We start from the raw sequence: 72,089 nt of genomic DNA on the forward strand, positions 1-72,089 counted from the left end.
AATATATTCAAACATAAACTACACAGAAGCATTCTGTGAAACTTCTTTCTGATCTGAGCATTCAGCTAACAGAGTTAAACCATACTTTTGATTGAGCAGTTTTGAAACACTCTGTCTGTAGAAAATGCAACTGGACATTCGTAGCGCTAAGTGGGTAATAGTTTAAAAAAGAATATATTCAAATATAAACTACACAGAAGCATTGTATGAAACTACTTTCTGTTCTGTGCATTCAACTAACAGAGTTGAACCTTACTTTTGATTGAGCCGTTCTGAAACACTCTTTCTGTAGAAACTGCAATTGGACATGCTAAGCGCTAAGAGGCCTACATTGGGAAAAAGAATATCTTCAAATAAAAACTACACAGATGCATTCTGTGAAACTTATTTCTGATCTGTAAATTCAGTTAACAGAGATAAAACATATTTTTGATTGAGCAGTTATGAAACACTCTTTTTGTAGAAAATGCAAGTGGAGATTCGGAGCGCTAAGAGGGTAATAGTGGAAAAAGGAATGTCTTCAAATATAAACTACACAGAATCATTCGGTGAAACTTCTTTTGATCTGTGCATTCAGCTAACAGAGTTAAACCATACTTTTGATTGAGCAGATCTGAACACTCTTTCTGTAGAAAATGCAACTGGACATTTGGAGCGCTAAGAGCGTAGTAGTGGAAAAAGGAATATATACAAATATAAACTACACAGAAGCATTCTGTGAAACTTCTTTCTGATCTGAGCATTCAGCTAACAGAGTTAAACCATACTTTTGATTGAGCAGTTTTGAAACACTGTGTGGGTAGAAAATGCAACTGGACATTCGTAGCGCTAAGTGGGTAATAGTGGAAAAAAGAATATGTTCAAATATAAACTACACAGAAGCATTGTATGAAACTTCTTTCTGTTCTGTGCATTCAACTAACAGAGTTGAACCTTACTTTTGATTGAGCCGTTCTGAAACACTCTTTCTGTAGAAACTGCAATTGGACATTCTGAGCGCTAAGAGGCCTATATTGGGAAAAAGAATGTCTACAAATAAAAACTACACAGAAGAATTGTGTGAAACTTCTTTCTGTTCTGTTTGTTCAACTAAAAGAGTTGAACCTTAGTTTTGATTGAGCCGTTCTGAAACACTCTTTCTGTAGAAAATGCAAGTGGAGATTCGGAGCGCTAAGAGGGTAATAGTGGAAAAAGGAATGTCTCCAAATATAAACTACACAGAATCATTCTGTGAAACTTCTTTCTGATCTGTGCATTCAGCTAACAGAGTTAAACCATACTTTTGATTCAGCAGATCTGAACACTCTTTCTGTAGAAAATGCAACTGGACATTTGGAGCGCTAAGAGAGTAGTAGTGGAAAAAGGAATATATTCAAATATGAACTACACAGAAGCATTCTGTGAAACTTCTTTCTGATCTGAGCATTCAGCTAACAGAGTTAAACCATGCTTTTGATTGAGCAGTTTTGAAACTCTCTGTTTGTAGAAAATGAAACTGGACATTCGTAGCGCTAAGTGGGTAATAGTGGAAAAAAGAATATGTTCAAATATGAACTACACAGAAGCACTGTATGAAACTTCTTTCTGTTCTGTGCATTCAACTAACAGAGTTGAACTTTAATTTTGATTGAGCCGTTCTGAAACACTCTTTCTGTAGAAACTGCAATTGGACATTCTGAGCGCTAAGAGGACTATATTGGGAAAAAGAATGTCTACAAATAAAAACTACACAGAAGAATTGTGTGAAACTTCTTTCTGTTCTGTTTGTTCAACTAAAAGAGTTGAACCTTAGTTTTGATTGAGCCGTTCTGAAACACTCTTTCTGTAGAAAATGCAAGTGGAGATTCGGAGCGCTAAGAGCGTAATAGTGGAAAAAGGAATGTCTACAAATATAAACTACACAGAATCATTCTGTGAAACTTCTTTCCGATCTGTGCATTCAGCTAACAGAGTTAAACCATAATTTTGATTGAGCAGATCTGAACACTCTTTCTGTAGAAAATGCAACTGGACATTTGGAGCGCTAAGAGAGTAGTAGTGGAAAAAGGAATATATTCAAATATAAACTACACAGAAGCATTCTGTGAAACTTCTTTCTGATCTGAGCATTCAGCTAACAGAGTTAAACCATACTTTTGATTGAGCAGTTTTGAAACACTCTGTCTGTAGAAAATGCAACTGGACATTCGTAGCGCTAAGTGGGTAATAGAGGAAAAAAGAATATGTTCAAATATAAACTACACAGAAGCATTGTATGAAACTTCTTTCTGTTCTGTGCATTCAACTAACAGAGTTGAACCTTACTTTTGATTGAGCCGTTGTGAAACACTCTTTCTGTAGAAACTGCAATTGGACATGCTAAGCGCTAAGAGGCCTACATTGGGAAAAAGAATATCTTCAAATAAAAACTACACAGATGCATTCTGTGAAACTTATTTCTGATCTGTAAATTCAGTTAACAGAGATAAAACATATTTTTGATTGAGCAGTTATGAAACACTCTTTTTGTAGAAAATGCAAGTGGAGATTCGGAGCGCTAAGAGGGTAATAGTGGAAAAAGGAATGTCTTCAAATATAAACTACACAGAATCATTCGGTGAAACTTCTTTCTGATCTGTGCATTCAGCTAACAGAGTTAAACCATACTTTTGATTGAGCAGATCTGAACACTCTTTCTGTAGAAAATGCAACTGGACATTTGGAGCGCTAAGTGGGTAATAGTGGAAAAAAGAATATGTTCAAATATGAACTACACAGAAGCATTGTATGAAACTTCTTACTGTTCTGTGCATTCAACTAACAGAGTTGAACCTTACTTTTGATTGAGCCGTTCTGAAACACACTTTCTGTTAAAACTGCAATTGGACATTCTGAGCGCTAAGAGGCCTATATTGGGAAAAAGAATGTCTACAAATAAAAACTACACAGAAGAATTGTGTGAAACTACTTTCTGTTCTGTTTGTTCAACTAAAAGAGTTGAACCTTAGTTTTGATTGAGCCGTTCTGAAACACTCTTTCTGTAGAAAATGCAAGTGGATATTCGGAGCGCTAAGAGGGTAATAGTGGAAAAAGGAATGTCTCCAAATATAAACTACACAGAATCATTCTGTGAAACTTCTTTCTGATCTGTGCATTCAGCTAACAGAGTTAAACCATAATTTTGATTGAGCAGATCTGAACACTCTTTCTGTAGAAAATGCAACTGGACATTTGGAGCGCTAAGAGAGTAGTAGTGGAAAAAGGAATATATTCATATATAAACTACACAGAAGCATTCTGTGAAACTTCTTTCTGATCTGAGCATTCAGCTAACAGAGTTAAACCATAATTTTGATTGAGCAGTTTTGAAACACTCTGTCTGTAGAAAATGCAACTGGACATTCGTAGCGCTAAGTGGGTAATAGTTAAAAAAAAGAATATGTTCAAATATAAACTACACAGAAGCATTGTATGAAACTTCTTTCTGTTCTGTGCATTCAACTAACAGAGTTGAACCTTACTTTTGATTGAGCCGTTCTGAAACACTCTTTCTGTAGAAACTGCAATTGGACATTCTGAGCGCTAAGAGGCCTATATTGGGAAAAAGAATGTCTACAAATAAAAACTACACAGAAGAATTGTGTGAAACTTCTTTCTGTTCTGTTTGTTCAACTAAAAGAGTTGAACCTTAGTTTTGATTGAGCCGTTCTGAAACACTCTTTCTGTAGAAAATGCAAGTGGAGATTCGGAGCGCTAAGAGGGTAATAGTGGAAAAAGGAATGTCTCCAAATATAAACTACACAGAATCATTCTGTGAAACTTCTTTCTGATCTGTGCATTCAGCTAACAGAGTTAAACCATACCTTTGATTGAGCAGATCTGAACACTCTTTCTGTAGAAAATGCAACTGGACATTTGGAGCGCTAAGAGAGTAGTAGTGGAAAAAGGAATATATTCAAATATAAACTACACAGAAGCATTCTGTGAAACTTCTTTCTGATCTGAGCATTCAGCTAACAGAGTTAAACCATACTTTTGATTGAGCAGTTTGAAACACTCTGTCTGTAGAAAATGCAACTGGACATCCGTAGCGCTAAGTGGGTAATAGTGGAAAAAAGAATATGTTCAAATATAAGCTACACAGAAGCATTGTATGAAACTTCTTTCTGTTCTGTGCATTCAACTAACAGAGTTGAAACTTACTTTTGATTGAGCCTTTCTGAAACACTCTTTCTGTAGAAACTGCAATTGGACATTCTGAGCGCTAAGAGGCCTCTGTTGGGAAAAATAATATCTTCAAATAAAAACTACACAGAAGCATTGTGTGAAACTTATTTCTGATATTTTCATTAAGCTAACAGAGTTAAACCATACTTTTGATTGCGCAGTTCTGAACACTCTTTCTGTAGAAAATGCAAGTGGACATTCGGAGCGCTAAGAGGGTAATAGTGGAAAAAGTAATATATTCAAATATAAACTACACAGTAACATTCTGTGAAAATTCTTTCTGTTCTGTGCATTCAACTAACAGAGTTGATCCCTACTTTTGATTGAGCCGTTCTGAAACACTCTTTCTGTAGAAACTGCAATTGGACATGCTAAGCGCTAAGAGGCCTACATTGGGAAAAAGAATATCTTCAAATAAAAACTACACAGATGCATTCTGTGAAACTTATTTCTGATCTGTAAATTCAGTTAACAGAGATAAAACATATTTTTGATTGAGCAGTTATGAAACACTCTTTTTGTAGAAAATGCAAGTGGAGATTCGGAGCGCTAAGAGGGTAATAGTGGAAAAAGGAATGTCTTCAAATATAAACTACACAGAATCATTCGGTGAAACTTCTTTCTGATCTGTGCATTCAGCTAACAGAGTTAAACCATACTTTTGATTGAGCAGATCTGAACACTCTTTCTGTAGAAAATGCAACTGGACATTTGGAGCGCTAAGAGCGTAGTAGTGGAAAAAGGAATATATTCAAACATAAACTACACAGAAGCATTCTGTGAAACTTCTTTCTGATCTGAGCATTCAGCTAACAGAGTTAAACCATACTTTTGATTGAGCAGTTTTGAAACACTCTGTCTGTAGAAAATGCAACTGGACATTCGTAGCGCTAAGTGGGTAATAGTGGAAAAAAGAATATGTTCAAATATAAACTACACAGAAGCATTGTATGAAACTACTTTCTGTTCTGTGCATTCAACTAACAGAGTTGAACCTTACTTTTGATTGAGCCGTTCTGAAACACTCTTTCTGTAGAAACTGCAATTGGACATGCTAAGCGCTAAGAGGCCTACATTGGGAAAAAGAATATCTTCAAATAAAAACTACACAGATGCATTCTGTGAAACTTATTTCTGATCTGTAAATTCAGTTAACAGAGATAAAACATATTTTTGATTGAGCAGTTATGAAACACTCTTTTTGTAGAAAATGCAAGTGGAGATTCGGAGCGCTAAGAGGGTAATAGTGGAAAAAGGAATGTCTTCAAATATAAACTACACAGAATCATTCGGTGAAACTTCTTTTGATCTGTGCATTCAGCTAACAGAGTTAAACCATACTTTTGATTGAGCAGATCTGAACACTCTTTCTGTAGAAAATGCAACTGGACATTTGGAGCGCTAAGAGCGTAGTAGTGGAAAAAGGAATATATACAAATATAAACTACACAGAAGCATTCTGTGAAACTTCTTTCTGATCTGAGCATTCAGCTAACAGAGTTAAACCATACTTTTGATTGAGCAGTTTTGAAACACTGTGTGGGTAGAAAATGCAACTGGACATTCGTAGCGCTAAGTGGGTAATAGTGGAAAAAAGAATATGTTCAAATATAAACTACACAGAAGCATTGTATGAAACTACTTTCTGTTCTGTGCATTCAACTAACAGAGTTGAACCTTACTTTTGATTGAGCCTTTCTGAAACACTCTTTCTGTAGAAACTGCAATTGGACATTCTGAGCGCTAAGAGGCCTATATTGGGAAAAATAATATCTTCAAATAAAAACTACACAGAAGCATTGTGTGAAACTTATTTCTGATATGTTCATTAAGCTAACAGAGTTAAACCATACTTTTGATTGCGCAGTTCTGAACACACTTTCTGTAGAAAATGCAAGTGGACATTAGGAGCGCTAAGAGGGTAATAGTGGAAAAAGGAATATATTCAAATATAAACTACACAGTAGCATTCTGTGAAAATTCTTTCTGTTCTGTGCATTCAACTAACAGAGTTGAACCTTACTTTTGATTGAGCCTTTCTGAAACACTCTTTCTGTAGAAACTGCAATTGGACATTCTGAGCGCTAAGAGGCCTCTATTGGGAAAAATAATATCTTCAAATAAAAACTACACAGAAGCATTGTGTGAAACTTATTTCTGATATTTTCATTAAGCTAACAGAGTTAAACCATACTTTTGATTGCGCAGTTCTGAACACTCTTTCTGTAGAAAATGCAAGTGGACATTCGGAGCGCTAAGAGGGTAATAGTGGAAAAAGTAATATATTCAAATATAAACTACACAGTAACATTCTGTGAAAATTCTTTCTGTTCTGTGCATTCAACTAACAGAGTTGATCCCTACTTTTGATTGAGCCGTTCTGAAACACTCTTTCTGTAGAAACTGCAATTGGACATGCTAAGCGCTAAGAGGCCTACATTGGGAAAAAGAATATCTTCAAATAAAAACTACACAGATGCATTCTGTGAAACTTATTTCTGATCTGTAAATTCAGTTAACAGAGATAAAACATATTTTTGATTGAGCAGTTATGAAACACTCTTTTTGTAGAAAATGCAAGTGGAGATTCGGAGCGCTAAGAGGGTAATAGTGGAAAAAGGAATGTCTTCAAATATAAACTACACAGAATCATTCGGTGAAACTTCTTTCTGATCTGTGCATTCAGCTAACAGAGTTAAACCATACTTTTGATTGAGCAGATCTGAACACTCTTTCTGTAGAAAATGCAACTGGACATTTGGAGCGCTAAGAGCGTAGTAGTGGAAAAAGGAATATATTCAAATATAAACTACACAGAAGCATTCTGTGAAACTTCTTTCTGATCTGAGCATTCAGCTAACAGAGTTAAACCATACTTTTGATTGAGCAGTTTTGAAACACTCTGTCTGTAGAAAATGCAACTGGACATTCGTAGCGCTAAGTGGGTAATAGTGGAAAAAAGAATATGTTCAAATATAAACTACACAGAAGCATTGTATGAAACTTCTTTCTGTTCTGTGCATTCAACTAACAGAGTTGAACCTTACTTTTGATTGAGTCGTTGTGAAACACTCTTTCTGTAGAAACTGCAATTGGACATGCTAAGCGCTAAGAGGCCTACATTGGGAAAAAGAATATCTTCAAATAAAAACTACACAGATGCATTCTGTGAAACTTATTTCTGATCTGTAAATTCAGTTACCAGAGATAAAACATATTTTTGATTGAGCAGTTATGAAACACTCTTTTTGTAGAAAATGCAAGTGGAGATTCGGAGCGCTAAGAGGGTAATAGTGGAAAAAGGAATGTCTTCAAATATAAACTACACAGAATCATTCGGTGAAACTTCTTTCTGATCTGTGCATTCAGCTAACAGAGTTAAACCATACTTTTGATTGAGCAGATCTGAACACTCTTTCTGTAGAAAATGCAACTGGACATTTGGAGCGCTAAGAGCGTAGTAGTGGAAAAAGGAATATATTCAAATATAAACTACACAGAAGCATTCTGTGAAACTTCTTTCTGATCTGAGCATTCAGCTAACAGAGTTAAACCATACTTTTGATTGAGCAGTTTTGAAACACTCTGTCTGTAGAAAATGCAACTGGACATTCGTAGCGCTAAGTGGGTAATAGTGGAAAAAAGAATATGTTCAAATATGAACTACACAGAAGCATTGTATGAAACTTCTTTCTGTTCTGTGCATTCAACTAACAGAGTTGAACCTTACTTTTGATTGAGCCGTTCTGAAACACACTTTCTGTTAAAACTGCAATTGGACATTCTGAGCGCTAAGAGGCCTATATTGGGAAAAAGAATGTCTACAAATAAAAACTACACAGAAGAATTGTGTGAAACTACTTTCTGTTCTGTTTGTTCAACTAAAAGAGTTGAACCTTAGTTTTGATTGAGCCGTTCTGAAACACTCTTTCTGTAGAAAATGCAAGTGGAGATTCGGAGCGCTAAGGGGGTAATAGTGGAAAAAGGAATGTCTCCAAATATGAACTACACAGAAGCATTCTGTGAAACTTCTTTCTGATCTGAGGATTCAGCTAACAGAGTTAAACCATACTTTTGATTGAGCAGTTTGAAACACTCTGTCTGTAGAAAATGCAACTGGACATCCGTAGCGCTAAGTGGGTAATAGTGGAAAAAAGAATATGTTCAAATATAAGCTACACAGAAGCATTGTATGAAACTTCTTTCTGTTCTGTGCATTCAACTAACAGAGTTGAACCTTACTTTTGATTGAGCCTTTCTGAAACACTCTTTCTGTAGAAACTGCAATTGGACATTCTGAGCGCTAAGAGGCCTCTATTGGGAAAAATAATATCTTCAAATAAAAACTACACAGAAGCATTGTGTGAAACTTATTTCTGATATTTTCATTAAGCTAACAGAGTTAAACCATACTTTTGATTGCGCAGTTCTGAACACTCTTTCTGTAGAAAATGCAAGTGGACATTCGGAGCGCTAAGAGGGTAATAGTGGAAAAAGTAATATATTCAAATATAAACTACACAGTAACATTCTGTGAAAATTCTTTCTGTTCTGTGCATTCAACTAACAGAGTTGATCCCTACTTTTGATTGAGCCGTTCTGAAACACTCTTTCTGTAGAAACTGCAATTGGACATGCTAAGCGCTAAGAGGCCTACATTGGGAAAAAGAATATCTTCAAATAAAAACTACACAGATGCATTCTGTGAAACTTATTTCTGATCTGTAAATTCAGTTAACAGAGATAAAACATATTTTTGATTGAGTAGTTATGAAACACTCTTTTTGTAGAAAATGCAAGTGGAGATTCGGAGCGCTAAGAGGGTAATAGTGGAAAAAGGAATGTCTTCAAATATAAACTACACAGAATCATTCGGTGAAACTTCTTTCTGATCTGTGCATTCAGCTAACAGAGTTAAACCATACTTTTGATTGAGCAGATCTGAACACTCTTTCTGTAGAAAATGCAACTGGACATTTGGAGCGCTAAGAGCGTAGTAGTGGAAAAAGGAATATATTCAAATATAAACTACACAGAAGCATTCTGTGAAACTTCTTTCTGATCTGAGCATTCAGCTAACAGAGTTAAACCATACTTTTGATTGAGCAGTTTTGAAACACTCTGTCTGTAGAAAATGCAACTGGACATTCGTAGCGCTAAGTGGGTAATAGAGGAAAAAAGTATATGTTCAAATATAAACTACACAGAAGCATTGTATGAAACTTCTTTCTGTTCTGTGCATTCAACTAAGAGAGTTGAACCTTACTTTTGATTGAGCCGTTGTGAAACACTCTTTCTGTAGAAACTGCAATTGGACATGCTAAGCGCTAAGAGGCCTACATTGGGAAAAAGAATATCTTCAAATAAAAACTACACAGATGCATTCTGTGAAACTTATTTCTGATCTGTAAATTCAGTTAACAGAGATAAAACATATTTTTGATTGAGCAGTTATGAAACACTCTTTTTGTAGAAAATGCAAGTGGAGATTCGGAGCGCTAAGAGGGTAATAGTGGAAAAAGGAATGTCTCCAAATATAAACTACACAGAATCATTCTGTGAAACTTCTTTCTGATCTGTGCATTCAGCTAACAGAGTTAAACCATACTTTTGATTGAGCAGATCTGAACACTCTTTCTGTAGAAAATGCAACTGGACATTTGGAGCGCTAAGAGCGTAGTAGTGGAAAAAGGAATATATTCAAATATAAACGACACAGAAGCATTCTGTGAAACTTCTTTCTGATCTGAGCATTCAGCTAACAGAGTTAAACCATACTTTTGATTGAGCAGTTTTGAAACACTCTGTCTGTAGAAAATGCAACTAGACATTCGTAGCGCTAAGTGGGTAATAGTTTAAAAAAGAATATGTTCAAATATAAACTACACAGAAGCATTGTATGAAACTACTTTCTGTTCTGTGCATTCAACTAACAGAGTTGAACCTTACTATTGATTGAGCCGTTCTGAAACACTCTTTCTGTAGAAACTGCAATTGGACATGCTAAGCGCTAAGAGGCCTACATTGGGAAAAAGAATATCTTCAAATAAAAACTACACAGATGCATTCTGTGAAACTTATTTCTGATCTGTAAATTCAGTTAACAGAGATAAAACATATTTTTGATTGAGCAGTTATGAAACACTCTTTTTGTAGAAAATGCAAGTGGAGATTCGGAGCGCTAAGAGGGTAATAGTGGAAAAAGGAATGTCTTCAAATATAAACTACACAGAATCATTCGGTGAAACTTCTTTTGATCTGTGCATTCAGCTAACAGAGTTAAACCATACTTTTGATTGAGCAGATCTGAACACTCTTTCTGTAGAAAATGCAACTGGATATTTGGAGCGCTAAGAGCGTAGTAGTGGAAAAAGGAATATATACAAATATAAACTACACAGAAGCATTCTGTGAAACTTCTTTCTGATCTGAGCATTCAGCTAACAGAGTTAAACCATACTTTTGATTGAGCAGTTTTGAAACACTGTGTGGGTAGAAAATGCAACTGGACATTCGTAGCGCTAAGTGGGTAATAGTGGAAAAAAGAATATGTTCAAATATAAACTACACAGAAGCATTGTATGAAACTTCTTTCTGTTCTGTGCATTCAACTAACAGAGTTGAACCTTACTTTTGATTGAGCCGTTCTGAAACACTCTTTCTGTAGAAACTGCAATTGGACATTCTGAGCGCTAAGAGGCCTATATTGGGAAAAAGAATGTCTACAAATAAAAACTACACAGAAGAATTGTGTGAAACTTCTTTCTGTTCTGTTTGTTCAACTAAAAGAGTTGAACCTTAGTTTTGATTGAGCCGTTCTGAAACACTCTTTCTGTAGAAAATGCAAGTGGAGATTCGGAGCGCTAAGAGGGTAATAGTGGAAAAAGGAATGTCTCCAAATATAAACTACACAGAATCATTCTGTGAAACTTCTTTCTGATCTGTGCATTCAGCTAACAGAGTTAAACCATACTTTTGATTCAGCAGATCTGAACACTCTTTCTGTAGAAAATGCAACTGGACATTTGGAGCGCTAAGAGAGTAGTAGTGGAAAAAGGAATATATTCAAATATAAACTACACAGAAGCATTCTGTGAAACTTCTTTCTGATCTGAGCATTCAGCTAACAGAGTTAAACCATGCTTTTGATTGAGCAGTTTTGAAACACTCTGTTTGTAGAAAATGAAACTGGACATTCGTAGCGCTAAGTGGGTAATAGTGGAAAAAAGAATATGTTCAAATATGAACTACACAGAAGCACTGTATGAAACTTCTTTCTGTTCTGTGCATTCAACTAACAGAGTTGAACCTTAATTTTGATTGAGCCGTTCTGAAACACTCTTTCTGTAGAAACTGCAATTGGACATTCTGAGCGCTAAGAGGACTATATTGGGAAAAAGAATGTCTACAAATAAAAACTACACAGAAGAATTGTGTGAAACTTCTTTCTGTTCTGTTTGTTCAACTAAAAGAGTTGAACCTTAGTTTTGATTGAGCCGTTCTGAAACACTCTTTCTGTAGAAAATGCAAGTGGAGATTCGGAGCGCTAAGAGCGTAATAGTGGAAAAAGGAATGTCTACAAATATAAACTACACAGAATCATTCTGTGAAACTTCTTTCCGATCTGTGCATTCAGCTAACAGAGTTAAACCATAATTTTGATTGAGCAGATCTGAACACTCTTTCTGTAGAAAATGCAACTGGACATTTGGAGCGCTAAGAGAGTAGTAGTGGAAAAAGGAATATATTCAAATATAAACTACACAGAAGCATTCTGTGAAACTTCTTTCTGATCTGAGCATTCAGCTAACAGAGTTAAACCATACTTTTGATTGAGCAGTTTTGAAACACTCTGTCTGTAGAAAATGCAACTGGACATTCGTAGCGCTAAGTGGGTAATAGAGGAAAAAAGAATATGTTCAAATATAAACTACACAGAAGCATTGTATGAAACTTCTTTCTGTTCTGTGCATTCAACTAACAGAGTTGAACCTTACTTTTGATTGAGCCGTTGTGAAACACTCTTTCTGTAGAAACTGCAATTGGACATGCTAAGCGCTAAGAGGCCTACATTGGGAAAAAGAATATCTTCAAATAAAAACTACACAGATGCATTCTGTGAAACTTATTTCTGATCTGTAAATTCAGTTAACAGAGATAAAACATATTTTTGATTGAGCAGTTATGAAACACTCTTTTTGTAGAAAATGCAAGTGGAGATTCGGAGCGCTAAGAGGGTAATAGTGGAAAAAGGAATGTCTTCAAATATAAACTACACAGAATCATTCGGTGAAACTTCTTTCTGATCTGTGCATTCAGCTAACAGAGTTAAACCATACTTTTGATTGAGCAGATCTGAACACTCTTTCTGTAGAAAATGCAACTGGACATTTGGAGCGCTAAGAGCGTAGTAGTGGAAAAAGGAATATATTCAAATATAAACTACACAGAAGCATTCTGTGAAACTTCTTTCTGATCTGAGCATTCAGCTAACAGAGTTAAACCATACTTTTGATTGAGCAGTTTTGAAACACTCTGTCTGTAGAAAATGCAACTGGACATTCGTAGCGCTAAGTGGGTAATAGTGGAAAAAAGAATATGTTCAAATATGAACTACACAGAAGCATTGTATGAAACTTCTTTCTGTTCTGTGCATTCAACTAACAGAGTTGAACCTTACTTTTGATTGAGCCGTTCTGAAACACACTTTCTGTTAAAACTGCAATTGGACATTCTGAGCGCTAAGAGGCCTATATTGGGAAAAAGAATGTCTACAAATAAAAACTACACAGAAGAATTGTGTGAAACTACTTTCTGTTCTGTTTGTTCAACTAAAAGAGTTGAACCTTAGTTTTGATTGAGCCGTTCTGAAACACTCTTTCTGTAGAAAATGCAAGTGGATATTCGGAGCGCTAAGAGGGTAATAGTGGAAAAAGGAATGTCTCCAAATATAAACTACACAGAATCATTCTGTGAAACTTCTTTCTGATCTGTGCATTCAGCTAACAGAGTTAAACCATAATTTTGATTGAGCAGATCTGAACACTCTTTCTGTAGAAAATGCAACTGGACATTTGGAGCGCTAAGAGAGTAGTAGTGGAAAAAGGAATATATTCAAATATAAACTACACAGAAGCATTCTGTGAAACTTCTTTCTGATCTGAGCATTCAGCTAACAGAGTTAAACCATAATTTTGATTGAGCAGTTTTGAAACACTCTGTCTGTAGAAAATGCAACTGGACATTCGTAGGGCTAAGTGGGTAATAGTGGAAAAAAGAATATGTTCAAATATAAACTACACAGAAGCATTGTATGAAACTTCTTTCTGTTCTGTGCATTCAACTAACAGAGTTGAACCTTACTTTTGATTGAGCCGTTCTGAAACACTCTTTCTGTAGAAACTGCAATTGGACATTCTGAGCGCTAAGAGGCCTATATTGGGAAAAAGAATGTCTACAAATAAAAACTACACAGAAGAATTGTGTGAAACTTCTTTCTGTTCTGTTTGTTCAACTAAAAGAGTTGAACCTTAGTTTTGATTGAGCCGTTCTGAAACACTCTTTCTGTAGAAAATGCAAGTGGAGATTCGGAGCGCTAAGAGGGTAATAGTGGAAAAAGGAATGTCTCCAAATATAAACTACACAGAAGCATTCTGTGAAACTTCTTTCTGATCTGAGGATTCAGCTAACAGAGTTAAACCATACTTTTGATTGAGAAGTTTGAAACACTCTGTCTGTAGAAAATGCAACTGGACATCCGTAGCGCTAAGTGGGTAATAGTGGAAAAAAGAATATGTTCAAATATAAGCTACACAGAAGCATTGTATGAAACTTCTTTCTGTTCTGTGCATTCAACTAACAGAGTTGAACCTTACTTTTGATTGAGCCTTTCTGAAACACTCTTTCTGTAGAAACTGCAATTGGACATTCTGAGCGCTAAGAGGCCTCTATTGGGAAAAATAATATCTTCAAATATAAACTACACAGAAGCATTGTGTGAAACTTATTTCTGATATTTTCATTAAGCTAACAGAGTTAAACCATACTTTTGATTGCGCAGTTCTGAACACTCTTTCTGTAGAAAATGCAAGTGGACATTCGGAGCGCTAAGAGGGTAATAGTGGAAAAAGTAATATATTCAAATATAAACTACACAGTAACATTCTGTGAAAATTCTTTCTGTTCTGTGCATTCAACTAACAGAGTTGATCCCTACTTTTGATTGAGCCGTTCTGAAACACTCTTTCTGTAGAAACTGCAATTGGACATGCTAAGCGCTAAGAGGCCTACATTGGGAAAAAGAATATCTTCAAATAAAAACTACACAGATGCATTCTGTGAAACTTATTTCTGATCTGTAAATTCAGTTAACAGAGATAAAACATATTTTTGATTGAGTAGTTATGAAACACTCTTTTTGTAGAAAATGCAAGTGGAGATTCGGAGCGCTAAGAGGGTAATAGTGGAAAAAGGAATGTCTTCAAATATAAACTACACAGAATCATTCGGTGAAACTTCTTTCTGATCTGTGCATTCAGCTAACAGAGTTAAACCATACTTTTGATTGAGCAGATCTGAACACTCTTTCTGTAGAAAATGCAACTGGACATTTGGAGCGCTAAGAGCGTAGTAGTGGAAAAAGGAATATATTCAAATATAAACTACACAGAAGCATTCTGTGAAACTTCTTTCTGATCTGAGCATTCAGCTAACAGAGTTAAACCATACTTTTGATTGAGCAGTTTTGAAACACTCTGTCTGTAGAAAATGCAACTGGACATTCGTAGCGCTAAGTGGGTAATAGAGGAAAAAAGAATATGTTCAAATATAAACTACACAGAAGCATTGTATGAAACTTCTTTCTGTTCTGTGCATTCAACTAAGAGAGTTGAACCTTACTTTTGATTGAGCCGTTGTGAAACACTCTTTCTGTAGAAACTGCAATTGGACATGCTAAGCGCTAAGAGGCCTACATTGGGAAAAAGAATATCTTCAAATAAAAACTACACAGATGCATTCTGTGAAACTTATTTCTGATCTGTAAATTCAGTTAACAGAGATAAAACATATTTTTGATTGAGCAGTTATGAAACACTCTTTTTGTAGAAAATGCAAGTGGAGATTCGGAGCGCTAAGAGGGTAATAGTGGAAAAAGGAATGTCTCCAAATATAAACTACACAGAATCATTCTGTGAAACTTCTTTCTGATCTGTGCATTCAGCTAACAGAGTTAAACCATACTTTTGATTGAGCAGATCTGAACACTCTTTCTGTAGAAAATGCAACTGGACATTTGGAGCGCTAAGAGCGTAGTAGTGGAAAAAGGAATATATTCAAATATAAACGACACAGAAGCATTCTGTGAAACTTCTTTCTGATCTGAGCATTCAGCTAACAGAGTTAAACCATACTTTTGATTGAGCAGTTTTGAAACACTCTGTCTGTAGAAAATGCAACTGGACATTCGTAGCGCTAAGTGGGTAATAGTTTAAAAAAGAATATGTTCAAATATAAACTACACAGAAGCATTGTATGAAACTACTTTCTGTTCTGTGCATTCAACTAACAGAGTTGAACCTTACTTTTGATTGAGCCGTTCTGAAACACTCTTTCTGTAGAAACTGCAATTGGACATGCTAAGCGCTAAGAGGCCTACATTGGGAAAAAGAATATCTTCAAATAAAAACTACACAGATGCATTCTGTGAAACTTATTTCTGATCTGTAAATTCAGTTAACAGAGATAAAACATATTTTTGATTGAGCAGTTATGAAACACTCTTTTTGTAGAAAATGCAAGTGGAGATTCGGAGCGCTAAGAGGGTAATAGTGGAAAAAGGAATGTCTTCAAATATAAACTACACAGAATCATTCGGTGAAACTTCTTTTGATCTGTGCATTCAGCTAACAGAGTTAAACCATACTTTTGATTGAGCAGATCTGAACACTCTTTCTGTAGAAAATGCAACTGGACATTTGGAGCGCTAAGAGCGTAGTAGTGGAAAAAGGAATATATACAAATATAAACTACACAGAAGCATTCTGTGAAACTTCTTTCTGATCTGAGCATTCAGCTAACAGAGTTAAACCATACTTTTGATTGAGCAGTTTTGAAACACTGTGTGGGTAGAAAATGCAACTGGACATTCGTAGCGCTAAGTGGGTAATAGTGGAAAAAAGAATATGTTCAAATATAAACTACACAGAAGCATTGTATGAAACTTCTTTCTGTTCTGTGCATTCAACTAACAGAGTTGAACCTTACTTTTGATTGAGCCGTTCTGAAACACTCTTTCTGTAGAAACTGCAATTGGACATTCTGAGCGCTAAGAGGCCTATATTGGGAATAAGAATGTCTACAAATAAAAACTACACAGAAGAATTGTGTGAAACTTCTTTCTGTTCTGTTTGTTCAACTAAAAGAGTTGAACCTTAGTTTTGATTGAGCCGTTCTGAAACACTCTTTCTGTAGAAAATGCAAGTGGAGATTCGGAGCGCTAAGAGGGTAATAGTGGAAAAAGGAATGTCTCCAAATATAAACTACACAGAATCATTCTGTGAAACTTCTTTCTGATCTGTGCATTCAGCTAACAGAGTTAAACCATACTTTTGATTCAGCAGATCTGAACACTCTTTCTGTAGAAAATGCAACTGGACATTTGGAGCGCTAAGAGAGTAGTAGTGGAAAAAGGAATATATTCAAATATAAACTACACAGAAGCATTCTGTGAAACTTCTTTCTGATCTGAGCATTCAGCTAACAGAGTTAAACCATGCTTTTGATTGAGCAGTTTTGAAACACTCTGTCTGTAGAAAATGAAACGGGACATTCGTAGCGCTAAGTGGGTAATAGTGGAAAAAAGAATATGTTCAAATATGAACTACACAGAAGCACTGTATGAAACTTCTTTCTGTTCTGTGCATTCAACTAACAGAGTTGAACCTTAATTTTGATTGAGCCGTTCTGAAACACTCTTTCTGTAGAAACTGCAATTGGACATTCTGAGCGCTAAGAGGACTATATTGGGAAAAAGAATGTCTACAAATAAAAACTACACAGAAGAATTGTGTGAAACTTCTTTCTGTTCTGTTTGTTCAACTAAAAGAGTTGAACCTTAGTTTTGATTGAGCCGTTCTGAAACACTCTTTCTGTAGAAAATGCAAGTGGAGATTCGGAGCGCTAAGAGCGTAATAGTGGAAAAAGGAATGTCTACAAATATAAACTACACAGAATCATTCTGTGAAACTTCTTTCCGATCTGTGCATTCAGCTAACAGAGTTAAACCATAATTTTGATTGAGCAGATCTGAACACTCTTTCTGTAGAAAATGCAACTGGACATTTGGAGCGCTAAGAGAGTAGTAGTGGAAAAAGGAATATATTCAAATATAAACTACACAGAAGCATTCTGTGAAACTTCTTTCTGATCTGAGCATTCAGCTAACAGAGTTAAACCATACTTTTGATTGAGCAGTTTTGAAACACTCTGTCTGTAGAAAATGCAACTGGACATTCGTAGCGCTAAGTGGGTAATAGAGGAAAAAAGAATATGTTCAAATATAAACTACACAGAAGCATTGTATGAAACTTCTTTCTGTTCTGTGCATTCAACTAACAGAGTTGAACCTTACTTTTGATTGAGCCGTTGTGATACACTCTTTCTGTAGAAACTGCAATTGGACATGCTAAGCGCTAAGAGGCCTACATTGGGAAAAAGAATATCTTCAAATAAAAACTACACAGATGCATTCTGTGAAACTTATTTCTGATCTGTAAATTCAGTTAACAGAGATAAAACATATTTTTGATTGAGCAGTTATGAAACACTCTTTTTGTAGAAAATGCAAGTGGAGATTCGGAGCGCTAAGAGGGTAATAGTGGAAAAAGGAATGTCTTCAAATATAAACTACACAGAATCATTCGGTGAAACTTCTTTCTGATCTGTGCATTCAGCTAACAGAGTTAAACCATACTTTTGATTGAGCAGATCTGAACACTCTTTCTGTAGAAAATGCAACTGGACATTTGGAGCGCTAAGAGCGTAGTAGTGGAAAAAGGAATATATTCAAATATAAACTACACAGAAGCATTCTGTGAAACTTCTTTCTGATCTGAGCATTCAGCTAACAGAGTTAAACCATACTTTTGATTGAGCAGTTTTGAAACACTCTGTCTGTAGAAAATGCAACTGGACATTCGTAGCGCTAAGTGGGTAATAGTGGAAAAAAGAATATGTTCAAATATGAACTACACAGAAGCATTGTATGAAACTTCTTTCTGTTCTGTGCATTCAACTAACAGAGTTGAACCTTACTTTTGATTGAGCCGTTCTGAAACACACTTTCTGTTAAAACTGCAATTGGACATTCTGAGCGCTAAGAGGCCTATATTGGGAAAAAGAATGTCTACAAATAAAAACTACACAGAAGAATTGTGTGAAACTACTTTCTGTTCTGTTTGTTCAACTAAAAGAGTTGAACCTTAGTTTTGATTGAGCCGTTCTGAAACACTCTTTCTGTAGAAAATGCAAGTGGATATTCGGAGCGCTAAGAGGGTAATAGTGGAAAAAGGAATGTCTCCAAATATAAACTACACAGAATCATTCTGTGAAACTTCTTTCTGATCTGTGCATTCAGCTAACAGAGTTAAACCATAATTTTGATTGAGCAGATCTGAACACTCTTTCTGTAGAAAATGCAACTGGACATTTGGAGCGCTAAGAGAGTAGTAGTGGAAAAAGGAATATATTCAAATATAAACTACACAGAAGCATTCTGTGAAACTTCTTTCTGATCTGAGCATTCAGCTAACAGAGTTAAACCATACTTTTGATTGAGCAGTTTTGAAACACTCTGTCTGTAGAAAATGCAACTGGACATTCGTAGCGCTAAGTGGGTAATAGTGGAAAAAAGAATATGTTCAAATATAAACTACACAGAAGCATTGTATGAAACTTCTTTCTGTTCTGTGCATTCAACTAACAGAGTTGAACCTTACTTTTGATTGAGCCGTTCTGAAACACTCTTTCTGTAGAAACTGCAATTGGACATTCTGAGCGCTAAGAGGCCTATATTGTGAAAAAGAATGTCTACAAATAAAAACTACACAGAAGAATTGTGTGAAACTTCTTTCTGTTGTGTTTGTTCAACTAAAAGAGTTGAACCTTAGTTTTGATTGAGCCGTTCTGAAACACTCTTTCTGTAGAAAATGCAAGTGGAGATTCGGAGCGCTAAGAGGGTAATAGTGGAAAAAGGAATGTCTCCAAATATAAACTACACAGAATCATTCTGTGAAACTTCTTTCTGATCTGTGCATTCAGCTAACAGAGTTAAACCATACCTTTGATTGAGCAGATCTGAACACTCTTTCTGTAGAAAATGCAACTGGACATTTGGAGCGCTAAGAGAGTAGTAGTGGAAAAAGGAATATATTCAAATATAAACTACACAGAAGCATTCTGTGAAACTTCTTTCTGATCTGAGCATTCAGCTAACAGAGTTAAACCATACTTTTGATTGAGCAGTTTGAAACACTCTGTCTGTAGAAAATGCAACTGGACATCCGTAGCGCTAAGTGGGTAATAGTGGAAAAAAGAATATGTTCAAATATAAGCTACACAGAAGCATTGTATGAAACTTCTTTCTGTTCTGTGCATTCAACTAACAGAGTTGAACCTTACTTTTGATTGAGCCTTTCTGAAACACTCTTTCTGTAGAAACTGCAATTGGACATTCTGAGCGCTAAGAGGCCTCTGTTGGGAAAAATAATATCTTCAAATAAAAACTACACAGAAGCATTGTGTGAAACTTATTTCTGATATTTTCATTAAGCTAACAGAGTTAAACCATACTTTTGATTGCGCAGTTCTGTACACTCTTTCTGTAGAAAATGCAAGTGGACATTCGGAGCGCTAAGAGGGTAATAGTGGAAAAAGTAATATATTCAAATATAAACTACACAGTAACATTCTGTGAAAATTCTTTCTGTTCTGTGCATTCAACTAACAGAGTTGATCCCTACTTTTGATTGAGCCGTTCTGAAACACTCTTTCTGTAGAAACTGCAATTGGACATGCTAAGCGCTAAGAGGCCTACATTGGGAAAAAGAATATCTTCAAATAAAAACTACACAGATGCATTCTGTGAAACTTATTTCTGATCTGTAAATTCAGTTAACAGAGATAAAACATATTTTTGATTGAGCAGTTATGAAACACTCTTTTTGTAGAAAATGCAAGTGGAGATTCGGAGCGCTAAGAGGGTAATAGTGGAAAAAGGAATGTCTTCAAATATAAACTACACAGAATCATTCGGTGAAACTTCTTTCTGATCTGTGCATTCAGCTGACAGAGTTAAACCATACTTTTGATTGAGCAGATCTGAACACTCTTTCTGTAGAAAATGCAACTGGACATTTGGAGCGCTAAGAGCGTAGTAGTGGAAAAAGGAATATATTCAAATATAAACTACACAGAAACATTCTGTGAAACTTCTTTCTGATCTGAGCATTCAGCTAACAGAGTTAAACCATACTTTTGATTGAGCAGTTTTGAAACACTCTGTCTGTAGAAAATGCAACTGGACATTCGTAGCGCTAAGTGGGTAATAGAGGAAAAAACAATATGTTCAAATATAAACTACACAGAAGCATTGTATGAAACTTCTTTCTGTTCTGTGCATTCAACTAACAGAGTTGAACCTTACTTTTGATTGAGCCGTTGTGAAACACTCTTTCTGTAGAAACTGCAATTGGACATGCTAAGCGCTAAGAGGCCTACATTGGGAAAAAGAATATCTTCAAATAAAAACTACACAGATGCATTCTGTGAAACTTATTTCTGATCTGTAAATTCAGTTAACAGAGATAAAACATATTTTTGATTGAGCAGTTATGAAACACTCTTTTTGTAGAAAATGCAAGTGGAGATTCGGAGCGCTAAGAGGGTAATAGTGGAAAAAGGAATGTCTCCAAATATAAACTACACAGAATCATTCTGTGAAACTTCTTTCTGATCTGTGCATTCAGCTAACAGAGTTAAACCATACTTTTGATTGAGCAGATCTGAACACTCTTTCTGTAGAAAATGCAACTGGACATTTGGAGCGCTAAGAGCGTAGTAGTGGAAAAAGGAATATATTCAAATATAAACGACACAGAAGCATTCTGTGAAACTTCTTTCTGATCTGAGCATTCAGCTAACAGAGTTAAACCATACTTTTGATTGAGCAGTTTTGAAACACTCTGTCTGTAGAAAATGCAACTGGACATTCGTAGCGCTAAGTGGGTAATAGTTTAAAAAAGAATATGTTCAAATATAAACTACACAGAAGCATTGTATGAAACTACTTTCTGTTCTGTGCATTCAACTAACAGAGTTGAACCTTACTTTTGATTGAGCCGTTCTGAAACACTCTTTCTGTAGAAACTGCAATTGGACATGCTAAGCGCTAAGAGGCCTACATTGGGAAAAAGAATATCTTCAAATAAAAACTACACAGATGCATTCTGTGAAACTTATTTCTGATCTGTAAATTCAGTTAACAGAGATAAAACATATTTTTGATTGAGCAGTTATGAAACACTCTTTTTGTAGAAAATGCAAGTGGAGATTCGGAGCGCTAAGAGGGTAATAGTGGAAAAAGGAATGTCTTCAAATATAAACTACACAGAATCATTCGGTGAAACTTCTTTTGATCTGTGCATTCAGCTAACAGAGTTAAACCATACTTTTGATTGAGCAGATCTGAACACTCTTTCTGTAGAAAATGCAACTGGACATTTGGAGCGCTAAGAGCGTAGTAGTGGAAAAAGGAATATATACAAATATAAACTACACAGAAGCATTCTGTGAAACTTCTTTCTGATCTGAGCATTCAGCTAACAGAGTTAAACCATACTTTTGATTGAGCAGTTTTGAAACACTGTGTGGGTAGAAAATGCAACTGGACATTCGTAGCGCTAAGTGGGTAATAGTGGAAAAAAGAATATGTTCAAATATAAACTACACAGAAGCATTGTATGAAACTTCTTTCTGTTCTGTGCATTCAACTAACAGAGTTGAACCTTACTTTTGATTGAGCCGTTCTGAAACACTCTTTCTGTAGAAACTGCAATTGGACATTCTGAGCGCTAAGAGGCCTATATTGGGAATAAGAATGTCTACAAATAAAAACTACACAGAAGAATTGTGTGAAACTTCTTTCTGTTCTGTTTGTTCAACTAAAAGAGTTGAACCTTAGTTTTGATTGAGCCGTTCTGAAACACTCTTTCTGTAGAAAATGCAAGTGGAGATTCGGAGCGCTAAGAGGGTAATAGTGGAAAAAGGAATGTCTCCAAATATAAACTACACAGAATCATTCTGTGAAACTTCTTTCTGATCTGTGCATTCAGCTAACAGAGTTAAACCATACTTTTGATTCAGCAGATCTGAACACTCTTTCTGTAGAAAATGCAACTGGACATTTGGAGCGCTAAGAGAGTAGTAGTGGAAAAAGGAATATATTCAAATATAAACTACACAGAAGCATTCTGTGAAACTTCTTTCTGATCTGAGCATTCAGCTAACAGAGTTAAACCATGCTTTTGATTGAGCAGTTTTGAAACACTCTGTCTGTAGAAAATGAAACGGGACATTCGTAGCGCTAAGTGGGTAATAGTGGAAAAAAGAATATGTTCAAATATGAACTACACAGAAGCACTGTATGAAACTTCTTTCTGTTCTGTGCATTCAACTAACAGAGTTGAACCTTAATTTTGATTGAGCCGTTCTGAAACACTCTTTCTGTAGAAACTGCAATTGGACATTCTGAGCGCTAAGAGGACTATATTGGGAAAAAGAATGTCTACAAATAAAAACTACACAGAAGAATTGTGTGAAACTTCTTTCTGTTCTGTTTGTTCAACTAAAAGAGTTGAACCTTAGTTTTGATTGAGCCGTTCTGAAACACTCTTTCTGTAGAAAATGCAAGTGGAGATTCGGAGCGCTAAGAGCGTAATAGTGGAAAAAGGAATGTCTACAAATATAAACTACACAGAATCATTCTGTGAAACTTCTTTCCGATCTGTGCATTCAGCTAACAGAGTTAAACCATAATTTTGATTGAGCAGATCTGAACACTCTTTCTGTAGAAAATGCAACTGGACATTTGGAGCGCTAAGAGAGTAGTAGTGGAAAAAGGAATATATTCAAATATAAACTACACAGAATCATTCTGTGAAACTTCTTTCTGATCTGAGCATTCAGCTAACAGAGTTAAACCATACTTTTGATTGAGCAGTTTTGAAACACTCTGTCTGTAGAAAATGCAACTGGACATTCGTAGCGCTAAGTGGGTAATAGAGGAAAAAAGAATATGTTCAAATATAAACTACACAGAAGCATTGTATGAAACTTCTTTCTGTTCTGTGCATTCAACTAACAGAGTTGAACCTTACTTTTGATTGAGCCGTTGTGAAACACTCTTTCTGTAGAAACTGCAATTGGACATGCTAAGCGCTAAGAGGCCTACATTGGGAAAAAGAATATCTTCAAATAAAAACTACACAGATGCATTCTGTGAAACTTATTTCTGATCTGTAAATTCAGTTAACAGAGATAAAACATATTTTTGATTGAGCAGTTATGAAACACTCTTTTTGTAGAAAATGCAAGTGGAGATTCGGAGCGCTAAGAGGGTAATAGTGGAAAAAGGAATGTCTTCAAATATAAACTACACAGAATCATTCGGTGAAACTTCTTTCTGATCTGTGCATTCAGCTGACAGAGTTAAACCATACTTTTGATTGAGCAGATCTGAACACTCTTTCTGTAGAAAATGCAACTGGACATTTGGAGCGCTAAGAGCGTAGTAGTGGAAAAAGGAATATATTCATATATAAACTACACAGAAGCATTCTGTGAAACTTCTTTCTGATCTGAGCATTCAGCTAACAGAGTTAAACCATACTTTTGATTGAGCAGTTTTGAAACACTCTGTCTGTAGAAAATGCAACTGGACATTCGTAGCGCTAAGTGGGTAATAGTGGAAAAAAGAATATGTTCAAATATGAACTACACAGAAGCATTGTATGAAACTTCTTTCTGTTCTGTGCATTCAACTAACAGAGTTGAACCTTACTTTTGATTGAGCCGTTCTGAAACACACTTTCTGTTAAAACTGCAATTGGACATTCTGAGCGCTAAGAGGCCTATATTGGGAAAAAGAATGTCTACAAATAAAAACTACACAGAAGAATTGTGTGAAACTACTTTCTGTTCTGTTTGTTCAACTAAAAGAGTTGAACCTTAGTTTTGATTGAGCCGTTCTGAAACACTCTTTCTGTAGAAAATGCAAGTGGATATTCGGAGCGCTAAGAGGGTAATAGTGGAAAAAGGAATGTCTCCAAATATAAACTACACAGAATCATTCTGTGAAACTTCTTTCTGATCTGTGCATTCAGCTAACAGAGTTAAACCATAATTTTGATTGAGCAGATCTGAACACTCTTTCTGTAGAAAATGCAACTGGACATTTGGAGCGCTAAGAGAGTAGTAGTGGAAAAAGGAATATATTCAAATATAAACTACACAGAAGCATTCTGTGAAACTTCTTTCTGATCTGAGCATTCAGCTAACAGAGTTAAACCATACTTTTGATTGAGCAGTTTTGAAACACTCTGTCTGTAGAAAATGCAACTGGACATTCGTAGCGCTAAGTGGGTAATAGTGGAAAAAAGAATATGTTCAAATATAAACTACACAGAAGCATTGTATGAAACTTCTTTCTGTTCTGTGCATTCAACTAACAGAGTTGAACCTTACTTTTGATTGAGCCGTTCTGAAACACTCTTTCTGTAGAAACTGCAATTGGACATTCTGAGCGCTAAGAGGCCTATATTGTGAAAAAGAATGTCTACAAATAAAAACTACACAGAAGAATTGTGTGAAACTTCTTTCTGTTCTGTTTGTTCAACTAAAAGAGTTGAACCTTAGTTTTGATTGAGCCGTTCTGAAACACTCTTTCTGTAGAAAATGCAAGTGGAGATTCGGAGCGCTAAGAGGGTAATAGTGGAAAAAGGAATGTCTCCAAATATAAACTACACAGAATCATTCTGTGAAACTTCTTTCTGATCTGTGCATTCAGCTAACAGAGTTAAACCATACCTTTGATTGAGCAGATCTGAACACTCTTTCTGTAGAAAATGCAACTGGACATTTGGAGCGCTAAGAGAGTAGTAGTGGAAAAAGGAATATATTCAAATATAAACTACACAGAAGCATTCTGTGAAACTTCTTTCTGATCTGAGCATTCAGCTAACAGAGTTAACCCATACTTTTGATTGAGCAGTTTGAAACACTCTGTCTGTAGAAAATGCAACTGGACATCCGTAGCGCTAAGTGGGTAATAGTGGAAAAAAGAATATGTTCAAATATAAGCTACACAGAAGCATTGTATGAAACTTCTTTCTGTTCTGTGCATTCAACTAACAGAGTTGAACCTTACTTTTGATTGAGCCTTTCTGAAACACTCTTTCTGTAGAAACTGCAATTGGACATTTTGAGCGCTAAGAGGCCTCTGTTGGGAAAAATAATATCTTCAAATAAAAACTACACAGAAGCATTGTGTGAAACTTATTTCTGATATTTTCATTAAGCTAACAGAGTTAAACCATACTTTTGATTGCGCAGTTCTGTACACTCTTTCTGTAGAAAATGCAAGTGGACATTCGGAGCGCTAAGAGGGTAATAGTGGAAAAAGTAATATATTCAAATATAAACTACACAGTAACATTCTGTGAAAATTCTTTCTGTTCTGTGCATTCAACTAACAGAGTTGATCCCTACTTTTGATTTAGCCGTTCTGAAACACTCTTTCTGTAGAAACTGCAATTGGACATGCTAAGCGCTAAGAGGCCTACATTGGGAAAAAGAATATCTTCAAATAAAAACTACACAGATGCATTCTGTGAAACTTATTTCTGATCTGTAAATTCAGTTAACAGAGATAAAACATATTTTTGATTGAGCAGTTATGAAACACTCTTTTTGTAGAAAATGCAAGTGGAGATTCGGAGCGCTAAGAGGGTAATAGTGGAAAAAGGAATGTCTTCAAATATAAACTACACAGAATCATTCGGTGAAACTTCTTTCTGATCTGTGCATTCAGCTGACAGAGTTAAACCATACTTTTGATTGAGCAGATCTGAACACTCTTTCTGTAGAAAATGCAACTGGACATTTGGAGCGCTAAGAGCGTAGTAGTGGAAAAAGGAATATATTCAAATATAAACTACACAGAAACATTCTGTGAAACTTCTTTCTGATCTGAGCATTCAGCTAACAGAGTTAAACCATACTTTTGATTGAGCAGTTTTGAAACACTCTGTCTGTAGAAAATGCAACTGGACATTCGTAGCGCTAAGTGGGTAATAGAGGAAAAAACAATATGTTCAAATATAAACTACACAGAAGCATTGTATGAAACTTCTTTCTGTTCTGTGCATTCAACTAACAGAGTTGAACCTTACTTTTGATTGAGCCGTTGTGAAACACTCTTTCTGTAGAAACTGCAATTGGACATGCTAAGCGCTAAGAGGCCTACATTGGGAAAAAGAATATCTTCAAATAAAAACTACACAGATGCATTCTGTGAAACTTATTTCTGATCTGTAAATTCAGTTAACAGAGATAAAACATATTTTTGATTGAGCAGTTATGAAACACTCTTTTTGTAGAAAATGCAAGTGGAGATTCGGAGCGCTAAGAGGGTAATAGTGGAAAAAGGAATGTCTCCAAATATAAACTACACAGAATCATTCTGTGAAACTTCTTTCTGATCTGTGCATTCAGCTAACAGAGTTAAACCATACTTTTGATTGAGCAGATCTGAACACTCTTTCTGTAGAAAATGCAACTGGACATTTGGAGCGCTAAGAGCGTAGTAGTGGAAAAAGGAATATATTCAAATATAAACGACACAGAAGCATTCTGTGAAACTTCTTTCTGATCTGAGCATTCAGCTAACAGAGTAAAACCATACTTTTGATTGAGCAGTTTTGAAACACTCTGTCTGTAGAAAATGCAACTGGACATTCGTAGCGCTAAGTGGGTAATAGTTTAAAAAAGAATATGTTCAAATATAAACTACACAGAAGCATTGTATGAAACTACTTTCTGTTCTGTGCATTCAACTAACAGAGTTGAACCTTACTTTTGATTGAGCCGTTCTGAAACACTCTTTCTGTAGAAACTGCAATTGGACATGCTAAGCGCTAAGAGGCCTACATTGGGAAAAAGAATATCTTCAAATAAAAACTACACAGATGCATTCTGTGAAACTTATTTCTGATCTGTAAATTCAGTTAACAGAGATAAAACATATTTTTGATTGAGCAGTTATGAAACACTCTTTTTGTAGAAAATGCAAGTGGAGATTCGGAGCGCTAAGAGGGTAATAGTGGAAAAAGGAATGTCTTCAAATATAAACTACACAGAATCATTCGGTGAAACTTCTTTTGATCTGTGCATTCAGCTAACAGAGTTAAACCATACTTTTGATTGAGCAGATCTGAACACTCTTTCTGTAGAAAATGCAACTGGACATTTGGAGCGCTAAGAGCGTAGTAGTGGAAAAAGGAATATATACAAATATAAACTACACAGAAGCATTCTGTGAAACTTCTTTCTGATCTGAGCATTCAGCTAACAGAGTTAAACCATACTTTTGATTGAGCAGTTTTGAAACACTGTGTGGGTAGAAAATGCAACTGGACATTCGTAGCGCTAAGTGGGTAATAGTGGAAAAAAGAATATGTTCAAATATAAACTACACAGAAGCATTGTATGAAACTTCTTTCTGTTCTGTGCATTCAACTAACAGAGTTGAACCTTACTTTTGATTGAGCCGTTCTGAAACACTCTTTCTGTAGAAACTGCAATTGGACATTCTGAGCGCTAAGAGGCCTATATTGGGAAAAAGAATGTCTACAAATAAAAACTACACAGAAGAATTGTGTGAAACTTCTTTCTGTTCTGTTTGTTCAACTAAAAGAGTTGAACCTTAGTTTTGATTGAGCCGTTCTGAAACACTCTTTCTGTAGAAAATGCAAGTGGAGATTCGGAGCGCTAAGAGGGTAATAGTGGAAAAAGGAATGTCTCCAAATATAAACTACACAGAATCATTCTGTGAAACTTCTTTCTGATCTGTGCATTCAGCTAACAGAGTTAAACCATACTTTTGATTCAGCAGATCTGAACACTCTTTCTGTAGAAAATGCAACTGGACATTTGGAGCGCTAAGAGAGTAGTAGTGGAAAAAGGAATATATTCAAATATAAACTACACAGAAGCATTCTGTGAAACTTCTTTCTGATCTGAGCATTCAGCTAACAGAGTTAAACCATGCTTTTGATTGAGCAGTTTTGAAACACTCTGTTTGTAGAAAATGAAACTGGACATTCATAGCGCTAAGTGGGTAATAGTGGAAAAAAGAATATGTTCAAATATGAACTACACAGAAGCACTGTATGAAACTTCTTTCTGTTCTGTGCATTCAACTAACAGAGTTGAACCTTAATTTTGATTGAGCCGTTCTGAAACACTCTTTCTGTAGAAACTGCAATTGGACATTCTGAGCGCTAAGAGGACTATATTGGGAAAAAGAATGTCTACAAATAAAAACTACACAGAAGAATTGTGTGAAACTTCTTTCTGTTGTGTTTGTTCAACTAAAAGAGTTGAACCTTAGTTTTGATTGAGCCGTTCTGAAACACTCTTTCTGTAGAAAATGCAAGTGGAGATTCGGAGCGCTAAGAGCGTAATAGTGGAAAAAGGAATGTCTACAAATATAAACTACACAGAATCATTCTGTGAAACTTCTTTCCGATCTGTGCATTCAGCTAACAGAGTTAAACCATAATTTTGATTGAGCAGATCTGAACACTCTTTCTGTAGAAAATGCAACTGGACATTTGGAGCGCTAAGAGAGTAGTAGTGGAAAAAGGAATATATTCAAATATAAACTACACAGAAGCATTCTGTGAAACTTCTTTCTGATCTGAGCATTCAGCTAACAGAGTTAAACCATACTTTTGATTGAGCAGTTTTGAAACACTCTGTCTGTAGAAAATGCAACTGGACATTCGTAGCGCTAAGTGGGTAATAGAGGAAAAAAGAATATGTTCAAATATAAACTACACAGAAGCATTGTATGAAACTTCTTTCTGTTCTGTGCATTCAACTAACAGAGTTGAACCTTACTTTTGATTGAGCCGTTGTGAAACACTCTTTCTGTAGAAACTGCAATTGGACATGCTAAGCGCTAAGAGGCCTACATTGGGAAAAAGAATATCTTCAAATAAAAACTACACAGATGCATTCTGTGAAACTTATTTCTGATCTGTAAATTCAGTTAACAGAGATAAAACATATTTTTGATTGAGCAGTTATGAAACACTCTTTTTGTAGAAAATGCAAGTGGAGATTCGGAGCGCTAAGAGGGTAATAGTGGAAAAAGGAATGTCTTCAAATATAAACTACACAGAATCATTCGGTGAAACTTCTTTCTGATCTGTGCATTCAGCTAACAGAGTTAAACCATACTTTTGATTGAGCAGATCTGAACACTCTTTCTGTAGAAAATGCAACTGGACATTTGGAGCGCTAAGTGGGTAATAGTGGAAAAAAGAATATGTTCAAATATGAACTACACAGAAGCATTGTATGAAACTTCTTTCTGTTCTGTGCATTCAACTAACAGAGTTGAACCTTACTTTTGATTGAGCCGTTCTGAAACACACTTTCTGTTAAAACTGCAATTGGACATTCTGAGCGCTAAGAGGCCTATATTGGGAAAAAGAATGTCTACAAATAAAAACTACACAGAAGAATTGTGTGAAACTACTTTCTGTTCTGTTTGTTCAACTAAAAGAGTTGAACCTTAGTTTTGATTGAGCCGTTCTGAAACACTCTTTCTGTAGAAAATGCAAGTGGAGATTCGGAGCGCTAAGAGGGTAATAGTGGAAAAAGGAATGTCTCCAAATATAAACTACACAGAATCATTCTGTGAAACTTCTTTCTGATCTGTGCATTCAGCTAACAGAGTTAAACCATAATTTTGATTGAGCAGATCTGAACACTCTTTCTGTAGAAAATGCAACTGGACATTTGGAGCGCTAAGAGAGTAGTAGTGGAAAAAGGAATATATTCAAATATAAACTACACAGAAGCATTCTGTGAAACTTCTTTCTGATCTGAGCATTCAGCTAACAGAGTTAAACCATAATTTTGATTGAGCAGTTTTGAAACACTCTGTCTGTAGAAAATGCAACTGGACATTCGTAGGGCTAAGTGGGTAATAGTGGAAAAAAGAATATGTTCAAATATAAACTACACAGAAGCATTGTATGAAACTTCTTTCTGTTCTGTGCATTCAACTAACAGAGTTGAACCTTACTTTTGATTGAGCCGTTCTGAAACACTCTTTCTGTAGAAACTGCAATTGGACATTCTGAGCGCTAAGAGGCCTATATTGGGAAAAAGAATGTCTACAAATAAAAACTACACAGAAGAATTGTGTGAAACTTCTTTCTGTTCTGTTTGTTCAACTAAAAGAGTTGAACCTTAGTTTTGATTGAGCCGTTCTGAAACACTCTTTCTGTAGAAAATGCAAGTGGAGATTCGGAGCGCTAAGAGGGTAATAGTGGAAAAAGGAATGTCTCCAAATATAAACTACACAGAAGCATTCTGTGAAACTTCTTTCTGATCTGAGGATTCAGCTAACAGAGTTAAACCATACTTTTGATTGAGCAGTTTGAAACACTCTGTCTGTAGAAAATGCAACTGGACATCCGTAGCGCTAAGTGGGTAATAGTGGAAAAAAGAATATGTTCAAATATAAGCTACACAGAAGCATTGTATGAAACTTCTTTCTGTTCTGTGCATTCAACTAACAGAGTTGAACCTTACTTTTGATTGAGCCTTTCTGAAACACTCTTTCTGTAGAAACTGCAATTGGACATTCTGAGCGCTAAGAGGCCTCTATTGGGAAAAATAATATCTTCAAATATAAACTACACAGAAGCATTGTGTGAAACTTATTTCTGATATTTTCATTAAGCTAACAGAGTTAAACCATACTTTTGATTGCGCAGTTCTGAACACTCTTTCTGTAGAAAATGCAAGTGGACATTCGGAGCGCTAAGAGGGTAATAGTGGAAAAAGTAATATATTCAAATATAAACTACACAGTAACATTCTGTGAAAATTCTTTCTGTTCTGTGCATTCAACTAACAGAGTTGATCCCTACTTTTGATTGAGCCGTTCTGAAACACTCTTTCTGTAGAAACTGCAATTGGACATGCTAAGCGCTAAGAGGCCTACATTGGGAAAAAGAATATCTTCAAATAAAAACTACACAGATGCATTCTGTGAAACTTATTTCTGATCTGTAAATTCAGTTAACAGAGATAAAACATATTTTTGATTGAGTAGTTATGAAACACTCTTTTTGTAGAAAATGCAAGTGGAGATTCGGAGCGCTAAGAGGGTAATAGTGGAAAAAGGAATGTCTTCAAATATAAACTACACAGAATCATTCGGTGAAACTTCTTTCTGATCTGTGCATTCAGCTAACAGAGTTAAACCATACTTTTGATTGAGCAGATCTGAACACTCTTTCTGTAGAAAATGCAACTGGACATTTGGAGCGCTAAGAGCGTAGTAGTGGAAAAAGGAATATATTCAAATATAAACTACACAGAAGCATTCTGTGAAACTTCTTTCTGATCTGAGCATTCAGCTAACAGAGTTAAACCATACTTTTGATTGAGCAGTTTTGAAACACTCTGTCTGTAGAAAATGCAACTGGACATTCGTAGCGCTAAGTGGGTAATAGAGGAAAAAAGAATATGTTCAAATATAAACTACACAGAAGCATTGTATGAAACTTCTTTCTGTTCTGTGCATTCAACTAAGAGAGTTGAACCTTACTTTTGATTGAGCCGTTGTGAAACACTCTTTCTGTAGAAACTGCAATTGGACATGCTAAGCGCTAAGAGGCCTACATTGGGAAAAAGAATATCTTCAAATAAAAACTACACAGATGCATTCTGTGAAACTTATTTCTGATCTGTAAATTCAGTTAACAGAGATAAAACATATTTTTGATTGAGCAGTTATGAAACACTCTTTTTGTAGAAAATGCAAGTGGAGATTCGGAGCGCTAAGAGGGTAATAGTGGAAAAAGGAATGTCTCCAAATATAAACTACACAGAATCATTCTGTGAAACTTCTTTCTGATCTGTGCATTCAGCTAACAGAGTTAAACCATACTTTTGATTGAGCAGATCTGAACACTCTTTCTGTAGAAAATGCAACTGGACATTTGGAGCGCTAAGAGCGTAGTAGTGGAAAAAGGAATATATTCAAATATAAACGACACAGAAGCATTCTGTGAAACTTCTTTCTGATCTGAGCATTCAGCTAACAGAGTTAAACCATACTTTTAATTGAGCAGTTTTGAAACACTCTGTCTGTAGAAAATGCAACTGGACATTCGTAGCGCTAAGTGGGTAATAGTTTAAAAAAGAATATGTTCAAATATAAACTACACAGAAGCATTGTATGAAACTACTTTCTGTTCTGTGCATTCAACTAACAGAGTTGAACCTTACTTTTGATTGAGCCGTTCTGAAACACTCTTTCTGTAGAAACTGCAATTGGACATGCTAAGCGCTAAGAGGCCTACATTGGGAAAAAGAATATCTTCAAATAAAAACTACACAGATGCATTCTGTGAAACTTATTTCTGATCTGTAAATTCAGTTAACAGAGATAAAACATATTTTTGATTGAGCAGTTATGAAACACTCTTTTTGTAGAAAATGCAAGTGGAGATTCGGAGCGCTAAGAGGGTAATAGTGGAAAAAGGAATGTCTTCAAATATAAACTACACAGAATCATTCGGTGAAACTTCTTTTGATCTGTGCATTCAGCTAACAGAGTTAAACCATACTTTTGATTGAGCAGATCTGAACACTCTTTCTGTAGAAAATGCAACTGGACATTTGGAGCGCTAAGAGCGTAGTAGTGGAAAAAGGAATATATACAAATATAAACTACACAGAAGCATTCTGTGAAACTTCTTTCTGATCTGAGCATTCAGCTAACAGAGTTAAACCATACTTTTGATTGAGCAGTTTTGAAACACTGTGTGGGTAGAAAATGCAACTGGACATTCGTAGCGCTAAGTGGGTAATAGTGGAAAAAAGAATATGTTCAAATATAAACTACACAGAAGCATTGTATGAAACTTCTTTCTGTTCTGTGCATTCAACTAACAGAGTTGAACCTTACTTTTGATTGAGCCGTTCTGAAACACTCTTTCTGTAGAAACTGCAATTGGACATTCTGAGCGCTAAGAGGCCTATATTGGGAAAAAGAATGTCTACAAATAAAAACTACACAGAAGAATTGTGTGAAACTTCTTTCTGTTCTGTTTGTTCAACTAAAAGAGTTGAACCTTAGTTTTGATTGAGCCGTTCTGAAACACTCTTTCTGTAGAAAATGCAAGTGGAGATTCGGAGCGCTAAGAGGGTAATAGTGGAAAAAGGAATGTCTCCAAATATAAACTACACAGAATCATTCTGTGAAACTTCTTTCTGATCTGTGCATTCAGCTAACAGAGTTAAACCATACTTTTGATTCAGCAGATCTGAACACTCTTTCTGTAGAAAATGCAACTGGACATTTGGAGCGCTAAGAGAGTAGTAGTGGAAAAAGGAATATATTCAAATATAAACTACACAGAAGCATTCTGTGAAACTTCTTTCTGATCTGAGCATTCAGCTAACAGAGTTAAACCATGCTTTTGATTGAGCAGTTTTGAAACACTCTGTTTGTAGAAAATGAAACGGGACATTCGTAGCGCTAAGTGGGTAATAGTGGAAAAAAGAATATGTTCAAATATGAACTACACAGAAGCACTGTATGAAACTTCTTTCTGTTCTGTGCATTCAACTAACAGAGTTGAACCTTAATTTTGATTGAGCCGTTCTGAAACACTCTTTCTGTAGAAACTGCAATTGGACATTCTGAGCGCTAAGAGGACTATATTGGGAAAAAGAATGTCTACAAATAAAAACTACACAGAAGAATTGTGTGAAACTTCTTTCTGTTCTGTTTGTTCAACTAAAAGACTTGAACCTTAGTTTTGATTGAGCCGTTCTGAAACACTCTTTCTGTAGAAAATGCAAGTGGAGATTCGGAGCGCTAAGAGCGTAATAGTGGAAAAAGGAATGTCTACAAATATAAACTACACAGAATCATTCTGTGAAACTTCTTTCCGATCTGTGCATTCAGCTAACAGAGTTAAACCATAATTTTGATTGAGCAGATCTGAACACTCTTTCTGTAGAAAATGCAACTGGACATTTGGAGCGCTAAGAGAGTAGTAGTGGAAAAAGGAATATATTCAAATATAAACTACACAGAAGCATTCTGTGAAACTTCTTTCTGATCTGAGCATTCAGCTAACAGAGTTAAACCATACTTTTGATTGAGCAGTTTTGAAACACTCTGTCTGTAGAAAATGCAACTGGACATTCGTAGCGCTAAGTGGGTAATAGAGGAAAAAAGAATATGTTCAAATATAAACTACACAGAAGCATTGTATGAAACTTCTTTCTGTTCTGTGCATTCAACTAACAGAGTTGAACCTTACTTTTGATTGAGCCGTTGTGAAACACTCTTTCTGTAGAAACTGCAATTGGACATGCTAAGCGCTAAGAGGCCTACATTGGGAAAAAGAATATCTTCAAATAAAAACTACACAGATGCATTCTGTGAAACTTATTTCTGATCTGTAAATTCAGTTAACAGAGATAAAACATATTTTTGATTGAGCAGTTATGAAACACTCTTTTTGTAGAAAATGCAAGTGGAGATTCGGAGCGCTAAGAGGGTAATAGTGGAAAAAGGAATGTCTTCAAATATAAACTACACAGAATCATTCGGTGAAACTTCTTTCTGATCTGTGCATTCAGCTAACAGAGTTAAACCATACTTTTGATTGAGCAGATCTGAACACTCTTTCTGTAGAAAATGCAACTGGACATTTGGAGCGCTAAGAGCGTAGTAGTGGAAAAAGGAATATATTCAAATATAAACTACACAGAAGCATTCTGTGAAACTTCTTTCTGATCTGAGCATTCAGCTAACAGAGTTAAACCATACTTTTGATTGAGCAGTTTTGAAACACTCTGTCTGTAGAAAATGCAACTGGACATTCGTAGCGCTAAGTGGGTAATAGTGGAAAAAAGAATATGTTCAAATATGAACTACACAGAAGCATTGTATGAAACTTCTTTCTGTTCTGTGCATTCAACTAACAGAGTTGAACCTTACTTTTGATTGAGCCGTTCTGAAACACACTTTCTGTTAAAACTGCAATTGGACATTCTGAGCGCTAAGAGGCCTATATTGGGAAAAAGAATGTCTACAAATAAAAACTACACAGAAGAATTGTGTGAAACTACTTTCTGTTCTGTTTGTTCAACTAAAAGAGTTGAACCTTAGTTTTGATTGAGCCGTTCTGAAACACTCTTTCTGTAGAAAATGCAAGTGGATATTCGGAGCGCTAAGAGGGTAATAGTGGAAAAAGGAATGTCTCCAAATATAAACTACACAGAATCATTCTGTGAAACTTCTTTCTGATCTGTGCATTCAGCTAACAGAGTTAAACCATAATTTTGATTGAGCAGATCTGAACACTCTTTCTGTAGAAAATGCAACTGGACATTTGGAGCGCTAAGAGAGTAGTAGTGGAAAAAGGAATATATTCAAATATAAACTACACAGAAGCATTCTGTGAAACTTCTTTCTGATCTGAGCATTCAGCTAACAGAGTTAAACCATACTTTTGATTGAGCAGTTTTGAAACACTCTGTCTGTAGAAAATGCAACTGGACATTCGTAGCGCTAAGTGGGTAATAGTGGAAAAAAGAATATGTTCAAATATAAACTACACAGAAGCATTGTATGAAACTTCTTTCTGTTCTGTGCATTCAACTAACAGAGTTGAACCTTACTTTTGATTGAGCCGTTCTGAAACACTCTTTCTGTAGAAACTGCAATTGGACATTCTGAGCGCTAAGAGGCCTATATTGTGAAAAAGAATGTCTACAAATAAAAACTACACAGAAGAATTGTGTGAAACTTCTTTCTGTTCTGTTTGTTCAACTAAAAGAGTTGAACCTTAGTTTTGATTGAGCCGTTCTGAAACACTCTTTCTGTAGAAAATGCAAGTGGAGATTCGGAGCGCTAAGAGGGTAATAGTGGAAAAAGGAATGTCTCCAAATATAAACTACACAGAATCATTCTGTGAAACTTCTTTCTGATCTGTGCATTCAGCTAACAGAGTTAAACCATACCTTTGATTGAGCAGATCTGAACACTCTTTCTGTAGAAAATGCAACTGGACATTTGGAGCGCTAAGAGAGTAGTAGTGGAAAAAGGAATATATTCAAATATAAACTACACAGAAGCATTCTGTGAAACTTCTTTCTGATCTGAGCATTCAGCTAACAGAGTTAAACCATACTTTTGATTGAGCAGTTTGAAACACTCTGTCTGTAGAAAATGCAACTGGACATCCGTAGCGCTAAGTGGGTAATAGTGGAAAAAAGAATATGTTCAAATATAAGCTACACAGAAGCATTGTATGAAACTTCTTTCTGTTCTGTGCATTCAACTAACAGAGTTGAACCTTACTTTTGATTGAGCCTTTCTGAAACACTCTTTCTGTAGAAACTGCAATTGGACATTCTGAGCGCTAAGAGGCCTCTGTTGGGAAAAATAATATCTTCAAATAAAAACTACACAGAAGCATTGTGTGAAACTTATTTCTGATATTTTCATTAAGCTAACAGAGTTAAACCATACTTTTGATTGCGCAGTTCTGTACACTCTTTCTGTAGAAAATGCAAGTGGACATTCGGAGCGCTAAGAGGGTAATAGTGGAAAAAGTAATATATTCAAATATAAACTACACAGTAACATTCTGTGAAAATTCTTTCTGTTCTGTGCATTCAACTAACAGAGTTGATCCCTACTTTTGATTGAGCCGTTCTGAAACACTCTTTCTGTAGAAACTGCAATTGGACATGCTAAGCGCTAAGAGGCCTACATTGGGAAAAAGAATATCTTCAAATAAAAACTACACAGATGCATTCTGTGAAACTTATTTCTGATCTGTAAATTCAGTTAACAGAGATAAAACATATTTTTGATTGAGCAGTTATGAAACACTCTTTTTGTAGAAAATGCAAGTGGAGATTCGGAGCGCTAAGAGGGTAATAGTGGAAAAAGGAATGTCTTCAAATATAAACTACACAGAATCATTCGGTGAAACTTCTTTCTGATCTGTGCATTCAGCTGACAGAGTTAAACCATACTTTTGATTGAGCAGATCTGAACACTCTTTCTGTAGAAAATGCAACTGGACATTTGGAGCGCTAAGAGCGTAGTAGTGGAAAAAGGAATATATTCAAATATAAACTACACAGAAACATTCTGTGAAACTTCTTTCTGATCTGAGCATTCAGCTAACAGAGTTAAATCATACTTTTGATTGAGCAGTTTTGAAACACTCTGTCTGTAGAAAATGCAACTGGACATTCGTAGCGCTAAGTGGGTAATAGAGGAAAAAACAATATGTTCAAATATAAACTACACAGAAGCATTGTATGAAACTTCTTTCTGTTCTGTGCATTCAACTAACAGAGTTGAACCTTACTTTTGATTGAGCCGTTGTGAAACACTCTTTCTGTAGAAACTGCAATTGGACATGCTAAGCGCTAAGAGGCCTACATTGGGAAAAAGAATATCTTCAAATAAAAACTACACAGATGCATTCTGTGAAACTTATTTCTGATCTGTAAATTCAGTTAACAGAGATAAAACATATTTTTGATTGAGCAGTTATGAAACACTCTTTTTGTAGAAAATGCAAGTGGAGATTCGGAGCGCTAAGAGGGTAATAGTGGAAAAAGGAATGTCTTCAAATATAAACTACACAGAATCATTCGGTGAAACTTCTTTCTGATCTGTGCATTCAGCTAACAGAGTTAAACCATACTTTTGATTGAGCAGATCTGAACACTCTTTCTGTAGAAAATGCAACTGGACATTTGGAGCGCTAAGAGCGTAGTAGTGGAAAAAGGAATATATTCAAACATAAACTACACAGAAGCATTCTGTGAAACTTCTTTCTGATCTGAGCATTCAGCTAACAGAGTTAAACCATACTTTTGATTGAGCAGTTTTGAAACACTCTGTCTGTAGAAAATGCAACTGGACATTCGTAGCGCTAAGTGGGTAATAGTGGAAAAAAGAATATGTTCAAATATAAACTACACAGAAGCATTGTATGAAACTACTTTCTGTTCTGTGCATTCAACTAACAGAGTTGAACCTTACTTTTGATTGAGCCGTTCTGAAACACTCTTTCTGTAGAAACTGCAATTGGACATGCTAAGCGCTAAGAGGCCTACATTGGGAAAAAGAATATGTTCAAATAAAAACTACACAGATGCATTCTGTGAAACTTATTTCTGATCTGTAAATTCAGTTAACAGAGATAAAACATATTTTTGATTGAGCAGTTATGAAACACTCTTTTTGTAGAAAATGCAAGTGGAGATTCGGAGCGCTAAGAGGGTAATAGTGGAAAAAGGAATGTCTTCAAATATAAACTACACAGAATCATTCGGTGAAATTTCTTTTGATCTGTGCATTCAGCTAACAGAGTTAAACCATACTTTTGATTGAGCAGATCTGAACACTCTTTCTGTAGAAAATGCAACTGGACATTTGGAGCGCTAAGAGCGTAGTAGTGGAAAAAGGAATATATACAAATATAAACTACACAGAAGCATTCTGTGAAACTTCTTTCTGATCTGAGCATTCAGCTAACAGAGTTAAACCATACTTTTGATTGAGCAGTTTTGAAACACTGTGTGGGTAGAAAATGCAACTGGACATTCGTAGCGCTAAGTGGGTAATAGTGGAAAAAGAATATGTTCAAATATAAACTACACAGAAGCATTGTATGAAACTTCTTTCTGTTCTGTGCATTCAACTAACAGAGTTGAACCTTACTTTTGATTGAGCCGTTCTGAAACACTCTTTCTGTAGAAACTGCAATTGGACATTCTGAGCGCTAAGAGGCCTATATTGGGAAAAAGAATGTCTACAAATAAAAACTACACAGAAGAATTGTGTGAAACTTCTTTCTGTTCTGTTTGTTCAACTAAAAGAGTTGAACCTTAGTTTTGATTGAGCCGTTCTGAAACACTCTTTCTGTAGAAAATGCAAGTGGAGATTCGGAGCGCTAAGAGGGTAATAGTGGAAAAAGGAATGTCTCCAAATATAAACTACACAGAATCATTCTGTGAAACTTCTTTCTGATCTGTGCATTCAGCTAACAGAGTTAAACCATACTTTTGATTCAGCAGATCTGAACACTCTTTCTGTAGAAAATGCAACTGGACATTTGGAGCGCTAAGAGAGTAGTAGTGGAAAAAGGAATATATTCAAATATAAACTACACAGAAGCATTCTGTGAAACTTCTTTCTGATCTGAGCATTCAGCTAACAGAGTTAAACCATGCTTTTGATTGAGCAGTTTTGAAACACTCTGTCTGTAGAAAATGCAACTGGACATTCGTAGCGCTAAGTGGGTAATAGTGGAAAAAAGTATATGTTCAAATATGAACTACACAGAAGCACTGTATGAAACTTCTTTCTGTTCTGTGCATTCAACTAACAGAGTTGAACCTTAATTTTGATTGAGCCGTTCTGAAACACTCTTTCTGTAGAAACTGCAATTGGACATTCTGAGCGCTAAGAGGACTATATTGGGAAAAAGAATGTCTACAAATAAAAACTACACAGAAGAATTGTGTGAAACTTCTTTCTGTTCTGTTTGTTCAACTAAAAGAGTTGAACCTTAGTTTTGATTGAGCCGTTCTGAAACACTCTTTCTGTAGAAAATGCAAGTGGAGATTCGGAGCGCTAAGAGCGTAATAGTGGAAAAAGGAATGTCTACAAATATAAACTACACAGAATCATTCTGTGAAACTTCTTTCCGATCTGTGCATTCAGCTAACAGAGTTAAACCATAATTTTGATTGAGCAGATCTGAACACTCTTTCTGTAGAAAATGCAACTGGACATTTGGAGCGCTAAGAGAGTAGTAGTGGAAAAAGGAATATATTCAAATATAAACTACACAGAAGCATTCTGTGAAACTTCTTTCTGATCTGAGCATTCAGCTAACAGAGTTAAACCATACTTTTGATTGAGCAGTTTTGAAACACTCTGTCTGTAGAAAATGCAACTGGACATTCGTAGCGCTAAGTGGGTAATAGTGGAAAAAAGAATATGTTCAAATATAAACTACACAGAAGCATTGCATGAAATTTCTTTGTGTTCTGTGCATTCAACTAACAGAGTTGAACCTTACTTTTGATTGAGCCTTTCTGAAACACTCTTTCTGTAGAAACTGCAATTGGACATTCTGAGCGCTAAGAGGCCTCTATTGGGAAAAATAATATCTTAAAATAAAAACTACACAGAAGCATTTTGTGAAACTTATATCTGATATGTTCATTAAGCTAACAGAGTTAAACCATACTTTGGATTGCGCAGTTCTGAACACTCTTTCTGTAGAAAATGCAAGTGGACATTCGGAGCGCTAAGAGGGTAATAGTGGAAAAAGGAATATATTCAAATATAAACTACACAGTAGCATTCTGTGAAAATTCTTTCTGTTCTGTGCATTCAACTAACAGAGTTGAACCTTACTTTTGATTGAGCCGTTCTGAAACACTCTTTCTGTAGAAACTGCAATTGGACATGCTAAGCGCTAAGAGGCCTACATTGGGAAAAAGAATATCTTCAAATAAAAACTACACAGATGCATTCTGTGTAACTTATTTCTGATCCTTAAATTCAGTTAACAGAGATAAAACATATTTTTGATTGAGCAGTTATGAAACACTCTTTTTGTAGAAAATGCAAGTGGAGATTCGGAGCGCTAAGAGGGTAATAGTGGAAAAAGGAATGTCTTCAAATATAAACTACACAGAATCATTCGGTGAAACTTCTTTCTGATCTGTGCATTCAGCTAACAGAGTTAAACCAAACTTTTGTTTGAGCAGATCTGAACACTCTTTCTGTAGAAAATGCAACTGGACATTTTGAGCGCTAAGAGCGTAGTAGTGGAAAAAGGAATATATTCAAATATAAACTACACAGAAGCATTCTGTGAAACTTCTTTCTGATCTGAGCATTCAGCTAACAGAGTTAAACCATACTTTTGATTGAGCAGTTTTGAAACACTCTGTCTGTAGAAAATGCAACTGGACATTCGTAGCGCTAAGTGGGTAATAGTGGAAAAAAGAATAGGTTCAAATATGAACTACACAGAAGCATTGTATGAAACTCCTTTCTGTTCTGTGCATTCAACTAACAGAGTTGAACCTTACTTTTGATTGAGCCGTTCTGAAACACTCTTTCTGTAGAAACTGCAATTGGACATTCTGAGCGCTAAGAGGCCTATATTGGGAAAAAGAATGTCTACAAATAAAAACTACACAGAAGAATTGTGTGAAACTTCTTTCTGTTCTGTTTGTTCAACTTAAAGAATTGAACCTTAGTTTTGATTGAGCCGTTCTGAAACACTCTTTCTGTAGAAAATGCAAGTGGAGATTCGGAGCGCTAAGAGGGTAATAGTGGAAAAAGGAATGTCTCCAAATTTAAACTACACAGAATCATTCTGTGAAACTTCTTTCTGATCTGTGCATTCAGCTAACAGAGTTAAACCATACTTTTGATTGAGCAGATCTGAACACTCTTTCTGTAGAAAATGCAACTGGACATTTGGAGCGCTAAGAGAGTAGTAGTGGAAAAAGGAATATATTCAAATATAAACTACACAGAAGCATTCTGTGAAACTTCTTTCTGATCTGAGCATTCAGCTAACAGAGTTAAACCATACTTTTTATTGAGCAGTTTTGAAACACTCTGTCTGTAGAAAATGCAACTGGACATTCGTAGCGCTAAGTGGGTAATAGTGGAAAAAAGAATATGTTCAAATATGAACTACACAGAATCATTGTATGAAACTTCTTTCTGTTCTGTGCATTCAACTAACGGAGTTGAACCTTACTTTTGATTGAGCCGTTCTGAAACACTCTTGCTGTAGAAACTGCAATTGGACATTCTGAGCGCTAAGAGGCCTCTATTGGGAAAAAGAATGTCTACAAATAAAAACTACACAGAAGAATTGTGTGAAACTTCTTTCTGTTCTGTTTGTTCAACTAAAAGAGTTGAACCTTAGTTTTGATTGAGCCGTTCTGAAACACTCTTTCTGTAGAAAATGCAAGTGGAGATTCGGAGCGCTAAGAGGGTAATAGTTGAAAAGGTAATGTCTCCAAATATAAACTACACAGAATCATTCTGTGAAACTTCTTTCTGATCTGTGCATTCAGCTAACAGATTTAAACCATACTTTTGATTGAGCAGATCTGAACACTCTTTCTGTAGAAAATGCAACTGGACATTTGGAGCGCTAAGAGAGTAGTAGTGGAAAAAGGAATATATTCAAATATAAACTACACAGAAGCATTCTGTGAAACTTCTTTCTGATCTGAGCATTCAGCTAACAGAGTTAAACCATACTTTTGATTGAGCAGTTTTGAAACACTTTGTGTGTAGAAAATGCAACTGGACATTCGTAGCGCTAAGTGGGTAATAGTGGAAAAAAGAATATGTTCAAATATAAACTACACAGAAGCATTGTATGAAACTTCTTTCTGTTCTGTGCATTCAACTAACAGAGTTGAACCTTACTTTTGATTGAGCCTTTCTGAAACACTCTTTCTGTAGAAACTGCAATTGGACATTCTGAGCGCTAAGAGGCCTCTATTGGGAAAAATAATATCTTCAAATAAAAACTACACAGAAGCATTGTGTGAAACTTATTTCTGATATGTTCATTAAGCTAACAGAGTTAAACCATACTTTGGATTGCGCAGTTCTGAACAGTCTTTCTGTAGAAAATGCAAGTGGACATTCGGAGCGCTAAGAGGGTAATAGTGGAAAAAGGTATATATTCAAATATAAACTACACAGTAGCATTCTGTGAAAATTCTTTCTGTTCTGTGCATTCAACTAACAGAGTTGAACCTTACTTTTGATTGAGCCATTCTGAAACACTCTTTCTGTAGAAACTGCAATTGGACCTGCTAAGCGCTAAGAGGCCTACATTGGGAAAAAGAATATCTTCAAATAAAAACTACACAGATGCATTCTGTGAAACTTATTTCTGATCTGTAAATTCAGTTAACAGAGATAAAACATATTTTTGATTGAGCAGTTATGAAACACTCTTTTTGGAGAAAATGCAAGTGGAGATTCGGAGCGCTAAGAGAGTAATAGTGGAAAAAGGAATGTCTTCAAATATAAACTACACAGAATCATACGGTGAAACTTCTTTCTGATCTGTGCATTCAGCTAACAGAGTTAAACCATACCTTTGATTGAGCAGATCTGAACACTCTTTCTGTAGAAAATGCAACTGGACATTTGGAGCGCTAAGAGCGTAGTAGTGGAAAAAGGAATATATTCAAATATAAACTACACAGAAGCATTCTGTGAAACTTCTTTCTGATCTGAGCATTCAGCTAACAGAGTTAAACCATACTTTTGATTGAGCAGTTTTGAAACACTCTGTCTGTAGAAAATGCAACTGGACATTCGTAGCGCTAAGTGGGTAATAGTGGAAAAAAGAATATGTTCAAATATGAACTACACAGAAGCATTGTATGAAACTTCTTTCTGTTCTGTGCATTCAACTAACAGAGTTGAACCTTACTTTTGATTGAGCCGTTCTGAAACACTCTTTCTGTAGAAACTGCAATTGGACATTCTGAGCGCTAAGAGGCCTATATTGGGAAAAAGAATGTCTACAAATAAAAACTACACAGAAGAATTGTGTGAAACTTCTTTCTGTTCTGTTTGTTCAACTAAAAGAGTTGAACCTTAGTTTTGATTGAGCCGTTCTGAAACACTCTGTCTGTAGAAAATGCAACTGGACATTCGTAGCGCTAAGTGGGTAATAGTGGAAAAAAGAATATGTTCAAATATAAACTACACAGAAGCATTGTATGAAACTTCTTTCTGTTCTGTGCATTCAACTAACAGAGTTGAACCTTACTTTTGATTGAGCCTTTCTGAAACACTCTTTCTGTAGAATCTGCAATTGGACATTCTGAGCGCTAAGAGGCCTATATTGGGAAAAATAATATCTTCAAATAAAAACTACACAGAAGCATTGTGTGAAACTTATTTCTGATATGTTCATTAAGCTAACAGAGTTAAACCATACTTTTGATTGCGCAGTTCTGAACACTCTTTCTGTAGAAAATGCAAGTGGACATTCGGAGCGCTAAGAGGGTAATAGTGGAAAAAGTAATATATTCAAATATAAACTACACAGTAGCATTCTGTGAAAATTCTTTCTGTTCTGTGCATTCAACTAACAGAGTTGAACCTTACTTTTGATTGAGCCGTTCTGAAACACTCTTTCTGTAGAAACTGCAATTGGACATGCTAAGCGCTAAGAGGCCTACATTGGGAAAAAGAATATCTTCAAATAAAAACTACACAGATGCATTCTGTGAAACTTATTTCTGATCTGTAAATTCAGTTAACAGAGATAAAACATATTTTTGATTGAGCAGTTATGAAACACTCTTTTTGTAGGAAATGCAAGTGGAGATTCGGAGCGCTAAGAGGGTAATAGTGGAAAAAGGAATGTCTTCAAATATAAACTACACAGAATCATTCGGTGAAACTTATTTCTGATCTGTGCATTCAGCTAACAGAGTTAAACCATACTTTTGATTGAGCAGATCTGAACACTCTTTCTGTAGAAAATGCAACTGGACATTTGGAGCGCTAAGAGCGTAGTAGTGGAAAAAGGAATATATTCAAATATAAACTACACAGAAGCATTCTGTGAAACTTCTTTCTGATCTGAGCATTCAGCTAACAGAGTTAAACCATACTTTTGATTGAGCAGTTTTGAAAAATTCTGTCTGCAAAAATGCAACTGGACATTCGTAGCGCTAAGTGGGTAATAGTGGAAAAAAGAATATGTTCAAATATAAACTACACAGAAGCATTGTATGAAACTTCTTTCTGTTCTGTGCATTCAACTAACAGAGTTGAACCTTACTTTTGATTGAGCCGTTCTGAAACACTCTTTCTGTAGAAACTGCAATTGGACATTCTGAGCGCTAAGAGGCCTATATTGGGAAAAAGAATGTCTACAAATAAAAACTACACAGAAGAATTGTGTGAAACTTCTTTCTGTTCTGTTTGTTCAACTACAAGAGTAGAACCTTAGTTGTGATTGAGCCGTTCTGAAACACTCTTTCTGCAGAAAATGCAAGTGGAGATTCGGAGCGCTAAGAGGGTAATAGTGGAAAAAGGAATGTCTCCAAATATAAACTACACAGAATCATTCTGTGAAACTTCTTTCTGATCTGTGCATTCAGCTAAGAGAGTTAAATCATACTTTTGATTGAGCAGATCTGAACACTCTTTCTGTAGAAAATGCAACTGGACATTTGGAGCGCTAAGAGGGTAGTAGTGGAAAAAGGAATATATTCAAATATAAACTACACAGAAGCATTATGTGAAACTTCTTTCTGATCTGAGCATTCCGCTAACAGAGTTAAACCATACTTATGATTGAGCAGTTTTGAAACACTCTGTCTGTAGAAAATGCAACTGGACATTCGTAGCGCTAAGTAGGTAATAGTGGAAAAAAGAATATGTTCAAATATAAACTACACAGAAGCATTGTATGAAACTTCTTTCTGTTCTGTGCATTCAACGAACAGAGTTGAACCTTACTTTTGATTGAGCCTTTCTGAAACACTCTTTCTGTAGAAACTGCAATTGGACATTCTGAGTGCTAAGAGGCCTATATTGGAAAAATAATATCTTCAAATAAAAACTACACAGAAGCATTGTGTGAAACTTATTTCTGATATGTTCATTAAGATAACAGAGTTAAACCATACTTTTGATTGCGCAGTTCTGAACACTCTTTCTGTAGAAAATGCAAGTGGACATTCGGAGCGCTAAGAGGGTAATAGTGGAAAAAGGAATATATTCAAATATAAACTACACAGTAGCATTCTGTGAAAATTCTTTCTGTTCTGTGCATTCAACTAACAGAGTTGAACCTTACTTTTGATTGAGCCGTTCTGAAACACTCTTTCTGTAGAAACTGCAATTGGACATGCTAAGCGCTAAGAGGCCTACATTGGGAAAAAGAATATCTTCAAATAAAAACTACACAGATGCATTCTGTGAAACTTATTTCTGATCTGTAATTTTAGTTAACAGAGATAAAACATATTTTTGATTGAGCAGTTATGAAACACTCTTTTTGTAGAAAATGCAAGTGGAGATTCGGAGCGCTAAGAGGGTAATAGTGGAAAAAGGAATGTCTTCAAATATAAACTACACAGAATCATTCGGTGAAACTTCTTTCTGATCTGTGCATTCAGCTAACAGAGTTAAACCATACTTTTGATTGAGCAGATCTGAACACTCTTTCTGTTGAAAATGCAACTGGACATTTTGAGCGCTAAGAGCGTAGTAGTGGAAAAAGGAATATATTCAAATATAAACTACACAGAAGCATTCTGTGAAACTTCTTTCTGATCTGAGCATACAGCTAACAGAGTTAAACCATACTTTTGATTGAGCAGTTTTGAAACACTCTGTCTGTAGAAAATGCAACTGGACATTCGTAGCGCTAAGTGGGTAATAGAGGAAAAGAGAATATGTTCAAATATAAACTACACAGAAGCATTGTATGAAACTTATTTCTGTCCTGTGCATTCAACTAACAGAGTTGAACCTTACTTTTGATTGAGCCGTTCTGAAACACTCTTTCTGTAGAAACTGCAATTGGACATTCTGAGCGCTAAGAGGCCTATATTGGGAAAAAGAATGTCTAGAAATAAAAACTACACAGAAGAATTGTGTGAAACTACTTTCTGTTCGGTTTGTTCAACTAAAAGAGTTGAACCTTAGTTTTGATTGAGCCGTTCTGAAACACTCTGTCTGTAGAAAATGCAACTGGACATTCGTAGCGCTAAGTGGGTAATAGTGGAAAAAAGAATATGTTCAAATATAAACTACACAGAAGCATTGTATGAAACTTCTTTCTGTTCTGTGCATTCAACTAACAGAGTTGAACCTTACTTTTGATTGAGCCTTTCTGAAACACTCTTTCTGTAGAATCTGCAATTGGACATTCTGAGCGCTAAGAGGCCTATATTGGGAAAAATAATATCTTCAAATAAAAACTACACAGAAGCATTGTGTGAAACTTATTTCTGATATGTTCATTAAGCTAACAGAGTTAAACCATACTTTTGATTGCGCAGTTCTGAACACTCTTTCTGTAGAAAATGCAAGTGGACATTCTGAGCGCTAAGAGGGTAATAGTGGAAAAAGTAATATATTCAAATATAAACTACACAGTAGCATTCTGTGAAAATTCTTTCTGTTCTGTGCATTCAACTAACAGAGTTGAACCTTACTTTTGATTGAGCCGTTCTGAAACACTCTTTCTGTAGAAACTGCAATTGGACATGCTAAGCGCTAAGAGGCCTACATTGGGAAAAAGAATATCTTCAAATAAAAACTACACAGATGCATTCTGTGAAATTTATTTCTGATCTGTAAATTCAGTTAACAGAGATAAAACATATTTTTGATTGACCAGTTATGAAACACTCTTTTTGTAGAAAATGCAAGTGGAGATTCGGAGCGCTAAGAGGGTAATAGTGGAAAAAGGAATGTCTTCAAATATAAACTACACAGAATCATTCGGTGAAACTTCTTTCTGATCTGTGCATTCAGCTAACAGAGTTAAACCATACTTTTGATTGAGCAGATCTGAACACTCTTTCTGTTGAAAATGCAACTGGACATTTGGAGCGCTAAGAGCGTATTAGTGGAAAAAGGAATATATTCAAATATAAACTACACAGAAGCATTCTGTGAAACTTCTTTCTGATCTGAGCATTCAGCTAACAGAGTTAAACCATACTTTTGATTGAGCAGTTTTGAAACACTCTGTCTGTAGAAAATGCAACTGGACATTCGTAGCGCTAAGTGGGTAATAGTGGAAAAGAGAATATGTTCAAATATAAACTACACAGAAGCATTGTATGAAACTACTTTCTGTTCTGTGCATTCAACTAACAGAGTTGAACCTTACTTTTGATTGAGCCGTTCTGAAACACTCTTTCTGTAGAAACTGCAATTGGACATTCTGAGCGCTAAGAGGCCTATATTGGGAAAAAGAATGTCTACAAATAAAAACTACACAGAAGAATTGTGTGAAACTTCTTTCTTTTCTGTTTGTTCAACTAAAAGAGTTGAACCTTAGTTTTGATTGAGCCGTTCTGAAACACTCTTTCTGTAGAAAATGCAAGTGGAGATTCGGAGCGCTAAGAGGGTAATAGTGGAAAAAGGAATGTCTCCAAATATAAACTACACAGAATCATTCTGTGAAATTTCTTTCTGTTCTGTGCATTCAGCTAACAGAGTTAAACCATACTTTTATTGAGCAGATCTGAACACTCTTTCTGTAGAAAATGCAACTGGACATTTGGAGCGCTAAGAGAGTAGTAGTGGAAAAAGGAATATATTCAAATATAAACTACACAGAAGCATTCTGTGAAACTTCTTTCTGATCTGAGCATTCAGCTAACAGAGTTAAACCATACTTTTGATTGAGCAGTTTTGAAACACTTTGTGTGTAGAAAATGCAACTGGACATTCGTAGCGCTAAGTGGGTAATAGTGGAAAAAAGAATATGTTCAAATATAAACTACACAGAAGCATTGTATGAAACTTCTTTCTGTTCTGTGCATTCAACTAACAGAGTTGAAACTTACTTTTGATTGAGCCTTTCTGAAACACTCTTTCTGTAGAAACTGCAATTGGACATTCTGAGCGCTAAGAGGCCTCTATTGGGAAAAATAATATCTTCAAATAAAAACTACACAGAAGCATTGTGTGAAACTTATTTCTGATATGTTCATTAAGCTAACAGAGTTAAACCATACTTTTGATTGCGCAGTTCTGAACACTCTTTCTGTAGAAAATGCAAGTGGACATTCGGAGCGCTAAGATGGTAATAGTGGAAAAAGGAATATATTCAAATATAAACTACACAGTAGCATTCTGTGAAAATTCTTTCTGTTCTGTGCATTCAACTAACAGAGTTGAACCTTACTTTTGATTGAGCCATTCTGAAACACTCTTTCTGTAGAAACTGCAATTGGACATGCTAAGCGCTAAGAGGCCTACATTGGGAAAAAGAATATCTTCAAATATAAACTACACAGATGCATTCTGTGAAACTTATTTCTGATCTGTAAATTCAGTTAACAGAGATAAAACATATTTTTGATTGAGCAGTTATGAAACACTCTTTTTGGAGAAAATGCAAGTGGAGATTCGGAGCGCTAAGAGAGTAATAGTGGAAAAAGGAATGTCTTCAAATATAAACTACACAGAATCATTCGGTGAAACTTCTTTCTGATCTGTGCATTCAGCTAACAGAGTTAAACCATACCTTTGATTGAGCAGATCTGAACACTCTTTCTGTAGAAAATGCAACTGGACATTTGGAGCGCTAAGAGCGTAGTAGTGGAAAAAGGAATATATTCAAATATAAACTACACAGAAGCATTCTGTGAAACTTCTTTCTGATCTGAGCATTCAGCTGACAGAGTTAAACCATACTTTTGATTGAGCAGTTTTGAAACACTCTGTCTGTAGAAAATGCAACTGGACATTCGTAGCGCTAAGTGGGTAATAGTGGAAAAAAGAATATGTTCAAATATGAACTACACAGAAGCATTGTATGAAACTTCTTTCTGTTCTGTGCATTCAACTAACAGAGTTGAACCTTACTTTTGATTGAGCCGTTCTGAAACACTCTTTCTGTAGAAACTGCAATTGGACATTCTGAGCGCTAAGAGGCCTATATTGGGAAAAAGAATGTCTACAAATAAAAACTACACAGAAGAATTGTGTGAAACTTCTTTCTGTTCTGTTTGTTCAACTAAAAGAGTTGAACCTTAGTTTTGATTGAGCAGTTCTGAAACACTCTTTCTGTAGAAAATGCAAGTGGAGATTCGGAGCGCTAAGAGGGTAATAGTGGAAAAAGGAATGTCTTCAAATATAAACTACACAGAATCATTCTGTGAAACTTCTTTCTGATCTGTGCATTCAGCTAACAGAGTTAAACCATACTTTTGATTGAGCAGATCTGAACACTCTTTCTGTAGAAAATGCAACTGGACATTTGGAGCGCTAAGAGCGTAGTAGTGGAAAAAGGAATATATTCAAATATAAACTACATAGAAGCATTCTGTGAAACTTCTTTCTGATCTGAGCATTCAGTTAACAGAGTTAAACCATACTTTTGATTGAGCAGTTTTGAAACACTCTGTCTGCAGAAAATGCAACTGGACATTCGTAGCGCTAAGTGGGTAATAGTGGAAAAAAAAATATGTTCAAATATAAACTACACAGAAGCATTGTATGAAACTTCTTTCTGTTCTGTGCATTCAACTAACAGAGTTGAACCTTACTTTTGATTGAGCCGTTCTGAAACACTCTTTCTGTAGAAACTGCAATTGGACATTCTGAGCGCTAAGAGGCCTATATTGGGAAAAAAATGTCTACAAATAAAAACTACACAGTAGAATTGTGTGAAACTTCTTTCTGTTCTGTTTGTTCAACTAAAAGAGTTGAACCTTAGTTTTGATTGAGCCGTTCTGAAACACTCTTTCTGTAGAAAATGCAAGTGGAGATTCGGAGCGCTAAGAGGGTAATAGTGGAAAAAGGAATGTCTCCAAATATAAACTACACAGAATCATTCTGTGAAACTTCTTTCTGATCTGTGCATTCAGCTAACAGAGTTAAACCATACTTTTGATTGAGCAGATCTGAACACTCTTTCTGTAGAAAATGCAACTGGACATTTGGAGCGCTAAGAGAGTAGTAGTGGAAAAAGGAATATATTCAAATATAAACTACACAGAAGCATTCTGTGAAACTTCTTTCTGATCTGAGCATTCAGCTAACAGAGTTAAACCATACTTTTGATTGAGCAGTTTTGAAACACTCTGTCTGTAGAAAATGCAACTGGACATTCGTAGCGCTAAGTGGGTAATAGTGGAAAAAAGAATATGTTCAAATATAAGCTACACAGAAGCATTGTATGAAACTTCTTTCTGTTCTGTGCATTCAACTAACAGAGTTGAACCTTACTTTTGATTGAGCCTTTCTGAAACACTCTTTCTGTAGAAACTGCAATTGGACATTCTGAGCGCTAAGAGGCCTCTATTTGGAAAAAAAATATCTTCAAATAAAAACTACACAGAAGCATTGTGTGAAACCTATTTCTGATATGTTCATTAAGGTAACAGAGTTAAACCATACTTTTGATTGCGCAGTTCTGAACACTCTTTCTGTAGAAAATTCAAGTGGACATTCGGAGCGCTAAGAGGGTAATAGTGGAAAAAGGAATATATTCAAATATAAACTACACAGTAGCATTCTGTGAAAATTCTTTCTGTTCTGTGCATTCAACTAACAGAGTTGAACCCTACTTTTGATTGAGCCGTTCTGAAACACTCTTTCTGTAGAAACTGCAATTGGACATGCTAAGCGCTAAGAGGCCTACATTGGGAAAAAGAATATCTTCAAATAAAAACTACACAGATGCATTCTGTGAAACTTATTTCTGATCTGTAAATTCAGTTAACAGAGATAAAACATATTTTTGATTGAGCAGTTATGAAACACTCTTTTTGTAGAAAATGCAAGTGGAGATTCGGAGCGCTAAGAGGGTAATAGTGGAAAAAGGAATGTCTTCAAATATAAACTACACAGAATCATTCGGTTAAACTTCTTTCTGATCTGTGCATTCAGCTAACAGAGTTAAACCATACTTTTGATTGAGCAGATCTGAACACTCTTTCTGTTGAAAATGCAACTGGACATTTGGAGCGCTAAGAGCGTAGTAGTGGAAAAAGGAATATATTCAAATATAAACTACACAGAAGCATTCTGTGAAACTTCTTTCTGATCTGAGCATACAGCTAACAGAGTTAAACCATACTTTTGATTGAGCAGTTTTGAAACACTCTGTCTGTAGAAAATGCAACTGGACATTCGTAGCGCTAAGTGGGTAATAGTGGAAAAGAGAATATGTTCAAATATAAACTACACAGAAGCATTGTATGAAACTTCTTTCTGTTCTGTGCATTCAACTAACAGAGTTGAACCTTACTTTTGATTGAGCCGTTCTGAAACACTCTTTCTGTAGAAACTGCAATTGGACATTCTGAGCGCTAAGAGGCCTATATTGGGAAAAAGAATGTCTACAAATAAAAACTACACAGAAGAATTGTGTGAAACTTATTTCTGTTCTGTTTGTTCAACTAAAAGAGTTGAACCTTAGTTTTGATTGGGCCGTTCTGAAACACTCTGTCTGTAGAAAATGCAACTGGACATTCGTAGCGCTAAGTGGGTAATAGTGGAAAAAAGAATATGTTCAAATATAAACTACACAGAAGCATTGTATGAAACTTCTTTCTGTTCTGTGCATTCAACTAACAGAGTTGAACCTTACTTTTGATTGAGCCTTTCTGAAACACTCTTTCTGTAGAATCTGCAATTGGACATTCTGAGCGCTAAGAGGCCTCTATTGGGAAAAATAATATCTTCAAATAAAAACTACACAGAAGCATTGTGTGAAACTTATTTCTGATATGTTCATTAAGCTAACAGAGTTAAACCATACTTTTGATTGCGCAGTTCTGAACACTCTTTCTGTAGAAAATGCAAGTGGACATTCGGAGCGCTAAGAGGGTAATAGTGGAAAAAGTAATATATTCAAATATAAACTACACAGTAGCATTCTGTGAAAATTCTTTCTGTTCTGTGCATTCAACTAACAGAGTTGAACCTTACTTTTGATTGAGCCGTTCTGAAACACTCTTTCTGTAGAAACTGCAATTGGACATGCTAAGCGCTAAGAGGCCTACATTGGGAAAAAGAATATCTTCAAATAAAAACTACACAGATGCATTCTGTGAAACTTATTTCTGATCTGTAAATTCAGTTAACAGAGATAAAACATATTTTTGATTGAGCAGTTATGAAACACTCTTTTTGTAGGAAATGCAAGTGGAGATTCGGAGCGCTAAGAGGGTAATAGTGGAAAAAGGAATGTCTTCAAATATAAACTACACAGAATCATTCGGTGAAACTTATTTCTGATCTGTGCATTCAGCTAACAGAGTTAAACCATACTTTTGATTGAGCAGATCTGAACACTCTTTCTGTAGAAAATGCAACTGGACATTTGGAGCGCTAAGAGCGTAGTAGTGGAAAAAGGAATATATTCAAATATAAACTACACAGAAGCATTCTGTGAAACTTCTTTCTGATCTGAGCATTCAGCTAACAGAGTTAAACCATACTTTTGATTGAGCAGTTTTGAAACACTCTGTCTGCAGAAAATGCAACTGGACATTCGTAGCGCTAAGTGGGTAATAGTGGAAAAAAAAATATGTTCAAATATAAACTACACAGAAGCATTGTATGAAACTTCTTTCTGTTCTGTGCATTCAACTAACAGAGTTGAACCTTACTTTTGATTGAGCCGTTCTGAAACACTCTTTCTGTAGAAACTGCAATTGGACATTCTGAGCGCTAAGAGGCCTATATTGGGAAAAAGAATGTCTACAAATAAAAACTACACAGTAGAATTGTGTGAAACTTCTTTCTGTTCTGTTTGTTCAACTAAAAGAGTTGAACCTTAGTTTTGATTGAGCCGTTCTGAAACACTCTTTCTGTAGAAAATGCAAGTGGAGATTCGGAGCGCTAAGGGGGTAATAGTGGAAAAAGGAATGTCTCCAAATATAAACTACACAGAATCATTCTGTGAAACTTCTTTCTGATCTGTGCATTCAGCTAACAGTGTTAAACCATACTTTTGATTGAGCAGATCTGAACACTCTTTCTGTAGAAAATGCAACTGGACATTTGGAGCGCTAAGAGAGTAGTAGTGGAAAAAGGAATATATTCAAATATAAACTACACAGAATCATTCTGTGAAACTTCTTTCTGATCTGAGCATTCAGCTAACAGAGTTAAACCATAGTTTTGATTGAGCAGTTTTGAAACACTCTGTCTGTAGAAAATGCAACTGGACATTCGTAGCGCTAAGTGGGTAATAGTGGAAAAAAGAATATGTTCAAATATAAACTACACAGAAGCATTGTATGAAACTTCTTTCTGTTCTGTGCATTCAACTAACAGTGTTGAACCTTACTTTTGATTGAGCCTTTCTGAAACACTCTTTCTGTAGAAACTGCAATTGGACATTCTGAGTGCTAAGAGGCCTCTATTGGGAAAAATAATATCTTCAAATAAAAACTACACAGAAGCATTGTGTGAAACTTATTTCTGATATTTTCATTAAGCTAACAGAGTTAAACCATACTTTTGCTTGCGCAGTTCTGAACACTCTTTCTGTAGAAAATGCAAGTGGACATTCGGAGCGCTAAGAGGGTAATAGTGGAAAAAGGAATATATTCAAATATAAACTACACAGTAGCATTCTGTGAAAATTCTTTCTGTTCTGTGCATTCAACTAACAGAGTTGAACCTTACTTTTGATTGAGCCGTTCTGAAACACTCTTTCTGTAGAAACTGCAATTGGACATGCTAAGCGCTAAGAGGCCTACATTGGGAAAAAGAATATCTTCAAATAAAAACTACACAGATGCATTCTGTGAAACTTATTTCTGATCTGTAAATTCAGTTAACAGAGATAAAACATATTTTTGATTGAGCAGTTATGAAACACTCTTTTAGTAGAAAATGCAAGTGGAGATTCGGAGCGCTAAGAGGGTAATAGTGGAAAAAGGAATGTCTTCAAATATAAACTACACAGAATCATTCGGTGAAACTTCCTTCTGATCTGTGCATTCAGCTAACAGAGTTAAACCATACTTTCGATTGAGCAGATCTGAACACTCTTTCTGTTGAAAATGCAACTGGACATTTGGAGCGCTAAGAGCGTAGTAGTGGAAAAAGGAATATATTCAAATATAAACTACACAGAAGCATTCTGTGAAACTTCTTTCTGATCTGAGCATACAGCTAACAGAGTTAAACCATACTTTTGACTGAGCAGTTTTGAAACACACTGTCTGTAGAAAATGCAACTGGACATTCGTAGCGCTAAGTGGGTAATAGTGGAAAAGAGAATATGTTCAAATATGAACTACACAGAAGCATTGTATGAAACTTCTTTCTGTTCTGTGCATTCAACTAACAGAGTTGAGCCTTACTTTTGATTGAGCCGTTCTGAAACACTCTTGCTGTAGAAACTGCAATTGGACATTCTGAGCGCTAAGGGGCCTCTATTGGGAAAAAGAATGTCTACAAATAAAAACTACACAGAAGAATTGTGTGAAACTTCTTTCTGTTCTGTTTGTTCAACTAAAAGAGTTGAACCTTAGTTTTGATTGAGCCGTTCTGAAACACTCTTTCTGTAGAAAATGCAAGTGGAGATTCGGAGCGCTAAGAGGTTAATAGTGGAAAAAGGAATGTCTCCAAATATAAACTACACAGAATCATTCTGTGAAACTTCTTTCTGATCTGTGCATTCAGCTAACAGAGTTAAACCATACTTTTGATTGAGCAGATCTGAACACTCTTTCTGTAGAAAATGCAACTGGACATTTGGAGCGCTAAGAGAGTAGTAGTGGAAAAAGGAATGTATTCAAATATAAACTACACAGAAGCATTCTGTGAAACTTCTTTCTGATCTGAGCATTCAGCTAACAGAGTTAAACCATACTTTTGATTGAGCAGTTTTGAAACACTTTGTGTGTAGAAAATGCAACTGGACATTCGTAGCGCTAAGTGGGTAATAGTGGAAAAAAGAATATGTTCAAATATAAACTACACAGAAGCATTGTATGAAACTTCTTTCTGTTCTGTGCATTCAACTAACAGAGTTGAACCTTACTTTTTATTGAGCCTTTCTGAAACACTCTTTCTGTAGAAACTGCAATTGGACATTCTGAGCGCTAAGAGGCCTCTATTGGGAAAAATAATATCTTCAAATAAAAACTACAGAGAAGCATTGTGTGAAACTTATTTCTGATATGTTCATTAAGCTAACAGAGTTAAACCATATTTTGGATTGCGCAGTTCTGAACACTCTTTCTGTAGAAAATGCAAGTGGACATTCGGAGCGCTAAGAGGGTAATAGTGGAAAAAGGAATATATTCAAATATAAACTACACAGTAGCATTCTGTGAAAATTCTTTCTGTTCTGTGCATTCAACTAACAGAGTTGAACCTTACTTTTGATTGAGCCATTCTGAAACACTCTTTCTGTAGAAACTGCAATTGGACATGCTAAGCGCTAGGAGGCCTACATTGGGAAAAAGAATATCTTCAAATAAAAACTACACAGATGCATTCTGTGAAACTTATTTCTGATCTGTAAATTCAGTTAACAGAGATAAAACATATTTTTGATTGAGCAGTTATGAAACACTCTTTTTGGAGAAAATGCAAGTGGAGATTCGGAGCGCTAAGAGAGTAATAGTGGAAAAAGGAAAGTCTTCAAATATAAACTACACAGAATCATTCGGTGAAACTTCTTTCTAATCTGTGCATTCAGCTAACAGAGTTAAACCATACCTTTGATTGAGCAGATCTGAACACTCTCTCTGTAGAAAATGCAACTGGACATTTGGAGCGCTAAGAGCGTAGTAGTGGAAAAAGGAATATATTCAAATATAAACTACACAGAAGCATTCTGTGAAACTTCTTTCTGATCTGAGCATACAGCTAACAGAGTTAAACCATACTTTTGACTGAGCAGTTTTGAAACACTCTGTCTGTAGAAAATGCAACTGGACATTCGTAGCGCTAAGTGGGTAATAGTGGAAAAGAGAATATGTTCAAATATAAACTACACAGAAGCATTGTATGAAACTTCTTTCTGTTCTGTGCATTCAACTAACAGAGTTGAACCTTACTTTTGATTGAGCCGTTCTGAAACACTCTTGCTGTAGAAACTGCAATTGGACATTCTGAGCGCTAAGAGGCCTCTATTGGGAAAAAGAATGTCTACAAATAAAAACTACACAGAAGAATTGTGTGAAACTTCTTTCTGTTCTGTTTGTTCAACTAAAAGAGTTGAACCTTAGTTTTGATTGAGCCGTTCTGAAACACTCTTTCTGTAGAAAATGCAAGTGGAGATTCGGAGCGCTAAGAGGGTAATAGTGGAAAAAGGAATGTCTCCAAATATAAACTACACAGAATCATTCTGTGAAACTTCTTTCTGATCTGTGCATTCAGCTAACAGAGTTAAACCATACTTTTGATTGAGCAGATCTGAACACTCTTTCTGTAGAAAATGCAACTGGACATTTGGAGCGCTAAGAGAGTAGTAGTGGAAAAAGGAATATATTCAAATATAAACTACACAGAAGCATTCTGTGAAACTTCTTTCTGATCTGAGCATTCAGCTAAAAGAGTTAAACCATACTTTTGATTGAGCAGTTTTGAAACACTTTGTGTGTAGAAAATGCAACTGGACATTCGTAGCGCTAAGTGGGTAATAGTGGAAAAAAGAATATGTTCAAATATAAACTACACAGAAGCATTGTATGAAACTTCTTCCTGTTCTGTGCCTTCAACTAACAGAGTTGAACCTTACTTTTGATTGAGCCTTTCTGAAACACTCTTTCTGTAGAAACTGCAATTGGACATTCTGAGCGCTAAGAGGCCTCTATTGGGAAAAATAATATCTTCAAATAAAAACTACAGAGAAGCATTGTGTGAAACTTATTTCTGATATGTTCATTAAGCTAACAGAGTTAAACCATACTTTGGATTGCGCAGTTCTGAACACTCTTTCTGTAGAAAATGCAAGTGGACATTCGGAGCGCTAAGAGGGTAATAGTGGAAAAAGGAATATATTCAAATATAAACTACACAGTAGCATTCTGTGAAAATTCTTTCTGTTCTGTGCATTCAACTAACAGAGTTGAACCTTACTTTTGATTGAGCCATTCTGAAACACTCTTTCTGTAGAAACTGCAATTGGACATGCTAAGCGCTAGGAGGCCTACATTGGGAAAAAGAATATCTTCAAATAAAAACTACACAGATGCATTCTGTGAAACTTATTTCTGATCTGTAAATTCAGTTAACAGAGATAAAACATATTTTTGATTGAGCAGTTATGAAACACTCTTTTTGGAGAAAATGCAAGTGGAGATTCGGAGCGCTAAGAGAGTAATAGTGGAAAAAGGAATGTCTTCAAATATAAACTACACAGAATCATTCGGTGAAACTTCTTTCTGATCTGTGCATTCAGCTAACAGAGTTAAACCATACCTTTGATTGAGCAGATCTGAACACTCTTTCTGTAGAAAATGCAACTGGACATTTGGAGCGCTAAGAGCGTAGTAGTGGAAAAAGGAATATATTCAAATATAAACTACACAGAAGCATTCTGTGAAACTTCTTTCTGATCTGAGCATACAGCTAACAGAGTTAAACCATACTTTTGACTGAGCAGTTTTGAAACACTCTGTCTGTAGAAAATGCAACTGGACATTCGTAGCGCTAAGTGGGTAATAGTGGAAAAGAGAATATGTTCAAATATAAACTACACAGAAGCATTGTATGAAACTTCTTTCTGTTCTGTGCATTCAACTAACAGAGTTGAACCTTACTTTTGATTGAGCCTTTCTGAAACACTCCTTCTGTAGAAACTGCAATTGGACATTCTGAGCGCTAAGAGGCCTATATTGGGAAAAAGAATGTCTACAAATAAAAACTACACAGAAGAATTGTGTGAAACTTCTTTCTGTTCTGTTTGTTCAACTAAAAGAGTTGAACCTTAGTTTTGATTGAGCCGTTCTGAAACACTCTTTCTGTAGAAAATGCAAGTGGAGTTTCGGAGCGCTAAGAGGGTAATAGTGGAAAAAGGAATGTCTCCAATATAAACTACACAGAATCATTCTGTGAAACTTCTTTCTGATCTGTGCATTCAGCTAACAGAGTTAAACCATACTTTTGATTGAGCAGATCTGAACACTCTTTCTGTAGAAAATGCAACTGGACATTTGGAGCGCTAAGAGAGTAGTAGTGGAAAAAGGAATATATTCAAATATAAACTACGCAGAAGCATTCTGTGAAACTTCTTTGTGATCTCAGCATTCAGCTAACAGAGTTAAACCATACTTTTGATTGAGCAGTTTTGAAACACTTTGTGTGTAGAAAATGCAACTGGACATTCGTAGCGCTAAGTGGGTAATAGTGGAAAAAATAATATGTTCAAATATAAACTACACAGAAGCATTGTATGAAACTTCTTTCTGTTCTGTGCATTCAACTAACAGAGTTGAACCTTACTTTTGATTGAGCCTTTCTGAAACACTCTTTCTGTAGAAACTGCAATTGGACATTCTGAGCGCTAAGAGGCCTCTATTGGGAAAAATAATATCTTCAAATAAAAACTACACAGAAGCATTGTGTGAAACTTATTTCTGATATGTTCATTAAGCTAACAGAGTTAAACCATACTTTGGATTGCGCAGTTCTGAACACTCTTTCTGTAGAAAATGCAAGTGGACATTCAAGCGCTAAGAGGGTAATAGTGGAAAAAGGAATATATTAAATATAAACTACACAGTAGCATTCTGTGAAAATTCTTTCTGTTCTGTGCATTCAACTAACAGAGTTGAACCTTACTTTTGATTGAGCCATTCTGAAACACTCTTTCTGTAGAAACTGCAATTGGACATGCTAAGCGCTAGGAGGCCTACATTGGGAAAAAGAATATCTTCAAATAAAAACTACACAGATGCATTCTGTGAAACTTATTTCTGATCTGTAAATTCAGTTAACAGAGATAAAACATATTTTTGATTGAGCAGTTATGAAACACTCTTTTTGGAGAAAATGCAAGTGGAGATTCGGAGCGCTAAGAGAGTAATAGTGGAAAAAGGAATGTCTTCAAATATAAACTACACAGAATCATTCGGTGAAACTTCTTTCTGATCTGTGCATTCAGCTAACAGAGTTAAACCATACCTTTGATTGAGCAGATCTGAACACTCTTTCTGTAGAAAATGCAACTGGACATTTGGAGCGCTAAGAGCGTAGTAGTGGAAAAAGGAATATATTCAAATATAAACTACACAGAAGCATTCTGTGAAACTTCTTTCTGATCTGAGCATTCAGCTAACAGAGTTAAACCATACTTTTGATTGAGCAGTTTTGAAACACTCTGTCTGTAGAAAATGCAACTGGACATTCGTAGCGCTAAGTGGGTAATAGTGGAAAAAAGAATATGTTCAAATATGAACTACACAGAAGCATTGTATGAAACTTCTTTCTGTTCTGTGCATTCAACTAACAGAGTTAAACCTTACTTTTGATTGAGCCGTTCTGAAACACTCTTTCTGTAGAAACTGCAATTGGACATTCTGAGCGCTAAGAGGCCTATATTGGGAAAAAGAATGTCTACAAATAAAAACTACACAGAAGAATTGTGTGAAACTTCTTTCTGTTCTGTTTGTTCAACTAAAAGAGTTGAACCTTAGTTTTGATTGAGCAGTTCTGAAACACTCTTTCTGTAGAAAATGCAAGTGGAGTTTCTTAGCGCTAAGAGGGTAATAGTGGAAAAAGGAATGTCTTCAAATATAAACTACACAGAATCATTCTGTGAAACTTCTTTCTGATCTGTGCATTCAGCTAACAGAGTTAAACCATACTTTTGATTGAGCAGATCTGAACACTCTTTCTGTAGAAAATGCAACTGGACATTTGGAGCGCTAAGAGCGTAGTAGTGGAAAAAGGAATATATTCAAATATAAACTACACAGAAGCATTCTGTGAAACTTCTTTCTGATCTGAGCATTCAGCTAACAGAGTTAAACCATACTTTTGATTGAGCAGTTTTGAAACACTCTGTCTGCAGAAAATGCAACTGGACATTCGTAGCGCTAAGTGGGTAATAGTGGAAAAAAGAATATGTTCAAATATAAACTACACAGAAGCATTGTATGAAACTTCTTTCTGTTCTGTGCATTCAACTAACAGAGTTGAACCTTACTTTTGATTGAGCCGTTCTGAAACACTCTTTCTGTAGAAACTGCAATTGGACATTCTGAGCGCTAAGAGGCCTATATTGGGAAAAAGAATGTCTACAAATAAAAACTACACAGAAGAATTGTGTGAAACTTCTTTCTGTTCTGTTTGTTCAACTAAAAGAGTTGAACTTTAGTTTTGATTGAGCCGTTCTGAAACACTGTTTCTGTAGAAAATGCAAGTGGAGATTCGGAGCGCTAAGAGGGTAATAGTGGAAAAAGGAATGTCTCCAAATATAAACTACACAGAATCATTCTGTGAAACTTCTTTCTGATCTGTGCATTCAGCTAACAGAGTTAAACCATACTTTTGATTGAGCAGATCTGAACACTCTTTCTGTAGAAAATGCAACTGGACATTTGGAGCGCTAAGAGAGTTGTAGTGGAAAAAGGAATATATTCAAATATAAACTACACAGAAGCATTCTGTGAAACTTCTTTCTGATCTGAGCATTCAGCTAACAGATTTAAACCATACTTTTGATTGAGCAGTTTTGAAACACTCTGTCTGTAGAAAATGCAACTGGACATTCGTAGCGCTAAGTGGGTAATAGTGGAAAAAAGAATATGTTCAAATATAAGCTACACAGAAGCATTGTATGAAACTTCTTTCTGTTCTGTGCATTCAACTAACAGAGTTGAACCTTACTTTTGATTGAGCCTTTCTGAAACACTCTTTCTGTAGAAACTGCAATTGGACATTCTGAGCGCTAAGAGGCCTCTATTGGGAAAAATAATATCTTCAAATAAAAACTACACAGAAGCATTGTGTGAAACCTATTTCTGATATGTTCATTAAGCTAACAGAGTTAAACCATACTTTTGATTGCGCAGTTCTGAACACTCTTTCTGTAGAAAATGCAAGTGGACATTCGAAGCGCTAAGAGGGTAATAGTGGAAAAAGGAATATATTCAAATATAAACTACACAGTAGCATTCTGTGAAAATTCTTTCTGTTCTGTGCATTCAACTAACAGAGTTGAACCCTACTTTTGATTGAGCCGTTCTGAAACACTCTTTCTGTAGAAACTGCAATTGGACATGCTAAGCGCTAAGAGGCCTACATTGGGAAAAAGAATATCTTCAAATAAAAACTACACAGATGCATTCTGTGAAACTTATTTCTGATCTGTAAATTCAGTTAACAGAGATAAAACATATTTTTGATTGAGCAGTTATGAAACACTCTTTTTGTAGAAAATGCAAGTGGAGATTCGGAGCGCTAAGAGGGTAATAGTGGAAAAAGGAATGTCTTCAAATATAAACTACACAGAATCATTCGGTGAAACTTCTTTCTGATTTGTGCATTCAGCTAACAGAGTTAAACCATACTTTTGATTGAGCAGATCTGAACACTCTTTCTGTTGAAAATGCAACTGGACATTTGGAGCGCTAGGAGCGTAGTAGTGGAAAAAGGAATATATTCAAATATAAAATACACAGAAGCATTCTGTGAAACTTCTTTCTGATCTGAGCATACAGCTAACAGAGTTAAACCATACTTTTGATTGAGCAGTTTTGAAACACTCTGTCTGTAGAAAATGCAACTGGATATTCGTAGCGCTAAGTGGGTAATAGTGGAAAAGAGAATATATTCAAATATAAACTACACAGAAGCATTGTATGAAACTTCTTTCTGTTCTGTGCATTCAACTAACAGAGTTGAACCTTACTTTTGATTGAGCCGTTCTGAAACACTCTTTCTGTAGAAACTGCAATTGGACATTCTGAGTGCTAAGAGGCCTATATTGGGAAAAATAATATCTTCAAATAAAAACTACACAGAAGCATTGTGTGAAACTTATTTCTGATATGTTCATTAAGCTAACAGAGTTAAACCATACTTTTGATTGCGCAGTTCTGAACACTCTTTCTGTAGAAAATGCAAGTGGACATTCGGAGCGCTAAGAGGGTAATAGTGGAAAAAGGAATATATTCAAATATAAACTACACAGTAGCATTCTGTGAAAATTCTTTCTGTTCTGTGCATTCAACTAACAGAGTTGAACCTTACTTTTGATTGAGCCGTTCTGAAACACTCTTTCTGTAGAAACTGCAATTGGACATGCTAAGCGCTAAGAGGCCTACATTGGGAAAAAGAATATCTTCAAATAAAAACTACACAGATGCATTCTGTGAAACTTATTTCTGATCTGTAAATTCAGTTAACAGAGATAAAACATATTTTTGATTGAGCAGTTATGAAACACTCTTTTTGTAGGAAATGCAAGTGGAGATTCGGAGCGCTAAGCGGGTAATAGTGGAAAAAGGAATGTCTTCAAATATGAACTACACAGAATCATTCGGTGAAACTTATTTCTGATCTGTGCATTCAGCTAACAGAGTTAAACCATACTTTTGATTGAGCAGATCTGAACACTCTTTCTGTAGAAAATGCAACTGGACCTTTGGAGCGCTAAGAGAGTAGTAGTGGAAAAAGGAATATATTCAAATATAAACTACACAGAAGCATTCTGTGAAACTTCTTTCTGATCTGAGCATTCAGCTAACAGAGTTAAACCATACTTTTGATTGAGCAGTTTTGAAACACTCTGTCTGTAGAAAATGCAACTGGACATTCGTAGCGCTAAGTGGGTAATAGTGGAAAAAAGAATATGTTCAAATATAAAGTACACAGAAGCATTGTATGAAACTTCTTTCTGTTCTGTGCATTCAACTAACAGTGTTGAACCTTACTTTTGATTGAGCCTTTCTGAAACACTCTTTCTGTAGAAACTGCAATTGGACATTCTGAGCGCTAAGAGGCCTCTATTGGGAAAAATAATATCTTCAAATAAAAACTACACAGAAGCATTGTGTGAAACTTATTTCTGATATGTTCATTAAGCTAACAGAGTTAAACCATACTTTTGCTTGCGCAGTTCTGAACACTCTTTCTGTAGAAAATGCAAGTGGACATTCGGAGCGCTAAGAGGGTAATAGTGGAAAAAGGAATATATTTAAATATAAACTACACAGTAGCATTCTGTGAAAATTCTTTCTGTTCTGTGCATTCAACTAACAGACTTGAACCTTACTTTTGATTGAGCCGTTCTGAAACACTCTTTCTGTAGAAACTGCAATTGGACATGCTAAGCGCTAAGAGGCCTACATTGGGAAAAAGAATATCTTCAAATAAAAACTACACAGATGCATTCTGTGAAACTTATTTCTGATCTGTAAATTCAGTTAACAGAGATAAAACATATTTTTGATTGAGCAGTTATGAAACACTCTTTTTGTAGAAAATGCAAGTGGAGATTCGGAGCGCTAAGAGGGTAATAGTGGAAAAAGGAATGTCTTCAAATATAAACTACACAGAATCATTCGGTGAAACTTCTTTCTGATCTGTGCATTCAGCTAACAGAGTTAAACCATACTTTTGATTGAGCAGGTCTGAACACTCTTTCTGTTGAAAATGCAACTGGACATTTGGAGCGCTAAGAGCGTATTAGTGGAAAAAGGAATATATTCAAATATAAACTACACAGAAGCATTCTGTGAAACTTCTTTCTGATCTGAGCATTCAGCTAACAGAGTTAAACCATACTTTTGATTGAGCAGTTTTGAAACACTCTGTCTGTAGAAAATGCAACTGGACATTCGTAGCGCTAAGTGGGTAATAGTGGAAAAGAGAATATGTTCAAATATAAACTACACAGAAGCATTGTATGAAACTACTTTCTGTTCTGTGCATTCAACTAACAGAGTTGAACCTTAATTTGATTGAGCCGTTCTGAAACACTCTTTCTGTAGAAACTGCAATTGGACATTCTGAGCGCTAAGAGGCCTATATTGGGAAAAAGAATGTCTACAAATAAAAACTACACAGAAGAATTGTGTGAAACTTCTTTCTGTTCTGTTTGTTCAACTAAAAGAGTTGAACCTTTGTTTTGATTGAGCCGTTCTGAAACACTCTTTCTGTAGAAAATGCAAGTGGAGATTCGGAGCGCTAAGAGGGTAATAGTGGAAAAAGGAATGTCTCCAAATATAAACTACACAGAATCATTCTGTGAAACTTCTTTCTGATCTGTGTATTCAGCTAACAGAGTTAAACCATACTTTTGATTGAGCAGATCTGAACACTCTTTCTGTAGAAAATGCAACTGGACATTTGGAGCGCTAAGAGAGTAGTAGTGGAAAAAGGAATATATTCAAATATAAACTACACAGAAGCATTCTGTGAAACTTCTTTCTGATCTGAGCATTCAGCTAACAGAGTTAAACCATACTTTTGATTGAGCAGTTTTGAAACACTCTGTCTGTAGAAAATGCAACTGGACATTCGTAGCGCTAAGTGGGTAATAGTGGAAAAAAAATATGTTCAAATATAAAGTACACAGAAGCATTGTATGAAACTTCTTTCTGTTCTGTGCATTCAACTAACAGTGTTGAACCTTACTTTTGATTGAGCCTTTCTGAAACACTCTTTCTGTAGAAACTGCAATTGGACATTCTGAGCGCTAAGAGGCCTCTATTGGGAAAAATAATATCTTCAAATAAAAACTACACAGAAGCATTGTGTGAAACTTATTTCTGATATGTTCATTAAGCTAACAGAGTTAAACCATACTTTTGCTTGCGCAGTTCTGAACACTCTTTCTGTAGAAAATTCAAGTGGACATTCGGAGCGCTAAGAGGGTAATAGTGGAAAAAGGAATATATTTAAATATAAACTACACAGTAGCATTCTGTGAAAATTCTTTCTGTTCTGTGCATTCAACTAACAGAGTTGAACCTTACTTTTGATTGAGCCGTTCTGAAACACTCTTTCTGTAGAAACTGCAATTGGACATGCTAAGCGCTAAGAGGCCTACATTGGGAAAAAGAATATCTTCAAATAAAAACTACACAGATGCATTCTGTGAAACTTATTTCTGATCTGTAAATTCAGTTAACAGAGATAAAACATATTTTTGATTGAGCAGTTATGAAACACTCTTTTTGTAGAAAATGCAAGTGGAGATTCGGAGCGCTAAGAGGGTAATAGTGGAAAAAGGAATGTCTTCAAATATAAACTACACAGAATCATTCGATGAAACTTCCTTCTGATCTGTGCATTCAGCTAACAGAGTTAAACCATACTTCTGATTGAGCAGATCTGAACACTCTTTCTGTTGAAAATGCAACTGGACATTTGGAGCGCTAAGAGCGTAGTAGTGGAAAAAGGAATATATTCAAATATAAACTACACAGAAGCATTCTGTGAAACTTCTTTCTGATCTGAGCATACAGCTAACAGAGTTAAACCATACTTTTGATTGAGCAGTTTTGAAACACTCTGTCTGTAGAAAATGCAACTGGACATTCGTAGCGCTAAGTGGGTAATAGTGGAAAAGAGAATATCTTCAAATATAAACTACACAGAAGCATTGTATGAAACTTCTTTCTGTTCTGCGTATTCAACTAACAGAGTTGAACCTTACTTTTGATTAAGCCTTTCTGAATCACTCTTTCTGTAGAAACTGCAATTGGACATTCTGAGCGCTAAGAGGCCTATATTGGGAAAAAGAATGTCTACAAATAAAAACTACACAGAAGAATTGTGTGAAACTTCTTTCTGTTCTGTTTGTTCAACTAAAAGAGTTGAACCTTAGTTTTGATTGAGCCGTTCTGAAACACTCTTTCTGTAGAAAATGCAAGTGGAGATTCGGAGCGCTAAGAGGGTAATAGTGGAAAAAGGAATGTCTCCAAATATAAACTACACAGAATCATTCTGTGAAACTTCTTTATGATCTGTGCATTCAGCTAACAGAGTTAAACCATACTTTTGATTGAGCAGATCTGAACAGTCTTTCTGTAGAAAACGCAACTGGACATTTGGAGCGCTAAGAGAGTAGTAGTGGAAAAAGGAATATATTCAAATATAAACTACACAGAAGCATTCTGTGAAACTTCTTTCTGATCTGAGCATTCAGCTAACAGAGTTAAACCATACTTTTGATTGAGCAGTTTTGAAACACTCTGTCTGTAGAAAATGCAACTGGACATTCGTAGCGCTAAGTGGGTAATAGTGTAAAAAAGAATATGTTCAAATATAAACTACACAGAAGCATTGTATGAAACTCCTTTCTGTTCTGTGCATTCAACTAACAGAGTTGAACCTTACTTTTGATTGAGCCTTTCTGAAACACTCTTTCTGTAGAAACAGCAATTGGACATTCTGAGCGCTAAGAGGCCTCTATTGGGAAAAATAATATCTTCAGATAAAAACTACACAGAAGCATTGTGTGAAACTTATTTCTGATATGTTCATTAAGCTAACAGAGTTAAACCATACTTTTGATTGCGCAGTTCTGAACACTCTTTCAGTAGAAAATGCAAGTGGACATTCGGAGCGCTAAGAGGGTAATAGTGGAAAAAGGAATATATTCAAATATAAACTACACAGTAGCATTCTGTGAAAATTCTTTCTGTTCTGTGCATTCAACTAACAGAGTTGAACCTTACTTTTGATTGAGCCGTTCTGAAACACTCTTTCTGTAGAAACTGCAATTGGACATGCTAAGCGCTAAGAGGCCTACATTGGGAAAAAGAATATCTTCAAATAAAAACTACACAGATGCATTCTGTGAAACTTATTTCTGATCTGTAAATTCAGTTAACAGAGATAAAACATATTTTTGATTGAGCAGTTATGAAACACTCTTTTTGTAGAAAATGCAAGTGGAGATTCGGAGCGCTAAGAGGGTAATAGTGGAAAAAGGAATGTCTTCAAATATAAACTACACAGAATCATTCGGTGAAACTTCTTTCTGATCTGTGCATTCAGCTAACAGAGTTAAACCATAATTTTGATTGAGCAGATCTGAACACTCTTTCTGTAGAAAATGCAACTGGGCATTTGGAGCGCTAAGAGCGTAGTAGTGGAAAAAGGAATATATTCAAATATAAACTACACAGAAGCATTCTGTGAAACTTCTTTCTGATCTGAGCATTCAGCTAACAGAGTTAAACCATACTTTTGATTGAGCAGTTTGGAAACACTCTGTCTGTAGAAAATGCAACTGGACATTCGTAGCGCTAAGTGGGTAATATTGGAGAAAAGAATATGTTCAAATATAAACTACACAGAAGCATTGTATGAAACTTCTTTCTGTTCTGTGCATTCAACTAACAGAGTTGAACCTTACTTTTGATTGAGCCGTTCTGAGACACTCTTTCTGTAGAAACTGCAATTGGACATTCTGAGCGCTAAGAGGCCTATATTGGGAAAAAGAATGTCTACAAATAAAAACTACACAGAAGAATTGTGTGAAACTACTTTCTGTTCTGTTTGTTCAACTAAAAGAGTTGAACCTTAGTTTTGATTGAGCCGTTCTGAAACACTCTTTCTGTAGAAAATGCAAGTGGAGATTCGGAGCGCTAAGAGGGTAATAGTGGAAAAAGGAATGTCTACAAATATAAACTACACAGAATCATTCTGTGAAACTTCTTTCTCATCTGTGCATTCAGCTAACACAGTTAAACCATACTTTTGATTGAGCAGATCTGAACACTCTTTCTGTAGAAAATGCAACTGGACATTTGGAGCGCTAAGAGAGTAGTAGTGGAAAAAGGAATATATTCAAATATAAACTACACAGAAGCATTCTGTGAAACTTCTTTCTGATCTGAGCATTCAGCTAACAGAGTTAAACCATACTTTTGATTGAGCAGTTTTGAAACACTCTGTCTGTAGAAAATGCAACTGGACATTCGTAGCGCTAAGTGGGTAATAGTGGAAAAAAGAATATGTTCAAATATGAACTACACAGAAGCATTGTATGAAACTTCTTTCTGTTCTGTGCATTCAACTAACAGAGTTGAACCTTACTTTTGATTGAGCCGTTCTGAAACACTCTTGCTGTAGAAACTGCAATTGGACATTCTGAGCGCTAAGAGGCCTATATTGGGAAAAAGAATGTCTACAAATAAAAACTACACAGAAGAATTGTGTGAAACTTCTTTCTGTTCTGTTTGTTCAACTAAAAGTGTTGAACCTTAGTTTTGATTGAGCCGTTCTGAAACACTCTTTCTGTAGAAAATGCAAGTGGAGATTCGGAGCGCTAAGAGGGTAATAGTGGAAAAAGGAATGTCTCCAAATATAAACTACACAGAATCATTCTGTGAAAATTCTTTCTGATCTGTGCATTCAGCTAACAGAGTTAAACCATACTTTTGATTGAGCAGATCTGAACACTCTTTCTGTAGAAAATGCAACTGGACATTTGGAGCGCTAAGAGAGTAGTAGTGGAAAAAGGAATATATTCAAATATAAACTACACAGAAGCATTCTGTGAAACTTCTTTCTGATCTGAGCATTCAGCTAACAGAGTTAAACCATACTTTTGATTGAGCAGTTTTGAAACACTCTGTCTGTAGAAAATGCAATTGGACATTCGTAGCGCTAAGTGGGTAATAGTGCAAAAAAGAATATGTTCAAATATAAACTACACAGAAGCATTGTATGAAACTACTTTCTGTTCTGTGCATTCAACTAACAGAGTTGAACCTTACTTTTGATTGAGCCTTTCTGAAACACTCTTTCTGTAGAAACTGCAATTGGACATTCTGAGCGCTAAGAGGCCTCTATTGGGAAAAATAATATCTTCAGATAAAAACTACACAGAAGCATTGTGTGAAACTTATTTCTGATATGTTCATTAAGCTAACAGAGTTAAACCATACTTTTGATTGCGCAGTTCTGAACACTCTTTCTGTAGAAAATGCAAGTGGACATTCGGAGCGCTAAGAGGGTAATAGTGGAAAAAGGAATATATTCAAATATAAACTACACAGTAGCATTCTGTGAAAATTCTTTCTGTTCTGTGCATTCAACTAACAGAGTTGAACCTTACTTTTGATTGAGCCGTTCTGAAACACTCTTTCTGTAGAAACTGCAATTGGACATGCTAAGCGCTAAGAGGCCTACATTGGGAAAAAGAATATCTTCAAATAAAAACTACACAGATGCATTCTGCGAAACTTATTTCTGATCTGTAAATTCAGTTAACAGAGATAAAACATATTTTTGATTGAGCAGTTATGAAACACTCTTTTTGTAGAAAATGCAAGTGGAGATTCGGAGCGCTAAGGGGGTAATAGTGGAAAAAGGAATGTCTTCAAATATAAACTACACAGAATCATTCGGTGAAACTTCTTTCTGATCTGTGCATTCAGCTAACAGAGTTAAACCATACTTTTGATTGAGCAGATCGGAACACTCTTTCTGTAGAAAATGCAACTGGACATTTGGAGCGCTAAGAGCGTAGTAGTGGAAAAAGGAATATATTCAAATATAAACTACACAGAAGCATTCTGTGAAACTTCTTTCTGATCTGAGCATTCAGCTAACAGAGTTAAACCATACTTTTGATTGAGCAGTTTTGAAACACTCTGTCTGTAGAAAATGCAACTGGACATTCGTAGCGCTAAGTGGTTAATAGTGGAAAAAAGAATATGTTCAAATATAAACTACACAGAAGCATTGTATGAAACAACTTTCTGTTCTGTGCATTCAACTAACAGAGTTGAACCTTACTTTTGATTGAGCCTTTCTGAAACACTCTTTCTGTAGAAACTGCAATTGGACATTCTGAGCGCTAAGAGGCCTCTATTGGGAAAAATAATATCTTCAGATAAAAACTACACAGAAGCATTGTGTGAAACTTATTTCTGATATGTTCATTAAGCTAACAGAGTTAAACCATACTTTTGATTGCGCAGTTCTGAACACTCTTTCTGTAGAAAATGCAAGTGGACATTCGGAGCGCTAAGAGGGTAATAGTGGAAAAAGGAATATATTCAAATATAAACTACACAGTAGCATTCTGTGAAAATTCTTTCTGTTCTGTGCATTCAACTAACAGAGTTGAACCTTACTTTTGATTGAGCCGTTCTGAAACACTCTTTCTGTAGAAACTGCAATTGGACATGCTAAGCGCTAAGAGGCCTACATTGGGAAAAAGAATATCTTCAAATAAAAACTACACAGATGCATTCTGCGAAACTTATTTCTGATCTGTAAATTCAGTTAACAGAGATAAAACATATTTTTGATTGAGCAGTTATGAAACACTCTTTTTGTAGAAAATGCAAGTGGAGATTCGGAGCGCTAAGGGGGTAATAGTGGAAAAAGGAATGTCTTCAAATATAAACTACACAGAATCATTCGGTGAAACTTCTTTCTGATCTGTGCATTCAGCTAACAGAGTTAAACCATACTTTTGATTGAGCAGATCTGAACACTCTTTCTGTTGAAAATGCAACTGGACATTTGGAGCGCTAAGAGCGTAGTAGTGGAAAAAGGAATATATTCAAATATAAACTACACAGAAGCATTCTGTGAAACTTCTTTCTGATCTGAGCATTCAGCTAACAGAGTTAAACCATACTTTTGATTGAGCAGTTTTGAAACACTCTGTCTGTAGAAAATGCAACTGGACATTCGTAGCGCTAAGTGGGTAATAGTGGAAAAAAGAATATGTTCAAATATAAACTACACAGAAGCATTGTATGAAACTTCTTTCTGTTCTGTGCATTCAACT

The sequence above is a fragment of the Symphalangus syndactylus genome, chromosome 7, assembly GCF_028878055.3.
Source record: "Symphalangus syndactylus isolate Jambi chromosome 7, NHGRI_mSymSyn1-v2.1_pri, whole genome shotgun sequence".
In the NCBI taxonomy this organism is placed as follows: domain Eukaryota; kingdom Metazoa; phylum Chordata; class Mammalia; order Primates; family Hylobatidae; genus Symphalangus; species Symphalangus syndactylus.